Below are 72089 nucleotides of genomic sequence, written 5' to 3' on the forward strand. Positions count from 1 at the left end.
CAATAGTCAATCTTTGAAAACAGTATGGCTTGAAGCACTGAACGGAAATCCTTGAAGTGTAAGAGTGGTCTTAGTTGCTTCAAGACCTGTAGCTTGAAGAAGCATTCTTTAGTTGTAGCGTTAATGAATTTTTTGAAATTCATTCTAGAGTCAAGGGTGGCCCCAAGGTCTCTGACCTGGCTTGTTATTGGGATGAATGCATTATTGGCGAAGGGGTTGTTATCACTAGGGGAGATAACCAGGAGTTCCGTTTTGGACGTATTTAGGACCAAGTTGAGACTCGAGAGAAGAAGGTTGATGGCATGTAAGCAGTTGTTCCAGAAATTTAGAGTAGAGGAGATGGGGTCCGAGATGGGAATTAAGATTTGCACATCGTCCGCGTATATAAAATGGGTGAGGTTGAGGCTATTGAGTAGCTGGCATAAAGGGAGTAGATATATATTGAACAGGGTAGGGGAAAGTGAAGAACCCTGAGGTACTCCTTGGTTTGATGGAATGGAGTGGGATTCTTTGTCATTTATTTTGACTTTGTAGTGCCTGTTGTTCAGAAAGGAATTGAACCAGAGCAGTGGAGAACCAGATATGCCTATTTCCATTAAACGGTTGATGAGGATAGAGTGGTTTACCGTGTCGAACGCCGCAGAAATGTCGAGTAGGGCTAGAAGGTATGATTGTCCCTTGTCAAGGCCCATCAAGATGTTGTCCGTTAGAGAAAGAAGGAGGGATTCTGTGTTTAGGCGTTTCCTGAATCCGAATTGAGAAGGGTAGAGAATATTGTGGGAGTCAAGGTAGTCTGTGAGTCGGATGTTGACAAGCTTTTCCATTAGCTTGGCTATAAAAGGTAGGTTTGCAATGGGGCGGAAGTTTACAGGGTTGGCTGGATCCAGGTTGGGTTTTTTTAGTAAGGGTTTCAGTGAAGCAATTTTTAAGGAGTCCGGGACTGATCCTTGATTGAGGGAGCAATTTATGATGTCTGCCAGCGGTTTAGCAATGGTGTTAGGGATGGTGAGAAGGAGTTTGGTCGGAATTTGGTCCAATGGATGTGAGGAAGGTTTCATTTTCTTAATTATTGATTCTATTTCCAGGGAGGATGTCAGTTCAAGAGTTTCTAGTGTCGGTTTGTGGATAGTTGGAGGAGGGTTGGTGGTTGCGAGGCTTAGTGGTTGCAAAGGGTTTGGAGAAGTGTTAGTTGATGCCAGGGGGGCAAGTAGGTTTTTAATTTTGTTATCAAAGAAGATCGCCAACTCTGTGGATTTGTTCTGGGCTTCTTCTTCTGGGATGGTAAGGGGCATAGGTGTGGTAAGGGCAGCAACATATGAGAACAGAGTTTTTGGGTCATATAAGCAGCCGTGTATTTTTTTGGCGTAGAAATCTCGTTTGGTGCGGGTAATGGATGTCCTATAGTGGCTCATTGCGGTTTTATAAGAAGCCAGTGAGGAAGGGGAGGAATCTTTCCGCCAGCGTTGTTCTTTGTGTTGTAGATCTTGTTTGAGTTTTCTTAATTCAGTTGAGAACCAGGGTTTTTTGTTCGTGCGGGCTGGGTTGATAACTTTTGAAGATACGGGGCAGATTCTGTTTGCTACTGAGTGTGTAATAGTTTGCCAGGAGTTAATAGCGGTATCAGCATCGGAGAGGTCCAGTTTAATTAGGTCTTTGGCCAGGTTGTTGTTGAGAGTGTCCATGGAACAAGGTTTCCTGAACTGGATCGAGGATTTAGTAGCAATAGGGGTCAGTTTTTGTTTTATAGATAATTTTGTAGTTATCATCGAGTGATCTGACCAGGGGATGGGGGTGCAAGAAGGTGGGGAGATGGGCGAGATGGTTTCGTTAGTGAATATCAGGTCAAGCGTGTGGCCTGCCTTGTGTGTGGGATTGTTTATAATTTGTTTGAATCCCATAGCCTGGAGAGAAGAGAGAAGGGCTTCGCAATTAGATGATGGGGAGGGGGAGTCAACATGGAGGTTGAAATCTCCTAAAATGATAGCAGGTGAGTTAGCAGGTGAGTTAGTGAATTAGACAATTTTATTGAAATTGACTAATTAATTTAAAACAAATTATATTATCTGGACGATTTTTTATTTTTGGGTCCAAGGTGTTTGTGTTCTTGCATGCAATTGTTGCAGGGTTTTATGAATGTAGTGGAGCATTTGGAGATTTCAATAGTGGTAAATAAAACAGAGGGTCTTGCGTAAAGGTTCACTTTTTTGCGTATTGAATTAGATTTGTAGGACATAGTGTCCTGTTTGCCATTTGGAAAGGTTCAGAAATTGTGGGAGTTGGTACAAACGGTGCGATAGGCCAAGAAATTCACTTTGAAGTAGATGCAAGAGCTGATTGGATCCTTAAATTTTGCCTGTAGGATTATCCTGATGGGTGGCACATTCATTAGAAGGCTTTAGATTGCTATTGCAAGAGTACAGAGCCTTCATTTATTTATTTATTTATTTTATTTTATTTATTTATTTATTTATTTTTAATTTTTATATATCATTTCATTTGGATAACACTGGGCATCAGGAAAGAGTTGGGTATTTGGGATGTATGTTTGCATTCTTACAAAAGGGTGCATGTCCTTCATGAGGAGCAGATAATAAATTGGGATATTCAGCTTTATTCAGATGCAGCAGGATCATTGGGTTTTGGAGTGTATTGGCAGGCCTGGTGTGCTGATAGATAGTTGTCTGCATGGGTGGAGGGGAGGCTAACCAGGAACATTACCTTTTTGGAGCTGTTTCATCTGCTGGTGGTATTGGCCATTTGGGAGCACAGGTCGCAGAACAAAAAGGTATTGTTCTGGTGTGACAATTTTGGAGTCACTGAGGCTATCAATAGATAGGCTGCTAGATGAGTACAAGTATCAGCATTGTTGAGGGAATTCATACTATTGTGCCTCATGTGGAATGTTTCTGCTAGAGAGGCATGTCCCAGGTGTTAATAACTCTATAGTTGATGCCCTTTCTTGTTCCAAGTGGGATCTATTCCAACATATAGCCGCACAAGCAGACTAAGAAGGAGCAACAGTTCTGGACTATTTGTGGAAATTCAGGCTGACGAAGCATGGAGGTTGATCGAGGCCTCTCTGTACTGGGTACTTGGTCGGTGTATGTAAAGAAAAGAGGTGCTGGGTCCACTTTCTTTTGGGTGTGGAGTTAGGGAGCTGGGCCAGTGCTGGATTGGGCAGGCATGCAATACATTTTGTGGGCAAGACATTCAGGGTATTCCTTAGCACCCATGCAGGCACATATAGCTGGCTTTTCATTTTTCCAGAAGGTGATGGGTTGGGGCAATCCAGGGTTTCCCAGTGAGACATTGGCTTGGGGGTAGGGAGAGATGGAGAGGTCCAGCTTGGGATAGATATCACCCTATAGGCTTTTGGAGCTGCTGGCAAATGTGGGGAAGTTGCCTATGGTATGTCACTTATAGAACAAGGTGCTTTTATTTCAACTGTCTTTTCTGTTTGCCTTTTTTTGGCACTATGCGGGTGAGCGTATTGGTTGCGTGCCAGGGGTCAGTGGGTTATTGTATGATAATGTTGCTTTGATGGATGATTATGTGAAGTTGCATATTCATTGATCAAAGACAGATCAGAAGGGCAAGGGGGAAGCAGTAATGTTGCATTGTCTGTTGGATAGAAGGGTGCATCTCTTAGCCATGGCAGCCGACGGCCTGAGAATGGGAGATCGCTCACGGGACCACCACTAGACCACCAGGTAATTTTAAAATGTGTTGGGGGGCTCGGGAGGGTGGGGGAAGCTAAGGGGACATTTTTAAAGGGTCGGGTGGGGTTTTTTTTATCGGGCCATAGGCGCCATTTTTGAGTGGCAGCCAAAATGGCGCCGATGGCCTGAGAACGGGAGATTGGTCCCCGTGCCCCCACTGGACCACCAGGTAATTTTAAAAGGTTTTGGGGGGTGAGGGAGGGTGAGGGAGGGTAAGGAGTCAATTTTAAAGGGTCGGGCCTCACTAAAAAAAAATTAACGATGTGAATCGGAACCGATTCCGATTCACATCACCACCGATCAGATTTTTTTCTCCCTCTAGCCGAACCCGATCGTTAAGACGATTGGGCACATGATTCACATCCCTATAATTGGTACATGCATATATCTCAAAGGATTGAAGACAATGAAAGTATTGAGGAAAATCCAAAACCTAAAGCTGAAATATGCTGCATTAACAGAAGTAGATCTTAAATTCATATCATTTAATAATAAATTGAAAATAATAGCAGAAATGTACTGTTGCGCTGGAGGTGGACCCTTTGCCTGGTGCAGGATTGGTATGGCCCTCTGAGGGATCCCAGAGGGTGCCTGCCCCCAGGAGGCGGAGCACACAAGGAGACAGAGGCAAGCTGGAGCTTCACCAATAATGGCCCGGGGGCTCTGCGGGTCTCCCAGAGAGATGGTGGAGAGGTCTGCCCACAAGGAGTAGAGGTGAGCGGCTGACGGTGAACAGACGAGCTAGACCGGAACAGAGAGTACCGTAGACCATGGGAACGAGGCAGGAACTGAAGGTCCTCTGGGCAGTGTAGGCAGCACCTAGTGGTTTAGCTCGAGGAAGGCCTCAGACAGCGTCAAGGCAGGTGGGCCTGGTAGTCTCAGGAGAAGCAAAGAGAGTGTCCAAATGGAGTGCAAGGGTCAAAGCCGGGGTATCCATCTGAGAATGGTCAGCCAAAGCAAGGGTCAGTTCCAGGTATAAGTCCACGTGTGGTCAGAGGCAAGCAGAGGTCAGTACCAGGTATCAGTCCAAGCATGGTCAGAGGAAACAGAGGTCAGTTCCAGGTATCGGTCTAAGTGTGGTCAGCGGCAGGCAGAGGTCAGTTCCAGGTATCGGTTCAAGCATGGTCAGAGGCAAGTCCGAGAAGGTACAACCTTCTCGGTCAGTTCCAGGTATCGGTTCAAGCATGGTCAGAGGCAAGTCTGAGAAGGAAAAACCTGGGTTGCAGAATGTGGAACAAACTCAGGAACGAAGGAACACAGGAACAGGTGCTGAAACACAGGAAGGACCATGGGAACACAGGAGCAACGCAGGAGCACTGGAACGAGAACAGGAATAATAGAAGGACTAGGGGGCATTCCATGAAGTTAGCAAGTACACATTTAAGACTAATCGGAGAAAATTCTTTTTCACTCAACGCACAATAAAGCTCTGGAATTTGTTGCCAGAGGATGTGGTTAGTGCAGTTAGTGTAGCTGGGTTCAAAAAAGGTTTGGATAAGTTCTTGGAGGAGAAGTCCATTAATGGCTATTAATCAAGTTTACTTAGGGAATAGCCACTGCTATTAATTGCATCAGTAGCATGGGATCTTCTTAGTGTTTGGGTAATTGCCAGGTTCTTGTGGCCTCATTTTGGCCTCTGTTGGAAACAGGATGCTGGGCTTGATGGACCCTTGGTCTGACCCAGCATGGCAATTTCTTATGTTCTTAACACAGGAACAGACGCAGGAACACTGGAATAAGCACAGGAACTCAGGAATGAGGATGGCAACTAGCTCACACAATGTGATGACCCATTTGTCAAGGCAAGGAATGGAGGGCTGAGCCCTGCCTTTTAAGCAGGGCTCAAGTGATGTCATCGCTGGGTGCCGCAGAGCGGTTTCCCGCCGCAGCGCTTCTAAAGGTTGGCCCTGTGCGTGAGCGCGTGCCTAAGGGCCGACTGCAGGAAGGCGTGGCGTGGGCCTCTCCATGCCGCGAGGGACGCGGAACACTGGAGCAGGAGGGAATTGGGTCCGGAGTTGAGGAGGCTGAGGAGTTATGAGCCTGAGGATGCAGACTGCTAGCTACAACTATGGGAGAGACCAGGGGAGCAGTCAAGGCTGGGTCTGGAAGGTGAGCAGGGCCGGTCGCAGCCCTAGCACAGCTGGGCGTGCAACAGTACCCCCCCCCCCCAGGCCTCCCCCTCATTGGCCTAGGCTTCTCAGGGTGCGCTTGATGGAAGGTCTGCAAATGCTCCTTGTTCAGAATATTGTGAGAGGGTTCCCATGAGTTTTCTTCGGGTCCAAACTCCTCCCATGACAGGAGATACTCCCAGCACCTTCTCCTTCGACGAACATCTAAAACATCCTTTACTTGGAGGCAAGCTTCCGGTTCCACGGAGACTTGGGTCAGAAGTGGCGGTCGTCATGAGGGCCAAGATATGACAAGAGGTTTAAGGAGTGAAACGTGGAACGTGTTGTGAATGCCTAAGCTGGCGGGTAGGCAAAGCTGATATGTGACGGCCCCCACTCACCGCAAAATTGGGAAAGGTCCCACATATTTCGAAGCCAATCTCTAAGAAAGTAAACGAAGTAGGATATGTTTGGTGCTAAGCCATACCTTCTGGCCAGGAAGGAACGTGGGGGCAGCGCGGTGATAAGCATCAGCAATCTTTCTTGACCGCTCGGTGGCCTGGCCCAGTCTCTGTGTGACTTGCTCCCAGAGGTGCTGAATTGACTGTGCTGTTACTTGAGCTGCCAGAGATGGCACATTCAGAGGGACTGGAAGCAGCAGACGGGGCTGCCGGCCATAGATGACGTGGAACAGGGAGCTGCAACATGGGTGTTCTGCGCAAATTCTGCCCATGGGAGGAAATCAGCCCAGTTGTCCAGCTGGTCGTTTACGTAGGACTGAAGGAAGGCCTTTAGGGACCGGTTTGTTTATTCGGCCTGGCCATTCATCTGAGGATGATAAGCGGAGGTTAAGTTTAGGGTGATGTTAAACTTGCGACATAAGGACCTCCAATACTTCGCAGCGAATTGTGGGCCTCGTTCTGACACGATCTCCTGTGGGAGCCCATGGAGGCAAAAGACGTGGGTTAAGAAGAGGCGCCCCAGTTCAGGAGCAGAAGGCAGGTTAGGTGGAGGTATGAAATGGGCCATCTTGGAGAAACGGTCTATGACAACCCAAATCATGGTGTTTCCCTTGGAAGGGGGTAATTCCACAATGAAGTCAGTGGCAAGGTTTGTCTATGGTTCTGCAGGCACCGGAAGAGGCTGGAGAAGACCCCACGGGCGTCTTCTGCTGGGCGCAGATGTGACAAGAATCTACGTAATTCCAGGAGTCCTTCACCATGCTGGGCCACCAGTAATGCCTGAGAAGCATCTCCAGGGTCCGAGCCCAACCGGGGTGACCAGCAAGTCGAGAATCATGGGATCAGCGTAGTACTCGCTCTCGGAGGCGACGAGGCATCACCATCTTACCGGGTGGCATGGTGATAGTAGCTGCAAGGGAGATGCATGTGGGATCTATGATGTGGGTCAGACCTTCGGGGGTATTCTCTGATCTACCGAGCATGAGAGTGCATCAGCGCGGAGATTTTTCGCAGCAGGGCGGTAGTGCAACTCGAAGTTGAATGGCGCAAAGAAGAGGGCCCAGTGGGCCTGCTGTGCGTTCAGTAGCTGGGCTTCTTTAAGGTGTTCTAGATTCTTGTGGTCCATGTAGATGGTAAACTTGTGCTGAGCTCCCTCAAGGCAGGGGGCGCCACTCCTGGAGAGCCAGCTTCATGGCCAGGAGTTCATGGTCCCCAATAGTATAGTTTATTTAACCTACATTAGGCACTGTATCTTTACTTATGCCTACATTAGGCAATGTATCTTTTACTGGTTAACCCCATATATACCTATCCAAGTTATATCTACCTGTTCATTGTAAGACATTTACTTGTAAATGTGATTGTTCTGTTATAATGTAAACCGAGTTGATCAGTAATTCTGTTATTGGAAAGTCGGTATATAAAAATGCTAAATAAATAAATAAAATAAATATAGTTGCGTTCTGTGGGTGAGAACTTGTGGGTATAAAAGGAGCACGGGACTAGGGCTCCCTTCGTGGAGTACTGGCTGAGGACCACCCCCGCACCAATGGCGGATGCGTCAACCTCTACGATGAAGGGGCAGTTCGAGTCCGGATGCTAGAGACAGGGGCCAGTACGGAAGGCCTCCTTAAGGGCCTGGAATGCAGACTGGGCTTTGAGACTCCACTCCTGGAGGTTGCATCTTTTCCTAGTCATCGCAGTGAGTGGAGCATTGGGCCCTGCCTGACCCTGAGCTGAGGCCTCGATTTCAGGACCTGGCCTCTGGACTGAGCCCCAGTGTCATACCTAGGGCTGGGTCTTAGCCTAGGTCCTGGTGTTGTGACCCGGCCTCTGGTTTAGGCCATGGCGTTGGACCTGGGTACGGGATGAGCCCAGGCATCATGACTCAGCCTCTGGACTGAGCCAGGACATCAAATCAGATAAATGAAAAAAATTTGGGGGGCCTGGGCCATTGCTTGGTCTTAGCTTAGGCCCCAGTATCAGGCCAGGGTCTAGGCCAAGATCCCAGCATCAAACTCTGGCATAGCTCACGGCCCCCTTTGTTGGGCTGTGGCCTATGCCTTGGGAAGGCCCAGGCCTCGGGCCTAGGATTAGGCAGAGGCACCGGAGTTACACTCTGGCATAGTCTGGGACCCCTGCTTTTGGTCTCAGCCTATTCCTTAGGCAAGGCCCCAGCTTTGGACCTATGTGTAGGCCCGACCAATGACATTTTTTTTTGTTGATTTTTAAAATGAAATGAGATTCTGATGAAATATTGTCAACATTTAAATCGTTCTATTTTGAGAAAGACCTGAAATGAAATAGGAAATTTCATCTCACTTCCTATTTTGTTTCTCCCAAATGTCCAGTTCTACTGAAAAATACAGATTGAGCTCTTCCAAACTGCAGTATTACTCAGAGGACTATAGCTCAAGCCTGGGCCTAATTTAGAACAAGCAGTCTCTTACAGAACCATACCCTTGTGGAATGATGTACAGTTTAGGATGAAAAACCTAGCATAAAATCTGAAAGACTGCAAAAAGAAGACTGCAGTAGGTTTAGAAATTTGGATTCTGATCTTCTTTCAAGGTAAATCTTAGGGAAATATGATTCTCATAAAATCATTTTTAGCACCAACAGACTTAACTATTTTCCGGTGAATCATATGTATTCCCTAAGTTACTGGTGACAAATAAAAGTATGATAGTGAAGTTAGTATCCTATATACTGTAGTATTACATACATGAGTCAATGTTTATTGATTAGACTGAGCTGCAATATATAGTTTAGGTCTGAAACTGAAACTAGTATTTTCATTTTTAGGGGCATGAAAATATTTTAGGTCCACAGTACTTTTAGGGGGTAATTTTGTAACATTGCATATAAATTAGCTGGTAAATATTCATAAAAGTTATACCAAATTTCAAAGTGGACTTACGTGCATTAGAATTATACTGGCAAAACTATTCACACATAATTACACCTGCTATATGGTGCACATAATTTTGTCAAGAGACTTTATGCACAGAGGTCAATATTCAGCAGCATGGTGAGCAATTTATCCAGTTAGTGTTACCTGGATAAATTATAATAGATATTCAACAGAATGCTTCTTATTGGGAACTCTGCTGAATATAGCCATATAAAGTCCTGGTTAGCCAGAAAAACTTATCTGTCTAACTTTAGGGCTGCTCTCTGGCTAATTCTGAATATCAGAGTTAACTTAACTCCATCCCAGAATGCCCTGGAATAACTCCAAATAATCCAACTAACCTTTATCCAGCTAACCTTTATCCCACTAACCTTTATCCAGTAAGAGATGGTTGAGAGCTGTGAGAAAGTTAAAACACACAGTTTGTCCAGCTAAGTCCTCAACTTAACTAGAGAAACTTTGGGCCGGATTTTAAATGCCCTGCGCGCATAAATCCGGCCGGATTTACACGCGCAGGGCCCTTGCGCGCATAAATCCGGCCGGATTTACACGCGCAGGGCCCTTGCGCGCCGGCACGCCTATTTTGCATAGGCCACCGGCGCGCCCACAGCCCCGGGACGTGCGTAAGTCCCGGGGCTTCGTAAAAGGGACGGGGAGGGGCGTGTCTGGGGCGTGTCTGGGGTCAGGGGCAATTTGGGGCGGGACCGTGGGCGTGGCACCGGCCCGGGGGCGTGGTCGAGGCCTCCGGACCTGCCCCCGGGTCGGGTGATGGCGCACCAGCAGCTCGCTGGCGCGTGCAGATTTACATCTGCTTTCAGCAGGCGTAAATCTGCCAACAAAAGGTAGGGGGGTTTAGATAGGGCCGGGGGGGGGGGTTAGGTAGGGGAAGGGAGGGGAAGGTGCGGGGGGGTGTAAAGAAAGTTCCCTCCGAGGCCGCTCCAATTTCGGAGCGGCCTCGGAGGGAACAGGCAGCGCGCACCGGGCTCGGCGCGCGCAGGTTGCACAAATGTGCACCCCCTTGCGCGCGCTGACCCCGGATTTTATAAGATATGAGTGGCTACGCGCGTATCTTATAAAATCCAGCGTACTTTTGTTCGCGCCTGGTGCGCGAACAAAAGTACGCGCTCACGCAAAATTATAAAATCTACCCCTTTCTGAATATTGATCCCATACTCTTCAAAATTAATAAAATATGAATGCAACTGCCAGCCCTGACCATGCTTCGCCTTCTGGAATGCTTCTTATCTATACACATAAATTAATGCATGTCTCAGTGACTAAGTTTAATAAAGGGTCATTTCTGAAGGTAAGGCACCCACAGAAGAGCCTTTGAAAATGACCTTCTTATTAAAGCATGATTTTTAAATATATTTTGTCACTGTCTTGAGGGGCTCAGATATTTTGCACTTATAGAACCTGTGATGACTCTTTATTTAATCTTATGTGATAAATAATGATAAACTAGTGGCCATTTTTTTCAGATTATTAATTGATTCCAACTTTGCCCTAGCAACATCTTTTGCTAATATTGATCAGCTCTGAAAATAGTCTATTATTTTGCTGTAGCCTCCTTCTTTTACCATATTTTGATAATTTGGTGGTGCAGCAATTTTCACCCGTGTATAATAAATATGATTTAATTCTTGTACATTACTGTCCAATTTTCAGGAACTGACTGCTGCTTTCTGATTTTGCTCAAATATCAACTTTCCTTGCAGCTTAGCAGAACAAAATAATTAACTTGATACTGAATGGTAGTTTCATTTAAATTACAGTATAATGGAGTTGCTTATTGCATGGAATCCACTAAATACTTTAAAAGATGATGCTATACTTTTGTTAAATAGGACTGCAAAACATGTAGATATGATGCATTTTAAGACAGAAATGATAGGTGTACTTCTAGTATTATATGAAGTACTTAGGTAACAAACACATTTTTTTATGCATTTGACAAATGAGCTTAACACTGAAAATGAAACCATAATCTCCAATAGAACAAAATGTGTTTACTGCAATTCAGGGCCGGTGCTTCCATTAGGTGGGAGCCTAGAGTGGCAAACTTTTGAGGGCAGCAAAGTCCCACTAGCTTGAGGCCTAGAGAGGAGGATCCAATACTGCTAAAGAAGGGAGCACTGTGCTGGAGCTGCCACCAATAGATAAATTGGGGTTGGGGGTGCATAACCGAAGGTTCGCCAAGGGTGCCAAATATTCTTGCACTGGCCCTGCTGCAATTTCAATACAGACTATAATTTTAATGCACTGTTTTACACTAATCTGGTTCAGTTACCACACAGTTATACTTAGCTATGAAAAGAGATCTGTCTATTCTTCTAAATATATTACTTATGGCGAAATAGCAGCAACATATTACTGCATTTGCAATGGTTAGCTATTGATGTCTAATTATATGCACTATCAGATTATTTCATTATACATGAACTGAACAGTTACTGATTTATTTTACTAGATGATAAGGAAATTGACTAATTTACTTGCATTTTGCTAGAATTTCTATCAAATGCTTCATTAGCAGAGTTGAAATTGGATTTAGGCAAGAACTAATAAGGGGGTCACGTTAGTTAATTAAATACCATATAGATAAGGTTTGAGAAACAGAGTTCAATTTAACTGAGTTCTGCAGTTACAGTTGCTTATGTAGTTCCAAGATAAAATTTGTATTGGAACTGGCTAGCATGTTAATGTTTTAAAAGGAGATAGAGCAGCTTTTAAACTTGTTAATGGGGGAAAGCTGACAGTCACCAAGAAATGCATGGTTTGGAGTGAAGTATCGTTAAAAGATACTTATATAACCGGGAAGTTAATATCCTGATACAAAAGTTGTGATAGAAGCAGAAATAGCCCATGCATTTAATTTTATATGTTACTTATGTACATTGATTTGTACAATCATTTTTATCTGTAAAGCAATTAATAAATGATGATAAATAAATATATGTCAGACTAAGAATACATAGGGGTAGATTTTCAAAACCTAAAACCCTAAAACCTAACCCTTTGCACGCCAAGCCTATTTTGCATAGGCTCGGTGGTGCGAGCAAGCCCTGGGATATGCGTATGTCCTGGGACTTCGGAAAATGGGCGGTCCATGGGCGGGGCCGCAGTCCAGGGGGCGTGTCCAGGGGCGTGGTGGAGGTCCGGGGTGGTCCGGGGCGTGGTCGAGTGCCCCGATGCAGCGGCCTGTGTCGGGGCCTGGTGCGCCGGCAGTGAGTAGGCGTGCGCAAAACAAGGTAGGGGGGGATTTAGGTAGGGCCGGGGGGGTGGGTTAGATAGGGGAAGGGAGGGAAAGGTGGGGGGGGACCAAAGAAAAAGTTCCCTCCAAGGCCGCTCCGATTATGGAGCGGCCTTGGAGGGAACGGGGAAAGCCATTGGGCCTCCCCCGGGTAGCGCGCACAAATGTACCCCGCGCACGCAAAATTTAAAATCGGCCCCATAGTGTAGGTTATGTTCTGCTTCTTGGTTATTTAGACAAAATTTGAAATTTGTGTTGGAGATTTTTTTGGCTCAGTTCTGCCGGCGATGTGTGATCCTGGGATACATGATTGATAGAAAATGAAAACATATTTTTATTCTATAGATGCATTTCTATATTTAGAGTATTGGGGAAGGGAGTGGAGAGAGTGCAGAGGTCAGGGGGAGAGAGAAAGTGTGCCCACCACTGCTAATCCATGACCATCTAGGGGAGTTGGTTGCTTTCTTCCTCCACCTGTCTGACTTCCTTAAATTTTTGCTCCCCACCACTCCTAAGGAGCAGGGATGGTGGTGCACCATTTGCCCTAGAGCCAGCCCAGTGAGCAGTGTTGTCAACCTTGCTTATTTCCCGCGAGTTTGGGCTTTTTGTTCTACCGGTAGCGATTCTCTTTATTTTTTTCACTTCGCGGATTGCTTAATATTGGGCGTTTTTTTTTCTGTCAGTCACGTTTTTTTGGGCTTGGTGAGTGGGATGTGTGCCCAGCGGTCCCAGTGATTGGCTGCTGCTGCCAATGAGGCCTGTCCACCGTCAGAGGAGCATGTGGGCACACAGGCAGGGCAAGCCACAGCGCCTGGTGACCAAGGAAGATTTTTTGCAGCAGGGCAGGCTTGAACGCTGAAGGGAGTGAAGCACTCAACTGGCAAGAATAAAAGAGAAGAGGTGCTGGGAGGGAGAATGAGTCTGAGGGGGCCAGAGATGTGCTTGGAGGGGGTGGGGAGGGGAATGAGTGTGAGGAGACCAATCATGTGCTTGGAGGGGGGAATGATTGTATGGGGTGGGGAGGGGGAATGAGTTTGAGGGGGCCAGAGATGTGCTTGGAGGGGGTGGGGAGGGGAATGAGTGTGAGGAGACCAATCATGTGCTTGGAGGGGGGAATGATTGTATGGGGTGGGAAGGGGGAATGAGTGTGAGGGGGCCAGGCTTTGCTTGGAGGGAGGAATGTGTGTGGGGGGTGGGAAGTGGGAATGAGTGTGAGGGGGCCAGACCTGTGCTTGGAGGGGAGGAATGAGTGTATGGGGGTGGGGAGGGGGAGGGGGAATGAGTGTGAAGGGGCCAGACTTCTGCTTGGAAGGGGGGAATGAGTGTATGGAGCAGGGGAGGGGGAATGAGTGTGTGGGGGCCAGACCTGTGCTTGGAGGAGAGGAATGAGTGTGTGGGGGTGGGGTGGGGAATGAGTGTGAGGGAGCAAGACCTGTGCTTGGAGAGGAAGAATGAGTGTGTGGGGGTGGGGAGGGGGAATGAGTGTGAAGGAGCGTTGTTTTTTTATTTTTTTCACTTTGAAGGAGCTACAGAGTTCGGTGGCTAACAGTGGCATGGTGGTGCACCAGTCAGCCAAACAACAGGCCTGCATGGAAGGGTGGCTAGATAGAAGCCATTACTGAATAATAAATTGTGAGTTTGAAAATTTACTTTTAGTGTTGTGAAGAACGGAATTCGTGGATCCTTGGGCCGGCTGACTGGAGAACACACTCCGGTCGATGGTAAAGGAGCCGGTAGGCGGAACAAGGCAGGTGCAGCGAAGATAGAGTTCACCCTGGAAACCCGAGACCCCCCCAGGAGGAGCCCGTAGGGGTCCGGGTCGCTGGGACTTAGGAGATCCGAAGGTAGGAGTCAGAAGAGTCGGGCAGGAGTTTGGGGGTCGAGGCCGGCAGAAGACAAGCGAGGCGAGCAGAAGTCCAGTGGTCGAGGCAGGCAGAAGACAAGCGAGACGAGCAGGAGTCCAGTGGTCGAGGCAGGCAGAAGACAAGCGAGATGAGCAGAAGTCCAGTGGTCGAGGCAGGCAGAAGACAAGCGAGACGAGCAGAAGTCCAGTGGTCGAGGCAGGCAGAAGACAAGCGAAAGCTGGAAGTACTGGAACGAAGCCGCAGGGAACAAACAAAACAAGGAAACTGGAACAAGGCAGGACCGGAACGTCGCTGGAACACAGGAACAAACAGGAACCAAGGAACAACAGGAGCAAGCAAGATCCAGCAGGAAGCAACTAAGCACTCACAGGAGCGACCTCGTTGCAAGGCGAGGTAGGAGAGACTGAGCTGGCTTTAAATAGGGAGCCAGCGTCTGACGTCAGATTGTGGGCGGTTCAGCACCTCCTGGTGCTGGACCTATAAAAGCCGTCCCCGCGCGTGCGTTCCTGGGCAGGGGGAGGAGCTGAAACGAGGCTCGGCGGCGTCTCCACGAGGGAGACGCCATTGCCATGCTGCCGGGCAGGCCCGGACCCCGGAGGAGCGCGGCGGAGACGGAGGGACGCGGCAGCGCTGGGGAAGTCGGCCCGAAGGTAGGGCGCCGGTCGCCAGCCTGGCGACCGGAATCGCAACAGTACCCCCTCCTTTACGCCCCCTCTTCAAAGGACCGGGTTTATGGGGATGGTCCAAATGAAATTGGCGCAGAAGAGATTTGTCTAAGATGTTGCGAGCAGGTTCCCAAGTATTATCCTCGTCTCCGCATCCCTCCCATGCAAGTAAATACTTCCACCGTCGGTTGAGGAACCGAACATCCAAAACGTCCCGTACCTGGAAAGTGGGATCATCGTCCGTGGGAGCTGGAGAAGACTGAGGTGGTCGAGGATGGAATCTTGAGAGTATGAGTGGTTTCAGTAGAGAGACGTGAAAGACGTCATGAATGCGCAAGGTGCTGGGCAGCCGAAAGCGGTAAGATACCAAACCCACTCTCTCCGCTATCCGAAAAGGACCGCAAAATTTAGGTGCAAGCTTTTTGGAAGGTTGACGAAGATGGAGATTCTTAGTACTGAGCCATACCTTGTCTCCTGGAAGATACTGGGGAGCAGGTCTTCGATGTTGATCTACATAGCGTTTAGAAGAGAGTGCGACCCTTTGAAGACGACGTTGAGTGGAAGTCCAGAGCCTCCCCAGTTGGTTAGCGCTAGACTGGGCGGCAGGAGAAGAGACAGGTACTGGAACTGGCAAAGGTGGTTTCAGCTGTTTACCGTAGACGATCTGAAAGGGGGACCTTCCAGTAGCAGTATGTACGTGATTGTTGTAAGCGAACTCAGCCCAGGGCAACAGATCCACCCAATTGTCTTGTCTATGATTGATGAAAGCTCGCAAGAATAGTTTCAAAGACCGGTTCATTCGTTCAGTTTGGCCGTTGCTCTGTGGATGAAAGGCAGTAGAGAAACTTAACTGAATCTTGATCTTTTTGCATAGAGCTTTCCAGTACCGGGCGGTGAATTGGGGACCACGGTCTGAAACGATGTCTTGAGGTAAACCATGGATGCGAAAAATATGATGACAGAACAGAGAGGCCAACTCGGTAGCAGAAGGAAGTTTAGCAAGTGGCACGAAGTGAGCCATCTTAGAAAAACGGTCCACTGTGACCCATACTACCGTCTTGCCGCGAGAAGATGGAAGTTCTACTATAAAGTCCGTGGCAATATGTGTCCAAGGTTCCGTAGGAACGGGTAATGGCTGTAATAACCCCCTCGGGGAGCCAATCAGAGGCTTTTGCAGGGCGCACGTGGGGCATGAGCCAACGTAAAGGTCAATGTCACGCCGAAGACCAGGCCACCAGTAAAAGCGGTTAATCAGGTCTAGGGTTCTTTGTGCTCCCGCATGCCCTCCAGTTAGGGAGTCATGACCCCACGCCAAAACCTTTTTACGAAGTCCTTGGGGTACAGTGACCTTGGTAGTCGAATCAAGAGGAGTAACGCTTAATTGGACACATGCAGGATCCAGAATATGTTGCAGTGCCTCCTCTTCCTCAAACTGAGTGGTGCGAGAAAGGGCGTCCGCCCGGGCATTCTTTTCCGCGGGCCGATACTTAAGTGTAAAATCAAAGCGGCTGAAGAACAGCGACCATCTCGCCTGACGGGGATTTAGTCGTTGAGCTTGAGCTAAGTACTGTAAGTTTTTATGGTCGGTATAAACAGTCACTGGGTAGTTTGCTCCCTCCAACCACTGTCTCCATTTTTCGAAGGCAAGTTTGATGGCAAGGAGTTCCTTGTCTCCAATGCCATAGTTGCATTCAGCCGGCGAGAATTTTTTGGAGAAGTAGGAGCAAGGCATTAATTTGCCTGAGGCATCGTGTTGACTAAGCACAGCTCCAACTGCTAGACTGGAAGCGTCTACCTCAACGATGAAAGGGTACTGCGGGTTCGGATGGCGTAAGCAAGAGGCTTGCAAAAATGCTTGTTTTAGTTCTTCAAAAGCTAGGCAAGCATCAGAAGGCCAGTCATGGGTGTTGGCCCCCTTGCGGGTAAGTGCGGTGAGGGGAGCCACCTTTCGAGAGTAGTATGGTATAAAGTGTCTGTAAAAGTTAGCAAAGCCGAGAAATCGTTGGAGAGCCTTTAAGCCAGAAGGACGAGGCCATTTGGTAATAGCGGAAACCTTCTCAGGGTCCATCTGGAATCCAGTGGAAGACACAATGTACCCCAAAAAGGGGAGTGAGTCACACTCGAACTGACACTTCTCCAGTTTGGCGTATAGATGGTTATCTCTTAAGACTTGTAATACACGTTTGACGTGATGACGATGTGTGTGCAGATCTGGAGAGTAGATCAAGACATCGTCGAGGTATACGATGACGAAGGAGTGGAGCATCTCACGAAGTACCTCGTTCATGAGGTTCTGGAAGACAGCTGGGGCGTTACATAACCCGAAGGGCATTACCAGATATTCATAGTGCCCGTCTCGGGTGTTGAAAGCCGTCTTCCATTCGTCTCCTGGACGGATACGAACCAGGTTGTAAGCCCCACGTAGATCGAGTTTCGTGAAAACTTTAGCTCCTTGTAATCTGTCAAGTAATTCAGGTATCAAAGGAAGCGGATACCGGTCCTTCTTAGTGATGGTATTCAACCCTCTGTAATCGATGCAGGGTCTGAGGGTACCGTCTTTCTTTGCTACGAAAAAGAAGCCCGCCCTAGCAGGTGAGTGCGAGGGGCGAATGAAGCCCTTGGCAAGATTTTCAGAAATATAGTCTGACATAGCCCGAGTTTCAGGTAACGACAGAGGGTAGACTCTGCCTCGTGGTGGAGTGGTGCCAGGAAGGAGTTCAATAGCGCAGTCGAAAGGTCGATGAGCTGGAAGAAGTTCTGCTTTCTTTTTAGAGAAGACATCTGAAAATTCCTGATAAGCTGAAGGGAGCTCTAAGGCTGCTTGACAACACGGAACTGTGGATCTCAGAGGCAAGTCCAGGCAGTGTTGAAAGCAGAAAGGACTCCATTGGGCAATTTGTAGAGAATCTCAATGAATTAGTGGTGCGTGCAGTTGCAGCCACGGAAGCCCCAATACTATGGGATGCACCGATTTCTCCAGCACCAGAAAGGAGATGCTTTCAGAATGAAGGATTCCGGTCCGAAGAGTGAGAGTCTTAGTGATTTCAGAGATGTCACCTGGCAACGGTGTGCCTCGAATAGAGGTGACCCGCAACGGAGGTTCTCTGGGTATTGTTGGAAGTCCGAGCTGATGTACTAGTTCTTTCAAAATAAAGTTCCCTCCAGCCCCAGAGTCAATAAAGGCTAAAGTTTGGAATGAACCTTCAGGATATACCAAGGTCACAGGTACTGTACATTGAGGAGCAGCATTAAGACAACCTAGGGAGATCTCCTCTCTCTGCCCTAGGCTCAGGCGTTTTCCGGCCTCAGTGGACACTGAGCCAGAAGGTGACCCTTGGTACCACAGTACAGACATAGTCCAAGAGAATGCCGACGCTTCCTTTCTTCCTTGGTTAAAGGTGTCCGACCAATCTGCATGGGCTCTTCAGTGGATTTATGAGCCGAAGTGGACGGTGTCCGGGGAGAAGCGGCCAGAGGTCTTGAGAAGGAGGGAGCCAGAGAAATTGGTCGACGAACCACTTGACCCTCCTTAGCTCGTTGCTGTAAGCGCCGGTCTATTTTCCCGGCTAAGTCTATCACCTCGTTCAAGGTGGGAGGAACGTCTCGAGCCATCAGCTCGTCCTTTATACGGCCGGCGAGACCCTCCAAGAAAATACCTCGCAAGCAATCGTCTTGCCACCCTAATTCCATAGCCAGGGTGCGGAACTCGATTGCGTAGTCTGCCAGCGAACGAGGCCCTTGTTTCAACTGAAGAATTTCCGTAGTGGCGGTAGAATGACGAGCAGGCTCATCAAAGGTTTGTTTGAAATGAGCCACAAAGCTATTTAGGTCGTGCAGCATAGAGTCCTGATGTTCCCACAAGGGGGATGCCCATAGCATCGCCTTCCCATCTAGTAGTGACAAAATATATGCCACCTTGACGGCATCAGAGGGGAATTGCCCCGGCAGCAGGGAAAAGCGAATGAAACATTGGTTCAAGAAGGCCCTGCACGTCTTGGCGTCTCCAGAATAACGTGTGGGAGCCGGAAGTTGAGTTGGTACTGAAGACTGTGGTGCCGGAGCCGGAGGCGGAGGCGGGGCTGCCTCAGGAGGCCGGGCATCTAGGCGACTTGCCAGGCGGTCAACTGTAGCAGCCAACAGTTCAAGACATTGCTGTTGCTGCTGAATTCTTTGGGCCATTCCCGGAATGGCTTGCAGACCAGAAGCGTCCGCCGGATCCATGGCCTTGCAAACTGTTGTGAAGAACGGAATTCGTGGATCCTTGGGCCGGCTGACTGGAGAACACACTCCGGTCGATGGGAAAGGAGCCGGTAGGCAGAACAAGGCAGGTGCAGCGAAGATAGAGTTCACCCTGGAAACCCGAGACCCCCCCAGGAGGAGCCCGTAGGGGTCCGGGTCGCTGGGACTTAGGAGATCCGAAGGTAGGAGTCAGAAGAGTCGGGCAGGAGTTTGGGGGTCGAGGCCGGCAGAAGACAAGCGAGGCGAGCAGAAGTCCAGTGGTCGAGGCAGGCAGAAGACAAGCGAGACGAGCAGGAGTCCAGTGGTCGAGGCAGGCAGAAGACAAGCGAGATGAGCAGAAGTCCAGTGGTCGAGGCAGGCAGAAGACAAGCGAGACGAGCAGAAGTCCAGTGGTCGAGGCAGGCAGAAGACAAGCGAAAGCTGGAAGTACTGGAACGAAGCCGCAGGGAACAAACAAAACAAGGAAACTGGAACAAGGCAGGACCGGAACGTCGCTGGAACACAGGAACAAACAGGAACCAAGGAACAACAGGAGCAAGCAAGATCCAGCAGGAAGCAACTAAGCACTCACAGGAGCGACCTCGTTGCAAGGCGAGGTAGGAGAGACTGAGCTGGCTTTAAATAGGGAGCCAGCGTCTGACGTCAGATTGTGGGCGGTTCAGCACCTCCTGGTGCTGGACCTACAAAAGCCGTCCCCTCGCGCGCGCGTTCCTGGGCAGGGGGAGGAGCTGAAACGAGGCTCGGCGGCGTCTCCACGAGGGAGACGCCATTGCCATGCTGCCGGGCAGGCCCGGACCCCGGAGGAGCGCGGCGGAGACGGAGGGACGCGGCAGCGCTGGGGAAGTCGGCCCGAAGGTAGGGCGCCGGTCGCCAGCCTGGCGACCGGAATCGCAACATTTAGGGCATACTGTTTGGAACAATCTATGTAATGTCATGTAATCCACAAAAATCTGATGGACATTTTAGGGCGTTAAATACTATTGAAAGCCACTGTATTTACTCCATTACACTCACAAAAGTATTTTTAAGTGTTTTCTGGTATAAATACCTTTTAATAAAAGTAGTTTTAATCTCATGTGTTTTGGGCTTGTTTTTTTCAGCAAATAGTGCTTGTTCTTTCATAATTACCTAGCAACCCTGTGAGCGAGAGTCCTTTGAGCCCTGCCACCAGGAATCATCCTGAGTTGCCCTGCTTGAAGGCAAAACATTGCGGACATTTTGACCAAGGGGGGAGGGGGTCGCCATCTCATTCCTTTCCTCAGGCAGCAGGTTGCCTTGAGCCGCCCCTGTAACTTGGGATCTATTCATTTACGGGTAGATTTTCAGAGGCCTATGCGCGTAAATCCCAGGGTTTACTCGCGTGTGGCTGGACTTGTGCGTGTCGGGCGAATTTTAACGGAGGCCTGGCCACGCAGGTAAACCCCGGTACGCGTACAACTGTCGGGCCTGTGCAAAGGAGTGGGTTGGGGAGCGAGCTACTACAGCGCCATTGAACGCTGTCCTGAATACTTGTTCTCCGGCAGCTGGCCGGCGAGCACAACTTACTTCAGGTCAAGCCCTGAAGTAAATATGACAACAAAAAAACCAAGGGTAAATAGGTAGGGTTTGGGGGGGTGGGGAAGAGAGGGGGAAGAGGGAGGGAGTTTAGGTAGGGGGGGGCAGGGAAGTTCCTTCCCAGTCCACTCCTTAATTGGACGCGTGGGGGGTACATTTGTGCGCACTACCCGGCGCACACAAATGTACACCTGATTTTATAACATGCGTGCGCTGCCGGGGTCGGCGCGTGCAAGGGGGTGCACACTTGTGCACCTTGCGCGCGCCGAGCCCTAGGGGAGGCCCAATGGCTTTCCCTCCAAGGCCACTCCGAAATCGGAGCGGCCTTAGAGGGAACTTTTTTTTTGGTCCCCCCCACCTTTCCCTCCCTTCCCCTATCTAACCCACGCCCCAGCCCTACCTAAATCCCCCCCTACCTTATGTCGGGGCACTCGGCCACGCCCCTGGACCACTGCCACGCCCCCATACCGCAGCCCCGCCCACGCCCTCGTCCCCAGACCGCCCCTTTTTCAAATCCCCAGAACATACGCGCGTCCCGGGGCTTGCGCGCGCCGCAAAGCCTATGCAAAATAGGCTCGGCGCGCCCAGGGGTAGGTTTTCGGGGGTTACGCATGTATCTCTTTGAAAATCTACCCCTTTAGTTTTAGGACAGAGATGGAGTACCAGAGGGAGGGAGAGATGAGACAACTAAAGAGACAACTGAAGAGTTAACTTGAATCTGCACAGAAAGAAACATAATGAGATATTTGGAAACAATTCCATAAAAAGAGAGAATCACATTTTGGCAGATATGTTTGAAGTTGCTAATTCATAGTGTAAGTCAGTGGCTTAGGAGTATTTATTAATTTAAAATATTTTTGCTCTGCCTAGCTAAAGTTGAATTCAATTAAAATTGGAACATGATAAACAGGTTCCTGCTATTCATTTTCTCCTAGTTAAAGTGAAAATGGGGGTAACCAAATGCCTTTTTGAAAGCCAATCAGCTCTGGCTTATCATGAGTAATTTTCAGCCCTCTCGTCTCTTCTTTGAATTCCATGGGGGGGGGGGGAGGGGGAGGGAGAGATTAAGATGCCTTGTGATTCTATTGACCGTAAGCTAATGCTGTGCTATTGGCTGAATATCAGTGACACCCTGCAGAAATTGTTATATTTGGCAGCTTGCAAGACTGCCCCGCAAGCCGCTGCACTCCTCCTCTCCGTTAACCGATGCTGCCGGACGCTTCCTATCATGGCAGAACGCTGTCATCCCCGCACGCTGCTTACCGCTGCTGACGCTGCCAGGCTGCCATCTCTCCCTTAGGCATGCACATAATACAGGCCCGGTGCAGGAAACGCTGAGTGGTGCCTCCCAATGAGCACTAGCCCTGCAGCATTATCACACCTCAGCAATGGGTCTCCTGTCTTGTAATGCGTGTTGCTTATGTGTTCCTGTTCCTGTTCTCATGCACTCCCGAATCCAACCTTGCCTCATCCAGCCTTATTTTTCCAGCTTTGACTCATCCAGCCTTGCCCTCCAGCCTTACCTCATCCAGTCTTGTCTTCCAGCATTGCCTCTTCCATCCTTGCCTTGTCCAGCTTTGCCCTACTGCCTTCCTTCATCCAGTCTTGTCTTCTCCAGCCTTGCCTTGTCCTATTCAACTTGTCCAGTGTCTTCAGTGTGTCTTTGTCCACCCTTAGCTTGACTTTCTGGATCTTGACCCCCTTGCTTAGACCGGACTATGATTGCCTGTTGCATGGCCCTGACCCCTTGCATGAACCTGACCACTCTTGCTAGTCGCCTGTCCCGACCTTAGTCTGCCTCTGACCCCATTATTCTGTGGCCTACAGTAACCTTGATGTGCCTTTGGACTCTAGTTATCTCCTTTGCTTAGGGACCCATCTAAGTCCTGCCAGCTACCAGAACCCAAATGCTCAATCTGCGGGGGAGGCAGCTGGTATAGGTGAAGCTCCAGACTGTCCTGCTACAGGGCACATTTGTCAGCTGCTGGCATAGGCCTTGGGGGTTCACCCTTAAGGTTGTGTCAACTACACTGTAGCACAAATGTGCCCTTTAGTGCTACCCTTTACACATCTACTACCTTTCACACAATTTCTAAAGGGGGGGGGGAGAAATATTATAATTAATCCATCTCTGGGAGCCTATGAAAGAGTCGACTGTTGAAATTCAAACTGATAAATAACAGACATTTGTCCCTAGAATTAGCTAAACAAATTTGTATCTATTCATCCCTGTAGCCAGTAACAGGCAAGGGATCAAGTACGAATAAGAGTTATTAACCAATCACAGCTATCTCTTTGATGTTTTGATAAAAAAGCAATGTGCTTTCTATATTTTATATGTCAGAGATAGGGAAAGAGCCAGGAACCATGATGTGCAGCTTCTTTAGGCAAAGAGAAAAAATAGGGGAAAGGAGTTTCTTTAAGCAGGAACTTTTCCTAGGGAATTAATATTACAAAGAAATCACTTATCCAATTATGGGTGTAATAACTGAAACAAGTATAATCTGGTTGTTTTGAAGAAAAGGCAAGTAAGGTAATATTTTAAATAACTTTGAGATTATATTATTTCCAGTTATCTGCTCAGTATTAGGATAGTTCCTTACATGAAATTAGTATTAGGCAAACTGACCGTAGGATGTATCATTCCACTATAAATATAGCAGAACGATGATCCGCGGCCAGAAAAGGGGCAGGGGGCGATAGTAAGCAGCCAGCCACATCACCGCGATGTGTTTTTGCCCACCGAGGTTGCAGCTGCGCCACACACTATCGCCCCCATAGCGCCACTGCAAAAGGTGGTGTTATTTCCAGCGCTACTGCCAGTGATAATGTGTAAAACATTATCGCCCGCAGCGGTACTGGCATAACATTTATTTTCCCCCACCTAAATCCCGCCCCTTTCCCTCATTTAAATGTTAAAGTTGTGAAGCAGTCGTTATCGCGTGTGTTAGGGTATTATCGCTCCAAAGTTATTGTGGATTCTCCAAATGCCATGACACTGTCCCATCGCCCAAGGACTGCAGAGAAATTATCTAAAGCATCTAACAAGTGAGATTGAATTTAGAAATCACACATTTTTTTATTTGCTTGAACTGAAAGAAAGTGGTTTGTGGTTTCCCATTTTTAAGTTGCAAAAACTCAGGGGTCAGTTTTAAAACCTGCATGCGCGCATCCATGTGCACGCGGTTTCTGGCACACGCACATGGACACACCAATTTTATTATATGCGTATGGTGCCACACGCATGTTATAAAATACAATTCCTGTACACACATGTGCAGCCAATTTTAATATTGGCAGGCACATTTGCAGGCAGGTGTCCTCTAACGCGCGCAACGGGGGAATTTTCTAAAGAAACGCATTGAGATACAACATGGCCTTCCCCAGTTCCCTCCCAGTCCATTCCAATTAAGGAGCAGACTGGGAGGGAACTTCACTATCCCCCTAACTCCCCTTGCTACGTTTTCCCCTCTCCTCTCCTCTCCTCCCTGACCCCTAACTCCTACCTAGCTAGCCCTTTTTTTTTTTCATACTTACTGCTCATTCAGAGCAGAAGAAACTTCGGCACACCAGCCAGCTGCCGGCATGTGCTTCTCCAGGACAGGGCCTAATGGCCACTGTCCCTGTCAACCCTCATCCCGCCCATTCCTGCCCAGACCCCACCCCTCGGTTCGCCCTTTCTGCTGGTTTCCACTTCTGCGCATATCCCCCGGAATTTACGTGCACAGTCTTTTTAAAATTTTGGCTTTATTTTTCTCTCTTTTCCAGTGCAAATAAATTATTCTTTTAGTATAAATATATGGGATTTTGTCTCGTATAGAGCATAAGAGTCTAAATGTGTTATGAAAATTTGCATGTATTGATCTTGCTTGCATTATTTGTAATATTTTTATTTTTTATCTGCTCCAACCTTTCCTCCCTGTCTCCAGGCGAATGTTTAGTTGAGTTGGCATGTTACACATGACCGTTCCAATCACACATCTGATAGGTGGAGTTATTTATGTATCCCCCTCCTTCTGGTAAGTGTATAAGTAGTAAAGGGAGTATGTATGTGTGTTTTCATTTTTTGGTTAATTTTTGGGAGATTTTTTTCCCTTGAATTTCCAGCCTAGGCCAGAGCCCAGGTCCAGGTCAAATACCAGACCCTGGCCTGGAGTCCATGTTTTAATTTCTGGGCCTTGGCCTAGGGCCATTCCTAAGTCCAGAGTCCAGGCCTCAGAGCAGCTTCTATGATGTCCTCTTCTTTCTTCTTTTCTTGTTCAACTGATGCTGTCTGCTGGGGTCACACTGGAGTTAATTAAATCGGTGCATTTACCCCAATAAATGACAGCATTTTGCTATATGGCCTTCTATGGCAATGCCATACATCAAAATGGTGTCATCCCTGGTTTGAATGTGCCAGAGTTTATTAACTCTGACATGACCCCAGCAGATGGCATCAATTAAAGAAGAAGAGTACATTGTCAGAGCTTCTCCCAGGCCTGGGTTTCGGGCCTGGGCCTTGCCCTAGGCCGAGGCCCAGGTGTCAGGACCAGCTTCCAGGTTGGGCTGTGGCATCGGGCCTGTGCCTAATCTGAGACCCTGGCGTCGGGACCTGGCCTCCAAGTGGAAAAAAACAAATGCCTGATTTGCCACTCTGAAATCTTCCTTATCTAAGATATATCAAGCATCATAATTTATGAAGCTTGAAAACCCCAGCTCATCCAACTGCTTGTATATGTTCCCTGAAAGAAAAGGCCAAATCCACTAATACTCCAAGGTTCATAACTGAGGACAAGACTGGAATCATCAAATTGTAAATGTAATGGAACTCTCTTTCTAAGACCCCTGAAAATATGGAGAATCTCTGAGTTTGTAACATTCAGCAATAAATGGTTTGAGCACATCCACTCATTCATTTTTTTTTTTTTTTTTAAACACCCTGGACCTGCATAAAGGTTTCAAACATTTCTTTCCAGTATCATTGACAGTTCCTCATTCCAGCCTTTATATTGCTCTGATTCAGGGAAGGAAATTTAAAAAACTACAAGAGACATTCACCTGGTACAGACCTTCTGTTAGAAATAAAAGCATGGAAACCAAGTACATTTGGACAAAAAAGGATAAGAGGGTTAGAAATAAGACCTGCTAGGAGGTAATATCACCAAGAAACATATTCACACAAATGTGTGTAACCTGGAAGGGAGGCACCATTAGTTCTTCATACAAATTTGTGTTACTCTTCTATTCAGTTTGAAATTAGAGACTTTCATGAGGAAGTTGGAAGAAATTGTGACCCCTGAAAGAAATACTATACTTTTTAATATAGCTTCGTATCTAATCTATTTTTATATTTGTATGTGCTTTGTGTTTTCTTTTATTAATTCATTTTCAAACTTCTGAGAGCTATGAAAAATTGGCATTTCAAATCTGCTTATTGCTTCATTTTTTTCCCTACAAATAGCTTAAATTTACCTGTTATTTGATAAACTGACAGTTTTTCTGTAAAATACAGCACAGAAAACTATTTAGCCAAAAGCAGCAGTTTGACCTAGTTTGCTGTTAAAAGTATTTTGGCTGTTGGTTTCAACATTTTATTTCGTAGTCTAAAACATTTACTGTCAAAGCTTTACATTCTACCTCTTGGCCTCGAGATTCAGATCATATTATGTTCTGTAGTTTTGCATCTATATTTTTCATCACACTCCATCTACTTCCTAAGGCTTTGGCTACTTACTAGGTCAAGGCAATAACCTTTAATGTAATGTTAACAGCTCTGAACTCACACTCTGGATAGTAGTGTCCTCATTTTCACTTTATCTTTATCTTTTCCCTCTTGTCTTTCTCCTTGAAGCAAATGTCCAGAGAGTATTATTAACCTTTTAGATCCCAACGTTCCACAAGTGGAACATTTTTTTAAATGATTTTAATTACTCCAAACCTAAAGAAAATCAAATTTTCAACCATTTAGCTTGAGAGTATAGAACTTGAACAGTCTAAATCCAAAAATGTGATGTTCCTAGATGAATACTCTTAAAGATATGAATATGCAAAGTAGGTCAAAAACTGAAGTTTTGACATAGTTTGACCTTTTCACCTTTTGGTATGATACTGAGTGTCAATAAAGGACTAGTGTGATATATTCAAGTTCCCAAGGGTTTTCTGATCATGTTGGCATAAATCTTTCTTTTGTAGGTAAGATACAAATTGATCAGCACCAATTTATGTTTGCATGTTCCACATGTGGAACGTTGGGATCTTTGTGGTTCAAAATATACACATTTTTGAAAAATGAATAAAATGCAAAAAACGATTCACAAATATTTTAAAAAATGGTAAATTACATATAATCCCATGCTCTCTCTCATGCATAAACATACACACAGACTTCTCATTCTCATGCTGTCTCTCAAGCACATACACAGGCTTCACTCCCATGCTCTCTCTCTCTCTCAAACATACATACACACAGGCTTATCACTCCCATACACCATATGAGGAATCTTACTGTCTCCTGGGCCTCCATCTCAGGATGCAAGGACTGAGCAAGGTCCTCTTCTCGGGCCGCGGGAGACTAGCTCCGCACGAGCGAGACTAGCTCCGAGACGCCGTCCTCTTCTCGGGCCCCGCGAGACTAGCTCTGCACGAGCGAGACTAGCTCCGAGACGCCGTCCTCTTCTCGGGCCGCGCAAGACTAGCTCCGCACGAGCGAGACTAGCTCCGAGACGCCGTCCTCTTTTCGGGCCGCGTGAGCGAGACTAGCTCCGCGACGGTCCTGTTCATTTCCTAATTTGGAATACAATGAAAACTCAGAAGTACTTGACTGTTGAAGAAGCAGTTGAATAAGTTTTGGGCGATTCTGAAGCTACAGAAGCTGATATTGTGATTTTACCACATGGCTGTTGTGGCAGCTTGGAAAATTCACTGCCATCTGCTTGGAAAAGAAGCAATGAGCCACTTGGACTTCCTACGTGAAGTATCTACCGTAGCAATGAAATGTGGCCTTTCAAGCTACCGCATCCGGAAAGGAGGTCCTACAGCATCCATAAGTGCTGATGTAAAGGCATCACAGCCTCACTTCTTGTCCACAACTTCCCAAGGCCGATGTGCTGTCTGCTCCAAAAATACTAAAAAGTGGTGTAAATTTTGTGGTAAACGTTTACATGAAAAATGTTTTCCAGATTATCATGCTTGATTTTTTTGACTAATTTTCATTCTTATGTATGATATCAGCTGTAGTATTGCAGTATGTTACAAGAATTACCTAAAATAAAGAAATGTTACAAGAATTACCTAAAATAAAGAATTTTTGAAAAAGTACTTTTTGACTCCTGAAGATCCCAACGTTCCACTAGTGGACATGCGTTTTTCTCAAAAATCCATAGTCCGATTTCCTTGAAAATTGTTTTATACCATATTTGGGTCTAGTTAACTAAGATATGTAAAAAGGGGCATCAGGAAATAAGTCCTTCAATGAGCGGGATCTAAAAGGTTAAATACTAATCCAGAGATTATTGTTAAATAATAATAATTAGTAATATTTTAATTTAGGCCCTGCTTCACTAATGTCCCTCCCACTCCCCATAGACACAGAATGAAAGAAAATCCCTACTAAATCAGACCCTTAATAGCCAAGAAAGTCACATTGAATTAAATGCCTTGTTTTTAACTGTGCCCCAGATGCATAGTGAGATAAAGTGACTTGCCTGCATAAACACAAGCATTGAATAATTATCCTGGGATTTCTCCTAATTTATGGCTCAGTGGCCTAGCTAATAGGCTATGTCTTCTCCTGGGAATTAGAAGGGATTTAGTCTACCTTCTTTTTTAAACAAAGACCTCTTTGATTGCTCAAATATCATTCCATACCCTGTAGCTTGCTTATTCTCCTAAAGAAAAAAAAAAAACCAGGAAAATCAAAGAAAGTCTTACATCTCTAGTGGTCTGTTTTTTACTTCAGAAATTCAAACAGATAATATAACTTACCAGGCCTGTAGCTCAGCATTAGAAAATTACTCTCATTGTTTTGAGTATCTAGGCAGCCTTTTAGTATCCTAGGCAATTAACACATAGTTTTCTCTGTCACTAATTACTTTCCAAGCACAGGTCTGTCCTTTATTTAGACCAATATAAATAATAATGCCTTTATTACTTCCATTTATTTTCTATGTAATACGTTTAAATGGTTTGTATCTAACAGGAATCTTGGGGGGATGATATGTAACTTTAGGTTGCTAGATTCTTAGTATGGAATTAATTAAAATCAATGAAATGTGAACATCTTGCACCCCAGAGTATTTTGGGATATGGATGGGCATTTGTTTGAAATTAATGGGTAAAATATGACAAATCCATATTTTTTCATTTGTGGCCTCCCAAAACAAATGGAGGGGGTCCTACAAATGAAACAAATAATATTTGTTTCATTCATTTATATTTCACATTTATTTCTATGACCCTTTGAAGTCTGTCTGTGTACTGCTGAGAAAAAAAACCTGTAACTATAGCAACCAGCTCTTACCTGTGTGACTTCACTGACTTGTCACAGCCTTGTTGGAGCCAAGGCAAGATAGGTTGGCAAAGAAACTACACAGAAAACAAATCATAATGACGCAGCTTTCCAAATTAGCCTATACTTATTATCTGCATCAAATGATGTAGATGCCTTCCCACTGTAAATTCTGAGCATGTAGAAGAAGTTCTATAGTTCTTCTCTAGCAGGTGATAGACAAGGATGTGTGCTTAGAAGCTCTGTCATAGGCCAATGCCGAAACCTGAGCATTAAAACCATGTGCTACAATTCAGCGCAAAGCTTCCTAATGCACAGGTTAATATGTGCTTTAATTCCTGATGCAGTAAGCTAATAGTATGATAATGCATCGGGAGTTAAAATGTATACTCACTCAGTTAAAATGTTCATTCATCATTTATTTATTTATTTATTTTTAGTTTTTATAAACCGACGTTCCTGTATAAAATACATATCACACCGGTGTACAGTGAAATAAAACTGTTGCCACGTGGGCGGCTTACATTATAACAAATAACATTTTAAATAACATTATAAATGACATTTAAATAACATTATAAATACATTTAACATTTTAACAGATCATGGACCGAATGTACATTTAAATGTACATTTAAATGTACATTTTAACAGAATCATGGACCGAATGTACATTTAAAGTTGACAGGGGAGGGCACTGAGTAAACTGCCAGCAAGAGAGTTTTGATATCTTCCGCCATTTAGCTGGATCAGTACAAACTTTTCTGGCTATCTGGCTGCATTTATCTGCCCCTGTTTGGCTGAATAAGTCAGTATTATTTGGCTATCTAGCAAAGTTTGCTGCTACTTAGCCAGGTAAGTATTTAAGTATGTAACAGGTGAACCACATCAGAAAGCTAGATAAGTCCATACTTATCATGCTAAGTAGCAGCAGAGTGGATAAGACTTAAAAAACAAATTATGTGTCTAGATAGCCATGCTGGAAACTTTACACCACCTCTGACCCAGGTGTAAAGTTTCTAGCATTAAAAAAATGTGTGTTTAGTCAGCGCACTTTTCTGCATTAGGAGGACATACTTAATGCTCTCATGGATAAGTTCTTGGAGGAGAAGTCCATTACCTGCTATTAAGTTCACTTAGAGAATAGCCACTGCCATTAGCAATGGTTACATGGAATAGACTTAGTTTTTGGATACTTGCCAGGTTCTTATGGCCGGGATTGGCCTCTGTTGGAAACAGGATGCTGGGCTTGATGGACCCTTGGTCTGACCCAGTATGGCATGTTCTTATGTTCTTATTAACATGGAACTTTCATGTGAGAGCGCTAAACTGACCACACATTTTTGAACACTCGTTTTGTGAGCATAAAACTCCTTGCTGTATTGACGGTAAGGTTTAAGCTCTGAAAATGAGCATTCAAGAGCAGGTAAATGTGATTTTGGATGAACACACCTTTCTGCATCAGCTTGTCAGAGTTTAAATAAATATTTTGAAAGCTTTGGCTTTGGTGGTGGTTTTTGGCTGCTTTTGATCTTCTATATGCTGCAGTTGTCTCATTCTCACTGGACCTCAATTCCTAAGCAATTTTCCCATAGACACAGAATGGGAAAAAAGACTTAGTAAAACAGGCCCACTATGCCAGAAGGCGAGGCAGTGCATTGCTGCACATTTTGATTTTCCTATGCTCTTGGGGAGAGTCAAGGTAGAAGACAGTGTAGATGTAGTTGCAACAGTGCTAATGATTAGAGATGTGAATCGGAACCGGAATCGGTTCGGTTCCGGTTCCGATTCAAATCTTATAATTTTTATCGTCTGGTTCAATTGGTTTTTTGTTTATCGGCTGCGCCCGATCTGATAAACAAAAAACCCACCCCGACCCTTTAAAACTGACCCCTCAGCCTCCCCCACCCTCCCGATCCCCCAAAAACGTTTTAAAATTACCTGGTGGTCCAGTGGGGGCGCCGGGAGTGATCTCCCGCTCTCGGGCCGTCGGCTGCCACTAATAAAAATGGTGCCGATGACCCTTTGCCCTTACCATGTGACAGGGTATCCGTGCCATTGGCCGGCCCCTGTCACATGGTAGGAGCACTGGATGGCCGGTGCCCCCACTGGACCACCAGGTAATTTTAAAATGTTTTTGGGGGGTTGGGAGGGTGGGGGAGCCTAAGGGGTCAGTTTTAAAGGGTCAGGGTGGGGTTTTTTTATCGGGCCATCGGCGCCATTTTTTATTAGTGGCAGCCGATGGCCCGAGAGCGGGCGATCGGTCCCGGGGCTTCCACTGGACCACCAGGTGATTTTAAAACACTTTGGGGGGTTTTGGGAGGGTGGGGGAAGGTAAGGGATTAGTTTTAAAGGGTCGGGGTGGGTTTAGGGGTTGTTTTGGTGTGCCGGTTTTCCCGCCCCCCCAAATAACTCCCGTTAGTGGACACAAACCCGATTAACAATTTTTCACAATAAATCGGGGGAATTTCTATTGTATCGCACTCTTTAATGATTTTTGACGATTTAAAAAATATTGGGTGATATTTTAAATCGTCAAAAAACGATTCACATCCCTACTAATGACACCAGCGAGGTGAGCACTGCACACTAAGAGACTGAAGAGAATAGCCTTACCAGACAAGACTTTTTGATGTTGTTAGTATTAAACAGTTTTTTTTATATGTGGAGTACATTAGCACTAGTGCACATAGCACTACACACATAAAATGTATAGGTGTGTGTGTGTGTCAGGCAGACAGTTCTTCATAAAATGAGTGGTACTGTGAGTGGAGGTATAGTAACAGTATTACTAAATAAATTCATTTGTAATATCCAGGCTGGTGCTCCGGGAGCTTAAAAACTACTACTACTAAAACCAGCATTTGAGAACACATTGCAAAATGCAATAAAGCCTTCTTACTGCAACCTATCGTATGGCTTAACACTATTGAAAAAGGTGTAGCTAAAATTGGCATTAAAGCCATGCGATAGGGCTTCGCAAAATGGTAAACCCAGCCAACTCCTCCTCATTTTCTGATTTGCATCACACCATACATTATGGTGCTATCGCATGTGTTAAAGGTGCTTAACGCATGTGAAAATGCTATTTGATAAATGACCCTGTTAGTTTGTTTGAGATATGTTTTTTGAAACTAAGTTCAGAATCAATTATTATTCCTAAATCTCGGGCATTGTCAGTTGGTTTTATGATTGTGCTATCTTATAATGATAAAGCTGTAATTCTATCATTTCTGGATCTTCTCTAGTAAAATAATTTCAGTTTTATCGATGTTTAATACAAGTTTCATGTATGACAGGAGTAGCTTTATAATTGTTAGATACATTGCAGTCAGTTTGTATATTTTTTCAATTTTATCATTCACTGGAATCAATATTTGAATATCATCTGCGTAAATGTAGTGATTGAGACCTAAACCAGCGAGTAAGTGACATACTGGCAACATGTATATGTTGAACAAAGTAGCTGACAGTGTGGAACCTTGAGGGACTCCAGTATTGAGGCTTATACTGTCAGACATGGTATTTTTGATTTTCACTTGGTAGGAGCGATTATTGAGATAAGAAGAAAACCATTGCAATGTGGTTTCTGCTAGTCCTCTTTCTGATAATCTATCAAGGAGGATAATCTATCAAGGAGAATTATAACTTAGCGTTTGGGTAATTGCCAGGTTCTTGTGGCCTGGTTTTTGGCCTCTGTTGGAAACAGGATGCTGGGCTTGATGGACCCTTGGTCTGTCCCAGCATGGCAAGTTCTTATGTTCTTAAATGCTGCAGTTAAATCTAATAGGTGGGTCCACGGTGCATGCAAAGGACCCACGGCTTACCTGGGGCCGTGGGCCGAAGTCGGGCAGCAACTCGCCAGCGGAGCGGTGCTGGCTAAATGGCCTCGGAGCGCAGGAGCCAGCGTCATCGGGGCGTGGCGCTCTGGCGCGTCCCGATGATGTTGGCGACATCACCACGCAATCGGGGGGGGGGCGTTCCTACGGGCAGGCATCATCGGGGACAGCCGCGGCCGGCCCTGATGACATCGGCCCGCGTACTTAAGGCACGAACCATGCCGCAGCCGGCCTCTTTCTCCTCTCCCCAGGGACCAGCAACACAGGCACGGCTGCGGTGCGACCCGGATCACCGACCATGTGACAAAATCACTCGCGGAGGTGGCGATTTTGTCGGGAACAAAAAAAATAAAAATAATTAAAAAAAAAAACCCAGCGGACTGCAGCCTACAACCCAGAAATAGCCAAGGAGGATGGCAGCCACGTGGAACTCAAAAACAGAGTTCACACGGCGGCAAATTAAAAAAAAAAAAAATTAAAACATTAAAAAGAACTGCGGCACCGAGCAAGAGAAGAAAAGGAAGGCACCAGGGTGCAGGGTAGCCTACCTTGCCAGGCAGCCTCCCCCACCCAGGAGCGAAGGGAAGCAGGCATCAAGAACAAAAGAACAAGATCAGCAGAACTGTGAGTACCCAATTGGAAGGGGACCGAGAACCTGCTACGTAGGGCAGAGAGGCGCCTCTACTCAGGGCACGCAGAGCCGAATGGGAATGAGGACAGCGGAGGGGAGAGGTCATATAAGGGACCCCCCACAAAGTGGGACCGAGCATACGAATGGGCAGAACGTGGATCATGGCGCGCTGAGGACACGGGTCCCACAACAAAACAGGGGGCGCATATGACGGCAGTAAAGCGCAAGAACAACACCGCTGGCATGAACCCAGGCATGGGGGACGAGACACAGACTATGGGTTTCGCTTATTTACCAAGGCTCCCTCCACCTTGGGCCTGCAGACCTTGGATGCTGACAGCCAGTACCGATGGCAGTAGAAGCAGCCCAGGGCCTAACACATTCCCGCAATGGTCACAAATGGCCTACGCTGGAGGGATGCCATACCCAGTATATCCGTAGAGATATTGGCCGGGACAGCAGGGCATGCGGAACAACCAAGAGGCCCAAGGGGGAGACAATGATAATTCACTGGCAGCAGGGCACAGCGGGCATCTTGGACGCATGGCAAAAAGAAGAAATAGTAGTAACACTGTGGCCAGTAGTCAGTCTGAAGGAGAGACCCAATGCAGCGAGACAACTGGTGCAACGACCGATAGCGACAGAGAGGGCATGATACAACTGGAGGTGCGTGCGGGGGACACAGTCGCAGCAGAAGCTGGGCTCGAGCAACAACAGCTTGGTGAGTTATCTGAGCCTAATGTTTCAATTCCACAACCCCTCGCCGACATGGCAGTAGCGCATGCGTCAAAAAAGAAAGGAAGCGGAAAGCAGAGGAGAAGGTACAGTTCAAGTTCCAATGACAGTAGCTCATCTTCAGACTCCGATAGCGCAGATGAGGACAGCTTAACCCGGGCACAGTCAGCACATGGAGAGGTGGCAGTAACCTCGACACTGGCGAACAGTGTAGCCCCTCTATGGTTAAGCGAGCCGAGGAAGCTGCGAAAAAGGATTAAAAAGAGAAAATACATTGACATCTTCCGACTTATGGAAGGAAGGGGAAGCTCAAGAGACAAAAAAAAAAGAAAAAAAGGCAGAGATGCACTGCCAGAGGACAGCAAGACCACACCGCGCAACATATGGACCTGGACCAGAGCATATCTCAGACTGATGAGTGTCATAACAAAAGATGATCAATCCCAATGCGGACTGATGCTTGGGTACGCAGACACAATCATCTTGCATGTTCAAAGATTGCAGGTTCAAGCATGTTTTCTTGATTTGCATGGCACCTCATCCAGCAAACAAATGTACAAAGAAGATGGCCACGGGGAGTTCTTCCCCAAGAAAATGAAACGAGGCAATGGCAAAAGCAGCCTCGCTGATTCGACTAGACAGAATGTTAGAATGGCTTGGGAAATACCCAAAGAAAGAGGATGCTGGGAGGATTGCTAGTGGTTTTAGTGAAGGATTCCCAATTCCTTACCAAGGAAAGATCAGGGAGTTTAAAGCCAATAATGCAGCGTCAACAACGAGACATCCGGAAATAGTACAAACCAAGTTAAACATAGAGCTGTCGTTGGGCAGAATGGCAGGCCCTTTTGCGGCACCCCCATTCCAAAATATGGCATTATCTCCCCTGGCAGTAGTACCAAAGAAGGAGCCAAGCAACTACAGACTAATCCAAAACCTATCATTCCCACCGGGGCTCTCGGTCAATGACCACCTGCCACAGGAAGAATGTTCCGTACAATATGCATCATTTGACAGTGCGATCACTCTTCTTCGGAGGTGCGGAGAGTCTTCAGTCATTGTAAAAACTGACATCAAATCGGAATTTCGGCTGCTGCCAGTCCACCCATCTAGTTTTCCTTTGCTGGGCTTCATGTTTCGTGGAATGTTTTACTTCGACACGAGCATGCCCATGGATTGTCCTGTTTCCTGCGCCTATTTCAAGGCCTTCAGTTCATTTTTACACTGGGTGACAGCAAAAAGGGCCCAGTCAGACAATATAATACACTACTTAGATGACTTCCTGTTCATCGGCCCGGCTGGAGTAGAGACGGCGGCTCATCTGTTACGGAACTTTCAGGAGGTGGTGGAGGATTTTGGAGTTCCGCTTGCACAAGAGAAAATGGAGGGGCCAACTACCACCGTGTGCTTCCTTGGCATTGAATTGGATTTTAAGAGGATGATATCCAGACTGCCAATGGACAAACTCCAAACATTGCGTGACCTACTAGACAAGGCATCCAAGACGAAGAAGATGACACTCCAGCAGGTGCAGGCAATGTTGGGAGCATTTAACTTTGCCTGCCGAGTAATCCCTATGAGCAGGGCCTTCCTGCACAGACTAGCCACGGCGACAGCAGGAGTGCGACATCCGTACCATTTCATCAGGATATCACAACCTATACATGAGGACATGGCGATATGGGCCTTGTTCCTGAGCAGTTATAACAGCATATCAGTCTGGCAGGAGCCCCCGGTCTCAAGCCGTGACTTGGACATTTATTCAGATGCTTCTGGGGGATGGGGATTCGGCGTGTACTGTCAGGGTGCGTGGGCCGCCTCACAATGGCCAGCCGCATGGGTGAATGAAGGAATAACAGCAAATATAACATTCCTGGAGCTTTTTCCCATATGGGTGGCATTGATAATCTGGGGGGAGCGCTTGCGGAACAAACACATCATATTTTGGTGTGGCAACCAAGCCATGGTTTCAGTCATTTACAGACAGTCAGCCAAATGTCCACGGGTGGCAGACCTGTTTCGGCAGGTAGTACTAAGTAGTTTGTGCATTAATACCACTGTAAAGGCGCAACATGTTCCAGGGGCTTGTAATGGTGTGGCAGATTCTCTATCTCATGCTAAATGGTCTTTGTTCCGCAAACAGGTACCCGACGCCAACGAACTGGCAACTCCAGTACCGGAGCATGTATGGGCAATTGGTCACCAACCACATTAGAACTGTTGCGGCGATCTTTGGCTCCCACCACATGGGATGCTTATTGCAGGGGATACGGAGAGTGTGCTTCTTCCTGAGACAACATGGTTGGAAAAAAGGACCGGTGGCAGAGGAACAGATTGTGGCATACTTATCATGGGCCAAGGCTGCGGGACTGTCCAGGGGCATGGTAGTGAATCAGTTAGCTGGGCTGGCATTTTTCATAGGAGCCCAAGGTTGGGGGGACACTACCAAAAGATTTCTGACTTGAAAAATGTTGAAGGGTTGGGGAAGGAGATTAGGGGCCCAGAGGGACGGGCGGCATCCCAAAACCCACGATTTATTAATATTAATATGGCATAGGTTGGGCGATGTATGCCATTCAACATTCGAGACACAGTTATTTAGATTAGCTTTTACACTAGCCTTCTTCGGCACACTATGTGTTGGTGAGCTGGTGGCGACATCTAAGAAGGATGTCGGTAACACGGGAATGCTGATGCGGAATGTCACAAATCAGGGGGACACAATGAGGATGTTTATACCAAGGTCAAAAACAGATCAATTGGGGAGGGAAGCTACCATGACACTAAGACGATTGCACAGTCAGGTCACTTGCCCGTTGACCAATGTAGAGAAATATCAAGCCGTGCGACCTAATAAAGGGGATAATTTATTTATATATGCAGACGGGGCCCCCTTAACGCAATACCAGTTTTCAGCGATACTCAAGCGAACCTTAAATGAGATAGGAGAGAATGCAGATAACTTTGGGACATGCTCTTTCAGAATAGGAGCAGCCACTAGCGCGGCGCAGCCAGGGTTCACAATGGAGGACATACAACAGATAGGGAGATGGCGCTCTGCTGCAGTAAATTCATATGTCAGGCTGGATCGAGCCGGCACATTCCAACAGGTCGACTAATTTGCTTATCTTATTGCAGAATCGTGTCCTAGGTCGGTACAGGTGTGGATCGTGGGGCACTCATTCATGCACTGGGTGGAACAGAGGGCACAGCAGTGCAAATACGGCCCGCATCTGGGCTTGGCATGTCAGGGGGTGCGCATCACTTGGATGGGAAAGCATGGAATGTGCTGGGAGCAGTTACTGCCCATACTATGGGTCAAGAGGGATTTGTTGGCCAGACCGGACATCATAATAATACACCTGGGTGGTAATGATTTAGGGGCAATGTCATGCAGACAGCTGTTATGGCAGGTAAAGAGGGACCCACGGGAAATACAATCAGGGTTCCCGGGAGTGCATATTTGCTGGTCCAACATAATATCATGCATTAAATTTGCAAAACAAAAGTTATGGGGGAGAGCCCGGAAGAAGTTAAACAGACAGGTCGGAGGATGGTTGGTGTGCCTAGGGGGCTGTCAGATACGGCACGCATGGGCCGAAGAACAGTGCGAAGGTTTTTACTGGCAGGACAGGGTACACCTATCTGATATAGGGTACAACCTTTTCAATAACAAAATACAGGAGGCACTTGAAAGGAACTACACATGGGTGTTAAGGGGCCGCAGCTAAGGTTTGATTTGGGGGGGCACCAGGCAAGTGCAAACACTACCTGGTGCTGGTGGTGGGTACCCAGGCCAATAGAGAATTATTAGACATAGATCAGCCGCGGGGCTGACAAAAGTCGGGTTGTAAAAAGGGTGGGGACCACGCCCGGAGTCAGGGCCCCCTTGCTTGTAAACGCGGCAGGGAGCCAGAAATGAGGTCGACTTGCTAGAATCGTGGCAGGCGGCAAAAAGGGGAGCATGGTCCCAGTAGCGGTGAGACCTAAGATTGGCCCGGGTGGGTGAACTGTTATAATGTTGAGTTCATATTAACTGTTATGTCAATAAAAGCTGTGGCCGAATCTTACCAAGATTAATGTGTAACGTGCAATTATTTCGGGGATGGAAAAGGGGCAGGATGTCGAAAGGAGCCCGAGAGGCGTCACGGCTCCCAGAGTCAATAGGATTAATAGATAACTTTGGCCGCTGTCAAATCCTCTCAGAACAGTATCAACTAATGCTAGTAGTAATGTTTCAGTGTTTTCTAAAGCCATATAATAAAGACATTCTAAGATCCTACTGAAAAATAACTCGAGACCAATTTAAAGAGGCCTGGAGCTGAGAAGAAAAAAGGTACTTCCTAGCAGCTTCAAATGAGATCTTTCATTCACACCAGCCAATTTATATTCTAAACAGGTTTCTTATGCCATTTCCTCTCAGTGTGGCACATCACCCCATTTCTTCAACACCAGTTCATAATTAAACCTTTGTATCAAATCTTAGACCAATTATGCGATTTACATTTACGAAAGTGAATTTTAAAAGCCAGGCATGTGCCAAAATCAGAAAAATTGCATGAATTTTTTTTTTTTTTTTTTTAGAATTGCCAAATTGGTTCTGACCAAGAGTCCATCAAGCCTAGTATCCTGTTTCTAACAGTGGCCAATCCAATTCACAAGTACTTGGCAAGTACCCAAACATTAAATAAATCTCAAGCTACTATTGCTCAATAATTAATAGCAGTTTATGGATTTTTCCTCTAGGAACTTATCCAAACTTATTTTGAATCCAGCTACACTAACTGCTGTAATTACATCCTCTGGCAATGAATTCTAGAGTTTAACTATGCGCTGAGTGAAAAAGAATTTTCTTTGATTTGTTTTAAATGAGTACTGGCTAAGTTCATGGAGTGCCCCCTAGTACTTCTATTATCTGAGAGAGTAAATAACCGATTTACATTAACTTGTTCAAGTCCTTTCATGATTTTGTAGACCTCTATCATATTCCCCCTCCCCCCAATCATCTCTTCTCTAAACTGAACAGCCCTAAATTCCTTATCCTTACCTCATAGGGCAACCGTTTCATACCACTTATCATCTTGGTCGCCCTTCTCTGCACTTTCTCCAGTGCAACTATACCTTTTTTGAGATGTGGTGACCAGAATTGCATACAGTATTCAAGAAAGGGGTGTGCATTCGTTTGCAATGTATTGGCAATCTGCAACGTATATGTCATATTCTTTGTATTCGCGGGAGTCACAAAACATATGGTGAACCCCCACAAATACAACATATCACTAAAAATAAACCCCCACCTACCTGACCCCCCCAAGACTTGCCAAAAGTCCCTGGTGGTCCAGTGAGGGTCCTGGAGCACAAGACGGCTCCAGCCATCCATTGCTCCTACCATGTGACAGGGGCCGACCAATGGCACCGGTAGCCTCTGTGACATAGTAAGGGCAAAGGCTATCGGCACCATTTTGAATACCGGCAGCCGACAGCCCGAGTGCAGGAGATCACTCCAGGACCTCCGCTGGACCACCAGGGATGTTTGGTAAGTCTTGGGGGGGTCAGGAGGGTGGGGGGTTGTAGTTAATTAAATTTAAAGGGTTGGGATGGGGTTTTTTTTGGGAAACGAATACATATGTAACTAATGAACAGATCGGGGTCCCCCGAGAATGGATGCAACAGATTTGGGTCCCGACGAATACGAATACCGAATGGGACGAATCCGTCCCTGCTGCACATCCCTAATTCAAGATGCGGTCTCACTATGGAGCGATACAGAGGCATTATGAAATCCATCATTTTATTTGCTATTCTGTTCTTAATAATTCCTAACATTCTGTTTGTTTTTTTGATCGCCGCAGCACATTGAGCAACAATTTCAATGCATTATCCACTATGACACTTAGATCTCTTTCCTGGATGGTAACTCCTAAGATAGAATTTAAAATTGTGTAACTACAGAAAGGGTTATTTTTCCCCTATGTGCATCATTTTGCACTTGTCCATGTTAAATTTCATCTGCCATTTGGAAGCCCAATCTTACTGTCTTGCAATTTATCACAATCTGTTTGAGATTTAACTACTCTGCATAATTTTGTGTCATCCGCAAATTTAATTACCTCATTCATCGTACCCCTTTCCAGATCATTTATAAATATTAAGGATGTGAATCGTGTGCACGATCATCTTAACGATCGGGTTCGGCTAGAGGGGGAAAAAAATCTGATTGGTGGTGATGTGAATCGGAATAGGTTCCGATTCACATCGTTATTTTTTTTTTAGTAAGGCCCGACCCTTTAAAATTGACCCCTTACCTTCCCCCACCCTCCCGAACCCCACCAAAACTTTTTACGATTACCTGGTGGTCCAGTGGGGGAGCGGGGACCGATCTCCTGCTCTCGGGCCATCAGCGCCATTTTGGCTGCCACTCAAATATGGCGCCGATGGCCCGATAAAAAAAAAAACCCACCCAACCCTTTAAAAACGACCCCTTAGCTTCCCCCACCTTCCCGAGCCCCCCAAAACATTTTAAAATTACCTGGTAGTCTAGTGGTGGTCCCGGGAGCGATCTCCCGTTCTCGGGCCGTCGGCTGCCACTCATAAAGATGGCGCCGATGGCCCTTTGCCCTTACCATATGACAGGGTATCCGTGCCATTGGCCGGCCCCTGTCACATGGTAGGAGCACTGGCTGGCCGGTGCCATCTTTAAAGATGGCCACCGCCGTTGTAAAGATGGCCGCCGCCATCTTTAAAGATGGCGCCGGCCATCCAGTGCTCCTGCCATGTGACAGGAGCCGGCCAATGGCACGGATACCCTGTCACATGGTAAGGGCAAAGGGCCATCGGCGCCATCTTTATGAGTGGCAGCCGACAGCCCGAGAATGGGAGATCGCTCCCGGGACCACCACTAGACCACCAGGTAATTTTAAAATGTTTTGGGGGGATCGGGAGGGTGGGGGAAGCTAAGGGGTCATTTTTAAAGGGTCGGGTGGGTTTTTTTTTTATCAGGCCATCGGCGCCATTTTTGAGTGGCAGCCAAAATGGCGCCGATGGACCGAGAGCGGGAGATCGGTCCCCGTGCCCCCACTGGATCACCAGGTACTCGTAAAAGGTTTTGGGGGGGTTCGGGAGGGTGGGGGAAGGTAAGGGATTCATTTTATAGGGTCGGGGTGATTTTAGGGGTTGTTTTGGTGTGCCGGTTTTCCCCGCCCTCCCCCTTCCCCGATTTACGATTTTTCACGATAAATATGGGGAATTTCTATTGTATCGCGACTCTTAACGATTTTTGATGATTTAAAAAATATCTGATGATTTTTTTAAATCTTCAAAAAATGATTCACATCTCTAATAAATATATTAAAAAGCACTGGTCCAAGTACAGATCCCTGAGGCACTCCACTGTTTACCTTTTTCCACTGTGAAAACTGACCATTTAATCCTACTCTCTGTTTCCTATCTTTTAACCACCTTGTAATCCACAAAAGGACATCACCTCCTATCCCATGACTTTTTAGTTTTCTTAGAAGCCTCTCATGTAGGACTTTGTTGAACACCTTTTGAAAATCCAAGTACACCATATCAACCAGTTCACTTTTGTCCACATGTTTATTCACCCCTTCAAAAAAATGTAGGAGATTTATGAGGTAAGACTTCCCCTGGTAAATCCATGCTGGCTATGTCCCATTAAACCATGCCTATCTAAATGTTTTGTGATTTTATTCTTTATAACAGTTTCCAAGATTTTTCCTGGCACTGAAGTTAGGCTCACCAGTCTATAGTTTCTCTGATTAATCCTGGAGCCCTTTTTAAATAGCAGGGTTAAATTGGCCATCTTCCCATCTTCAGATACAATGGATGATTTTAATGATAAGTTACAAATTAATTGAAATAGGTCCGAAATTTTTAGTTCTTTCAGAACCCTGGGGTGTATGCCATCCGGTCCAGGTGCACGCATCCACTCAATTTTAAAAGCCACGCACATGAGTGCATAAGTCCTAATGCATGAATATCTCACATTGGACAAAAAAGGGCCAGAATGAGGGCATAGTATGTGTGTGCACAAAGTATGGGTGTGGCAATGGGGCCAAGAGATATGCATGCATGTACTTGCGTGCCTGGGTACATACAAAGGTCCAGGTCTGCATAACTTTGCTTCTGCTGAGGAGGAGGTATAAATCTTAATAAAACTATTTCAAGGCATCTGTGAGGTGTTTAAGGTGTCTGGGGTAACTGGGGGAAGTGTAAGCTAAAGAACCAGGAAGGGGTTTGGAGGATCTAGCTCTAGACTGGGCAAACTAGTAAATGAACTGGTGAAACTGGTTGTGGTATGGACATGTGCCTGTTATAAAATTCCCTCACGCGGCTCAAACCATATTCCGCTGCTGGACATGCACAAGCTTAAAATTAGGCACACGTCTCTGCGCCTAGGCTATTTTATAACATATATGCGTACATGTTATAAAATTGTTGTACCACTAGGTGCGCACTAAAGCACACGTGTATATATTTGCCTGCATTCCCATTTGACAATTACCATCATGGGTTGCAACTTTCTAAGAAATAAAGGAAAGCAATTGAAAAAAGGAATCTGTCAAGCTATCTATTGAGTTATCAGTTATAGAATCGGTGTTCTCGTTCCATTACTTCTTAAAAGTAGTAAGCTCGATAGATCCTCAGGATAAGTTAGTAACTCAGCTATATGCAGATTTCATAAAATTATCCATCAATAAAAATTCAAAGTTAAAAGAAAATGATCAGATCAAATGATTTCAAATGATTGCATGAATGATTTCAGATGAATGACTCAGAATGAATTAACAAAAATAAGCAGGTGATATATAGGAATAAAGAAAATACATTTAGGTTTCTAATCTATATGCAAATACAATTACCTAAAACAAAGTTTGGGGGGCAGATTTTCAAAGGGTTACGTGCGTAAGATACTCGTGTAACCCCTGAAAAGCTGCCCCTGCGCGCACCGAGCCTATCTTGCATAGGCTTGGCAGTGCGCACAAGCCCCGGGACGCACGTGTGTCCCAGGGCTTGCAAAAAGGGGCGGGGCGTAGGTGGTCTGGGGTGGTCCGGGGGCAGGGCTTGGCCTGAGGCAGGCGTAACTTCTTCAACAAAGGTAAGGGGGGGTTCTAGGTAGGGAAAGACACTACACTCAATTGGTTCAAATCATACCTCACTAACAGATCCTTCATTGTCAAGACAAACTCATCTGAATCCTCACAAGTGCCCCTCAACCATGGCGTCCCTCAAGGTTCTTCTCTATCCTCGACCCTCTTCAATATCTACCTCCTCCCTCTATGCAAATACCTCTCTGATGCCAACCTCACCTACTTCGTTTACGCAGACGACATACAAATTCTACTCCCCATAACCAAATCCATTGAACTCACCTTGGAAAGATGGAACAAACTCAGTTCAAAACTATCACAACTGCTATCCCAACTATCACTCTGCCTCAACCAAGCCAAAACAGAAATCATTCACATCCAGGAAGACCGTCCCTCCTCCCCCCTCGAGAGCACCCCTTCAAACAACTCAGGAAGCTCAAACAACACGGGGATGCCAATCATACCAAGAACCTCACTCACACCATCCACAAAAAACCTAGGAGTAACTATCGACAGCCAACTCAACTTTAAACGACACATCTCCAATACAATCAAAGATGGATTTTTCAAACTACAAACACTTAAAAAACTCAAACCCCTCCTCCAACCCCATGATTTCCGAACAGTACTTCAATCAATTATTTTCTCAAAACTCGACTACTGCAACTCCCTCCTCCTTGGACTACCAGATACCCACATCAAGCCCCTACAAGTCCTACAAAACGCCGCCGCCAGAATTATCACCAACCACAAAAAATCCTCCCACATCACACCCACCCTCAAAGACCTCCACTGGCTGCCCATCACACAGAGAATCCAGTATAAAACCCTCACCCTTATACACAAAAAAATAAACAACAACAAAATGGTCTGGCTAAATAACACCATCCAACCATACATCACACAAAGATCTCTTAGATCCACCAACTCAGGTCTCCTCTCCATACCAAACCTCAAAAATGCCCACCTCAATGCAACACGCAAACGAGCCATTACAATAGCTGGCCCTACACTGTGGAACTCCCTCCCCACACATCTCAGAAACGAACCCTCACCACAAGTCTTTAAAAAACAGCTCAAAACATGGCTGTTCTTAAAAGCGTTCCCTCCTGAACCCCACCATACTAAAATACATGTTCTTGAAAGCCTACCCACTTGACTACCACACTGCACTAACGCTTAACACCCCCATTCCCCCTTCACCACCCCCCCCCCCACCTTTCCCTCCCTCCCTCCCTTTCCTCCCATATCCTTGTCCCCTCTCTACCCGTACCCAAGACATATTGTACATTTTGTAAATAGGCTATATGCCACAACTCTATACTCACATTTATATATACAACTGTTGCAATGTTTCTTATGGTATATTATTTTATTGTTTAAATTAATTTAATTGTTATCTTGTTACAATGTAAAAATAGGGCAGTTCTCGCCCTATTCAACCTGTTATCTGGAAACCGATGTGATATCTCGATCGAATGTCGGTATACAAAATAAATAAATAAATAAATAAATAAATAGGGCTGGGGGGGCGGGTTAGGTAAGGGAAGGTGCAGGGGGTGGAAGGAAAAAGTTTCCTCCGAAGCGGCCTCAGAGGGAATGGAGGCAGGCTGCGCGGCTCGGCGCACACAAATTGCACAATTGTGCACCCCCTTGCGCGCGCCGACCCTGGATTTTATAACATGCGCGCGGCTGCGCGTGCATGTTATAAAATCGGGCATAGATTTGTTCGCGCCGGGTTGCGCAAACAAATCTGCGCCCGCACGCAGGTTTTAATATCTGCCCTTAAATGTAATATCTGCCCTTTATATGTTGCCTAGTTCATCATATTATATTATGTTATCTGTTATATGTACGGGCACTGCCCAATGGTTTTTTGTTCACTGTGAACCGATACGATGTGCGAACGGATATCGGTATAAAAGAAATGTTAAATAAATAAATAAATGTAGATATAGACATAAAAAACTATTTAGAAACCTGGTGAAAAAGGATAATTTATGGGGCACTGTGAACCAGAGTGCAAAAAGGTTTTCAAATTTACAGAAAACCTGTTGGTGGGATGACCCTGTATATTACAGATGGCATAAAGTAGGATTAAAATTCTGTAAGAAACAGATTGCATGCTGTAATCTATATAGTAGAAATTCCATGCATAATGGGGAAAGAGTATGTGGTGGGGGTATATTACCATCGGCCTAACCTATATGAGGACACAGACTATAAAATGCTAACAGATATTAGGCTAATAAAATTGGAAACACAATAATAATGGGAATTTTCAATTACCCCAGTATCATTTGAATGAATATCTCATCAGGGCATGCTAGGGAGGTTATGTTTTGTATGCTATAAATTATAAACGATTATTTCTTGGAGCGACTGATCCTGGAACTGATAAGAGAAGATGCTTTACATCTAGCTCTCAGTGGAGCACAAGACCTGGTTCAATTCCTCCTATTTAGGGCATGCTCATCTTTGTGAATCTTTATTAATCAGGGTGACTCTGTAATGACCCTTATCAGAACATTATTCAGTCATTAACTTGATGCATTTACAGGTAATTTTCAAAAGAAAAATGTAAATGTAACATACTATTGTAGCAAGTTTCAAAAGAACATTTACCTGCATTAAGGGGCGGATTTTCAGAGCCCTGCTCGCCTAAATCCGCCCAAAATCGGGCGGATTTAGGCGAGCAGGGCCCTGCGCGCCGGGAAGCCTATTTTACATAGGCCTCCCGGCGCGCGCAGAGCCCCGGGACTCGCGTAAGGCCCGGGGTTCTCGGAGGGGGGCGTGTCGGGGGCGTGTCGGGGGCGGGCCCGGTCGTCGCGGCGTTCCGGGGGCGTGTCGGCAGCGTTTTGGGGGCGGGTACGGGGCGTGGCTACGGCCCGGGGGCGTGGCCGCGCCCTCCGTACCCGCCCCCAGGTCGCGGCCCGGCGCGCAGCAGGCCCGCTGGCGCGCGGGGATTTACGTCTCCCTCCGGGAGGCGTAAATCCCCCGACAAAGGTAAGGGGGGGGGTGTAGACAGGGCCGGGTGGGTGGGTTAGGTAGGGGAAGGGAGGGTAAGGTGAGGGGAGGGCAAAGGAAAGTTCCCTCCGAGGCCGCTCCGATTTCGGAGCGGCCTTGGAGGGAACGGGGGGAGGCAGCGCGGCTCGGCGCGCGCAGGCTATACAAAATCGATAGCCTTGCGCGCGCCGATCCAGGATTTTAGTGGATACGCGCGGCTCCGCGCGTATCTACTAAAATCCAGCGTACTTTTGTTTGCGCCTGGAGCGCAAGCAAAAGTAGGCTGTTCGCGCGCCTCTTAAAATCTACCCCTAAGTGCACTTAAAGCAGGTAAAACCTATTGGCAATTCAATAGCATATATAGTAGCAAATTTCAAAAGCCTTTGAAAAGCCTTTGAGAGCCTTAATCTTTGAGCTCTCAACATAATAAGTGGCAGTGCAATGTTTCTGGTACTTAACTTTTTCCTGGTGATTCTATCATCATGCTTCTCAAATCCAGTCCTTCTGTGCTCAGTGCACTGTACCTGAGTCATGCCAGGGAGCGGTACATGAGGATGACAAGGTAAGTATCCACAAAATTACATTTATTGTACAGAATATTCAATATGCCAAGGTTATGACTCACACTAATTCTAAATTGTATGGTACATTTGGTATCCAAGGAAACAAATACAAAAGAATAATTCCCTATATGGTAAACATAATGGAAAGAATGTTGAAAGAACATAGTTTAATGGCAGTATCATGAGGAGTCTTGGGTGAGAAAATCTTTGTTTCAGAGATTTTTGTTGTCAGCAAAATGTGTCATGTGATCTGATTAATGAAAATCTGCCCATGATCATGTACTTTATCCCTGTCTACGTCTCCTTCAGCTGGTCTACAACATTGAAATAAAGTTCATGTTCATTGAAACTGAATGGAAAAAAGAAGAAAAGAATATGCACGTTTCTCAAATTAATTTTCAAAATTCATTGGTTATTCTTTTTATACTCAACAGCACTAAGGAATGTTCTTTTGTTTTTTGTTTTTTTTTTACTTTAGCAAGCTGTATGTATGAATTGAAATAGCTGAACATGGAATAGACTTAGTTTTTGGGTACTTGCCAGGTTCTTATTGCCGGGATTGGCCACTGTTGGAAACAGGATGCTGGGCTTGATGGACCCTTGGTCTGACCCAGTATGGCATTTTCTTATGTTCTTATGTTAAAATATATTATTTACATATAGGGTCAGCCAACGGAAGAACAAAAAAGATTTCAATTACATTTATTTGAACAATTTTCAAAGAGCACATCTTGTTTGTTGATTTAATTTCCTGTAACTCACAAAAAGGACACACATTCTATAAAGTTCTTTAAGCAAAAATGTCTTTAAAAAGTATTTTGGAACTTTTCCCATATTCATAAATGTAATATCAATTTCATTTGAAAGTCCCACAGCACTTTCTGCAAACAATTTTGCTTGCACAACTTTTCTGTAGAATATTTTTCCCATCTGGAAATTGCAAAATATAAAATCTATTGCCAAATGATTTACCGTTTCATAATTTGGTTAGCAAACTAACCTGCATGAGATTTTTTTCTTCTTGTTGTACTTTATTTTGTCCAATTTTTGCTAGAAACTTAAATCTGTTCCCCATCAATTTTTATTTAAAACCACCATATCATTTTATCAATGCCCAAGTCAATCTTGCAAGAAAAATACAATTGAAATATCAAGTCATACATTAAAACATCTGATCCTAAGTATGTTACTTCTACTGTATGCAAACTTATATACTGTGTTAAACAATTTTCACTGTGAAGCTGCAAACTTTTTGCAAAAAGGATTTTCATGCAAAAAATCTCACAAAATGTCCACATTTTATGTGAAACTATTTGTAAAAAACAGCTTTGCAAAAAAAATTTTCATAGCTTTCTGCTTCACTAATTTTTCGCGCATAACAAATTACATACAAAAGTTTGTTCAGATGGCACATTATTGAGCAGCTGAAATGCAAAAGTATGTGAAGCAGCTCATTAATGTATCTTTTTTATTTTTTTAAATGCACACAAAAGGCTTCACAAGCATGTTTTGCAAAATAAAAAAACAACTTTAATCTCAAAGCTTCAGGCAATCTACATCACAATAATAAAAACACCTAGAGGATCCTGTAGTCCTATATGTAAAAAGGTTTATTTTACTTTCAATAATGTATTTTTTTTTTAAAATATAAATGTAGTATATTTCCTGGATGTTCTTGTTTCTTTGTGTTGTTGAGCAATAGCCCTTTTAGCACCTGTATACTAAAATCTTTCATGCAAGGTTTTGAAAATTCAGACTTGGGACCTGATTTACTTGGATTTTTATCTCATTCTGGGTCTATGGGGAAAAATGTTTAGTAAAACAGGCCCTTAGGGGCAGATTTTAAAAGCCCTACGTGTGCCGAGCCTATTTTGCATAGGCCCGGCGACACGCGCAAGCCCCGGGACACGCATATGTCCCAGGGCTTGATAAAAGGGGCGGGGCATAGGCGGTCTGGGGTGGTCTGGGGCGTGGCCAGAGGCCTTCGTAGTGCCACTAGGCCGGAGGCAGGCGCAACTAGTAAAACAAAGGTTAGGGGGGAGTTTAGGTAGGGTTGGGGGGTGGGTTAGGTAGGGGAAGGGAGGGGAAGGTAGGGGGGCGGAGGATACGGGGAAAGCCATCGGGGGGTTCCCTAGGGCTCGGCGTGTGCAAGGTGCACTAGTGTGCACCCCCTTGCGTGCGCTGACCCCGGATTTTATAACATGCGTGCGGCTGTGCATGCATGTTATAAAATCGGGCGTAGATTTGTGTGTGCCAGTTTGCGTGCACAAATCTACGCCCGCACGTAGGTATTAAAATCTGCCCCATAGTGTATTAGCAAATATTTTTATATCAGTGTGTTTAGAATTCCTTGTAGTATAGGTTATGTTATATGTGTCATGTTCTTTGAAGTAATCAGGAGTGCAAGGTGTTGCATATAGGGAAAAATAACCTTTGCTGTAGTTACACGATGTTAGGTTCCATATTAGGAGCTACCACCCAGGAAAAAGATCTAGGCATCATAGTGGATAATACTTTAAAATCGTCAGCTCAGTGTGCTGCAGCAGTCAAAAAAGCAAACAGAATGTTAGGAATTATTAGAAAGGGAATGGTTAATAGAACGGAAAATGTCATAATGCCTCTGTATCGCTCCATGGTGAGACCGCACCTTGAATACTGTGTACAATTCTGGTCGCCGCATCTCAAAAAGATATAGTTGCGATGGAGAAGGTACAGAGAAGGGCAACCAAAATGATATAGGGGATGGAATAGCTCCCCTATGAGGAAAGGCTGACAAGTGGTCCCACGGCATTTATTATACACATGAAGAACAAAAAAAAGGTGGCAAAGCAATTAGTGAAACGCCTAATAAATTGGTCTGTTTTACTAATAAGGTGGCCATAGAAACACCTTATATGTGTGAAAGTAGAAATATTGAGAATCGGTGCATGTAGGAGAAGATCGAGATGCGGATAATAGATACCGGAGATTAATAGGACTGTCCGCCATGTGAAAGAATCACAGCGGACATTACAGCAAAGTTAGTTTTCAACCACATCCGGTAGAACACATTAGAATAAGGCAGGAAACTCCGTGAGCAGTTTTCTATCAGGTCCCCTATAGAAAAAAGGCACCCAAGGGTGCCCTGAGTCTCGAATTGGATTGGACACTGTGATTGGCCAGGAATGGTTTAAAAACACGTGGGATAGAGAGAAATGCCGGATTCAAAGATGAAGGTGTCGCTCACATCAGACGGCTAGTACAACGAACAGTAAGTACGAAATTGATCCCTATAGCGATGGTAAATGGAACATGGATTTTAATTATATTGTTGATTATGTCTTTTAAAGAAAAAACAAATATGCTTTTTGAAGAATACTCTGAGATCCCTGAAGCAGGCAGTACTCTGCCGAAACACGGCCAATGTCGAGCAGGCAGGTCAGACCTAGCAGGAGCGGTAATAATTAAATGACAACACAAGCAACTAATGAATACCTGTTTACTGAAGTGGGAAAGTCCCAGGTGGGTCGGACAAACAGCCGGGAAGTAAAAACAAAGCACATAAGAAGCAAAAATTAGAAAACAAAAAATAACAAATTGATTTAAGCAAATAAAGAATAAAACACGGGAGCTATTAAGTGGGACAACCACAGAGTGGGTGCCCTAGAGATAGCGACCACAGAAAACCGTGCATCAGGGGATTCCTTTGATCAACGGTTGTTAAAGAATTGCATCAGTAGCATTGGATCTTCTTAGTGTTTGGGTAATTGCCAGGTTCTTGTGGCCTAGTTTGGCCTCTGTTGGAAACAGGATGCTGGGCTTGATGGACCCTTGGTCTGACCCAGCATGGAAATTTTTTATGTTCTTAACTATAGTTGAAGTAGTAATATAAAAGTGTGACATAAACTGTATATTAACTTATATGATTCCTACTTCTCAATGGAGCACTGCTGTAAGACAAAGTCTGTCTTCTGATCTTTCTACAGTCCTTAGGATCTATGGTACCAAGGCTATGTGTCTGTGGTGGGTATACATCTGAAAAAAAAGTTTCCATTCATGTATAAAGTGTGTGGAGTAAAAATGTAAGGTTGTAAAATATGAAAAAAATAAGTCTGTGTAAAAAGAGAGTGTATAAATGGAAGAAATGTAAAGAAAAACAGATTTTTATTTTTCAATAAGAGAGATAGTGTGACTGTTGTATAAGTAAATGTACATGTGAATGTACCCCTGTGATTTCTGGTAGGAAATACTGTACTGGATCTCTAAAAGTGACTTTTACATGTAAAACTTTAGTCAATCTTTAAAAATAGAGGAATGTTGTTAAAAACTATTTTGAGATGTTTTTGAAATAATTTGAGATGATACTTTGTTCCTGTAAACTTTCTTATTTATCCTATGGTTTGTCTTAAGGCAAAATTGTCTGGTTATAAACTAATGAAATGGAGCAGACTAACAGCTCAGTGATATAAATAAACAACCCAAGTGATCAATGAACATGTATGCTATTTTCTGCAATACTCTCCTCAATATGAAATGGCATTTCCTCCCACAAATGTATTGTATGATTAGTCCAAAAGAAACTCCAATATCAGAGGAAAACAGAGAAAAGGATGGACAGAAACTGACATAGAGGAAAAAAACTGGCAATTCAGAATTTGGCTAAGACCAGTAAAGCATATATAGGGAAGCCTATGTTAATACTCTTCATACTGTGTATTGGAGAAAGTATCCTGAAATTTACTCAGAATAAGAGTGCAGGAATAGATGAGAGGGACAGATGTAATTTTTTCTATTAACAACTGCTCTAAATAGTCACTGTGTACAGCCCTCACTAGAATTTGAACACGGAGAATAGGGTAACTAATACAATACATATTTATTAGGCATTAATTTGAGCTATCAAAGATCATTCTTCCCATTTTCCCTTAAGCTGGGTAATCATTTACTTGGCAAAGTAATATGGTTCAGATACATAAAAAAGCACAACTGTAAGATGAAAACAGAAATTTCTTCATTAAAAAATATTTGTAAACATATTACGTAAATGATAACTGCATTTGAGTTTTCTTTCTCTTTCTTATTAGCCTTAATCTTTTTTCACAGCGGCTTCCAGCTTTGCTTTCACAGTAATGCTGGGTCTGGGAGGACATGACCACGATCTGGGCTGAAGAAATACAACAATTTAAGATATGTTTGGGTAGAAGGGAAAGGGTTGGGGCGAGCACCCTGGAGAAGATGATATTTCAAGAAATAAAACAGGAACCGAGAGCAGGTCGAGGGCGATTATCCAGCAGTGACTCCAGGCCCTAATATTTTATTAAAATCATTCAGATTCGGCCATGCAGAGCCTTTGGAGCTCCGATAGAAGGGAGGTAGGGAACAGGTTTGGACTTGTAGGTTTGTGATGTTTGATTTTTTTTTTTACAGGAGAGCAACTTAACTGGCTATATTCAGAAAAATATCTAGTTATATTTAAAGTTATCCAGCTAAGGGTAGCCAAAACTTTTGTTCAGGGATATTCAGTGGGGTGTTTATTATTGTTATGTAATTTTGCATTGTGTAGTTTATCTTTTAAGTGCCATAGGCACATGAAAATGATTAACACTAATACTGGCCACATTTGGCTGAACTGCAGCAAAGTGATTTCTCCAAGATCATAAAAACAAGTGTCAGAGGGAATTATCAAGACACGGTAATTTTGTAGCTCCTAAGGACTATGTGGAATTGGTTGGGGAGCAGGGTTAGTTTGCTTTGAGTGACTCCGATTTGGGGGTAGAAGAAATAGAAATAATTATGCTGTGACAGATGTACGGCTAAACCTTAAAAAAAAAAAATCCAAGAAGTGCCCTGGAAGTGACTTTTAAATTGAATCCTCAAAATGTATTTTTTCTAAATGTTACCCAGTAGAAAAATAAAAATGCTTAAATGGAGTCGCTGTGGGAGATTTGACTTTCATTTCAATGAAAAAAAAAAAAAAAGACAACATAACTGGGTCATTTCTGCTTATGAATAACTCTGGCTTCTCACATTTACACTGTGCAGATCTGTAATAATTCAGCTATAATGGCATTTTAATAAAGTTTTCACAATCTGAAAAAAGGCATCTCCTCTCTGTATTAGAACATCATTATGCTAGCTCGTTTCCCTAGAACCTAATATACCTGCTTCTCAGATTAAGAAGATTTTCAGAATAGCATCAGATAGGCAGATTGTGTAGCAGGAAGAAAGTATTACTATCATTATTCTACCAACCCTGTCAATACAAGTCCAGCAGACGGAACAGAATGAATTCAGAATAAAATACTTTTCTCTCTGTCAGCAATTCAGTGCCAAGTTCTCATTATACTTGTCCCTTTGGTGCTCGGACAATAATTTTACTATACTGCTTTATACATTAGGTTATATTCTGCCTTAATTTCAGGCGGCCGTTCCCCCACAAAGGTTCATTTCAACGTCTGCCCCAGTCCTAGTCAGTTGGCAGCCAAATCTGCTGGACCATGTTCCAAAGTGAATAGCCCTTCTCTGTCCCCACATTGTGATATATAGGGCCGGATTTTAAGAGGTACATGCAGGCGTAGATTTGTGCGCACAACCCGGCGCGCACAAATCTATGCCCGATTTTATAACATGCGTGCGCAGTCACGCGTATGTTATAAAATCCAGGGTCAGCGCGCGCAAGGGGGTGCACACTTGTGCACCTTGCACGCACCGAGCCCTAGGGGAGCCCCAATGGCTTTCCCTGTTCCCTCTGAGGCCGCTCCTTCTGCCCCCCCCCCACCTTCCCTTCCCTTCCCCTACCTAACCCGCCCCCCAGCCCTATCTAACCCCCCCCCACCTTTGTTAAATAAGTTGCGCCTGCCTCCGGACAGGCGTAGGTTGCGTGCGCCGGCCGAGTGCCGGCATGCGATCCCCCGGCACGGCCGCTGTTCCAGAGGCCTCGGTCCCGCCCCCGTCCCGTCCCACCCTGCCCACTCCCTGCCCCTTTTTTCAAGCCCCAGGACACGCGTATGCAAAATAGGCTTGGCGCGCGCAGGAGCGGGTTTTCGTGGTTACGCATGTAATATACGCTCGTAATCCTTTTAAAATCCGCCCTATAGTTTTTGAGCTTCTTCAGTTTTTTCAGAGAAATATCACAGTCACAGATTTCATACTATTATGGCAAGGTTCTTGTGCCAGAAACTGCATGCCTCCATCCCACCTGGCTGTCTAGGACCCCTGCCCATATCAAATGTTACTTACCAAGTAGCCAGCCATCAGCAAATCTTCTCTGCAGGAAATGGGTTCCAAGTGATGAATGTGCAAGAATATAGGAATCATGGCAGCTCCCAGAAAACCTTGCCACTATATTAAGGATTTGAAGGTGTGCATCACATTACTTGTAAATTCATTGAATGGAATTGCTTGCAGTTATAGAACAAACTCTCCTCTTCTGACTTCGGGGTCAATGCAATATAGGTGCAGTCTACCACACTCAACACATTCGGTATCCCAGCAATTGTCATGAACCCACAGTGGATCTCCTTAAGTTGCACTGGCTCCTCAGGAAACTTGATGTACTTCTTCATCCACTTCATCATTGCCGTCAAGAACTGTGTGAAGTTCTGCGAGACCGAGGACTAATTCATCCCTGCAATGATACCAACCTGATTTTAAGAACTTCCTATGGTGAAAAAATGTAAAGGTGCATACAATGGGTAATATTGAACTACTTTCTCAACCAATATTGTAAATCACACAAATACATTAGAGAAAAGTGCACAGTTTTATTATCACAAAGTTTTTAAACAATGGCTCACTATTTTCCTGTATTTGGTGCGGTGTTTTTAGAGTATGGATGTGTGTGTGAGAATGTATGTGTATTTTAGGACACATTTCCAAAATTATTTAAAAATATTGTGATAATAAAACTGTGCACTTTTCTCTTATGTATTTGTGTGAAAAAAACGTAAAGCACATAGAAGTTTTGTCAACCCAGGCATAGAATGGTTGCGATAGGCCACGGGGTCAAGATCACTGTGCAGGTCCTCATAAAGGGTTAGAATTGCCCACGAGCTGAGCCAGTATCTTCGCACCACATCGAGCTCGGGCAACCCAAGGAGGGTTATCCGTTGGTGAGCAATACACTGCCAGCAGGGTCTATGAATGGCTCTGGCCTGTATCAAAAATAAAAGAACATAAGAACATAAGACATACTATACTGGGTCCAAACAAGGGTCCATCAAACACAGCATTGGCCTTTCCAAATAGCAAGTATTTTGCAATTCGAGATAGCATGTATGTAGGAATAGCTACTGTCCACTAATTGATGGAAGGACAAAGGAACAGGACACATAGCCAGCATAAATTGATTGGACGTACGTATACAGGCCCATGGGGATGCACTTCTCTAATGGCCATTGCCTCTCTTCATGGATGTCCCGGGTTTGGAAGTTCGGGTCCATGCCCCATTGACGGGTGCTCATAAGGGATACCCATAATTGACACCCAGTTCTTTAATGAGCTATTTGCTTACCTGTTTTTATACTGCCACCGGGTTCTCTTTCATTCACCTGAACAATCGCCCTCCTTTGCCTGGCATTCCTTATTTTTTCTTGCATCTGCAAGAGAAAGATCAGCAGGGCAAAAAGTACAGAAAATCTATTTGCTATGGTAGGAATCACAAAAAAGCTTTCTCAATACGTCAGCTGTCAATAGTGCCACCACACTAATGCCAGGGACAGGGGAGGCACTAAACTTGACACGTAAAAAGCTCATTATGTGCTATTATTAGCGTGCACACTACAATTTATTGCGTAGGACCCTAAGTAAATAGATTTATGCCTAACAAATATATTGTTAGTTCAATTAAAAGGTTTATACAGTAACTTTGATTGCTTTATTATGCAATGTTTATTATTTTCTCCTTAACATTTCCGTGCCCAATAACCTTGCAGGGGCATTTCTGGATATGGGACTGACCTAGCACAAATTGTCCTCAGGCCAACTCCATCGGTCCTTGTGTGCTTGGTGCCTGGGAAAAAAGGAGTTAATGGATGGGATTACCATCCCTTCACTGCAGAAAACCCTCCCAAAATAACAAATGGGACTTTAAACAGGACTGGCAGTTTCTAGAAAAATGTTCAAGTTTTATTAGACTATACATTTCAACAAGATATTAAACAGCATATTTATGTACTTGCGGATGTTAGAATCAGACTACAAAACTATATATAGTTCTACAAGATGTCATACGATACATTTAGATACTTGTGAATGTTAGCCCCACAAAATAACACCATATAGGAAAGAAAGAACCTCTTGTGCTCCTCTTACATAGAAATGACGGCAGAAGAAGACCAAACGATCCATCCAGTCTGCCCAGCAAGTCAAACAGTTAACCCTTGGTCACAGATGTTCTCAGGACTCTGTATCTGCAATTGAGTTTAATAAGACCCTCCCCCTGATTGGCTTTCTAAGTTTAACTAAGTTAAACCTTTACCTTGCTGGACACAAGAATTTTTAGTGCTCCCTGGCTCCACACTGGGCACTGTCCACAATGGATCTCCTGCTTCTCAACGTTTACCTCCCCCAAGCTCTGAGACAGCCACACCCAATCCAGGTAGAATAGAACACTCCTAGAAGTTTGTCCTTTTTTGTAATTTTTTTTACTCAGCTCTTTATGCCCCAATATTAATATTTAAACAGAGATTATTAGTTCCAGCTAACGCCAAGTAAAAGATAGATTTTATCAGATTAAAAGCTGGAGTGTTTTTTTTTTGTTTGTTTGTTTTTAAATCTTAACTCTATAGCAGAGCAATCAAACAGCACATTAATATACTAGAATAATATCTGACTATAATGAATGAAATCACAGACAGGAATTATACACAGACGTCTTCTACAATATTTATAAGTAATAAGCAGATATACTTAGCCACAATGAGAAAACTCAGCTCCACACTATGCACTGACCACAATGGATCTCCTGCTTCTCAAAGTTTACCTCCCCCAAGCTCTGAGACAGCCACACCCAATCCAGGTAGATTAGGACACTTCTAGAAGTTTGTTTGTCCTTTTTTGTAAATTTTTTTACTTAGCTCTTTATGCCCCAATACAGTTACCCTCTCCCCTTTTTCCTTCCCACTATACCCCAGGTTTTACCCACATGAAGTAATTCAACTAGGCTAATGGATACTGCTGGTCATAAGGGAGGGGAATGTCCATTGAGGCCTGACTGTTGCTATTGCTGCCATCTCCTGTGTTCCACTTCCACTCTATTTCTTTATCTGCCACTGGGTCCATGCCATCCTGGAGGACCTGACTTCAGGTGCTGAGATTTATTCTGGATCAACTAATTAAAGATCAACCCACAGGATTAGTCTGTAAACTAATCCTGCGGGAATTCTGTGCTACTGTGGAGCACAAAATTCCACAAATTTCCTCTCCTGCACAGTTGCACAGAATTTGCGCAGGATTAGGCAGAGCCTGGCATGCTGTGAGTGGGATGTCCTCCACTTGTGGCAAATCAGGGCCTGTTCCATTTTTGCCATGAGTGGAGGCCATCCTACTTGTGGCAAAGAAGGAACAAGCCCTAGCGTGCCATGAGCAGATGGCCTCCGCTCGAGGTGAAGATGAAGTAGGCCCAGGTGTGCCATGAGTGGAACCCATCCCACTGGAGGCAAAGATGGAGCAGGCCTCAGTGAGAGTGAGTGTGTGTGTGTGAGCATGTGTATGTGTAAGACTGAGAGCCTGGGGAGTGAAAGGGCATGTGTGAAGGTGTGTGGGTGTAGGTACCAGAGAGAGGGAGCCTATGTGAAGAGACAGTGATGGAGTGTGTATATGTGTGAGAGACTTGGAGCTGGTGTGTATGATAAAAAGGATTGTGTGTATGTGAGGGTGCTTGTTTGTGAGAGAGGGAACCTGTATAAGGGCGTGTGTGCATGTGTAAGAAAGAGAGCCTGTGTGAAGGGATGTGTGTATGTGAGAGAGACAGAGCGCCTATGTGTAGAGGGATGAGCGAAAGACTAAGCCTGTGTGAAGGGATGTGTATATGTGAGAGAGAGAGGGTATCTATGTGTAGGGGGGGGGGGGTGAGAGAGAGAGGGAGCCTGTATAAAGGGATATGTGTGTATAGGAGAGAGAGGGCGCCTATGTGTAGGGGAGGATGAGCGAGAGAGGGAGCCTATGTGCAGGGGTGTATGAGAGAGAGACATAGGTAGCCTGTGTTGGGGTGTATGCATGAGAGAGAAAAGAAGTCTGTGTGGGTGTGTATGTGCAAGACAGAGAGGGGCAGTCTGTATGAGGGTGTGTGTGCATGAAAGTGTGAGAGTAGAGAGCCTGTATGAGGGAATGTGTATGTGCACTAGAGAGAGGGAGCCTGTGTGTGTGTATGAGCAAGAGAGATGGACAGTGAGAGCCTGTGTGAGAGGCAGTAGTGAGAGAGGGATCAAAATCTTGGAGTGGAGACAGAGTGGAAGGGATTGAGCCTAGAGGGGGAGGGGAGAGATAGTGGGAGGTGGAGGTGTTGGGGCCTGAGAGGGCAAAGTGAAAGAAGACTGGCCAGGGGAGTAGGGAGAGAGGGTGGAAGAACCACTCTTACAGTGACCTTCTAGAGAAATTCTGCTCAAAAAAATTTAAAACTCTGCATCTTTAACTAATAACTTTTCTTGCAGTACGTTTTAAATTAATTACTTAAAGACTGTCATGTATATTGTGTTATTTTGACCCAGAATAAAGTTTGCAGAATTTTAAGTTTTTGTGCGCAGAATTCCCCCAGGAATAGTAAACTCCTGGAATAGCCAACATCACCTCTTGATAGCCAGTGAGATCCACACCTTTCTTGGTGATTTGATGTCACCTCCCAATCAACTGCTGGGGTCCATTTTCTCCTGGGGATCCAACTATATCTCTGCACATCTAATGTCCTGAGGCTTTCTTCCTCAGCAGGAAGGGGTTTCTTTGCTTGGAATGTTTGCTCAAATAGGCTTATGGCTTGCTCACTATTCAGTGATTATAGCACTTACGGGTCGATACAGTAAGGCCACGTTAGAAAGAGTGCGGCAGTGCCGGGCGCACCCTCGTTTGCCCCACGCACTGTTCTGATCACATACCACTCGATACTCTATTTAAATTGCTTGCAAATGCAAGCCGCGTATGCAAAGCGTTAGGTGAAGCGTTAGGCCTGCGCAACTCATTTTACTGTATAGGCGCTTAATAAAGCGCCTATACAGTATCCTGGGTGCGCTGGTACCTGTCATTTCAAATGACATTTGAAATGACAGGCACCAGGAAGTGGATCCCAACTTTAACCCAGGAAAACTTAAAAACCGAAAATCCCCTCCTCCCGAAGCGGCTCGACATGTGCCAACTTACCTTTTGTTGCTTTTCAGCCCCTTCCCTTCTCTGCCGCCCTCCGGAGGGGGCAGCCAGCGGCGAAAGCGGCTCGCAGCGGTCCCCCCCGCGCAGGTCCCGGTTCTCCTGGCTCGGCAACAGCTAGGGCTCCATCCGGCTTCCAGCGTTCCTCCCCCCCCCCCCCCCCCCCCCCCCCCGCGCAGGTCCCGGTTCTCCTGGCTCGGCAACAGCTAGGGCTCCATCCGGCTTGCAGCGTTCCTCCTCCTCTCCCCGCGCAGGTCCCAGTTCTCCTGGCTCGGCGTGGTGCCCTCTCCGGCACGAGCGAAGCGGAGCGTTCTTTCTTTGGCCGGAGCGCCCGTCGATATGGGCGCTCCGGCCAATGAAAGCACATAGACAGGCGCGCGTGACATCACGGCGTGCGTCACGTGCGCCCGTCTATGTGCTTTCATTGGCAGGAGCTCCCAAATCGACGGGCGCTCCAGCCAACGAAAGAACGCTCCGCTTCGCTCGTGCCGGCGAGGGCATTTCACGTCAAGCCAGGAGAACCGGGACCTGCGTGGGGTGGGGGGGAGGAGGAACGCTGCAAGCCGGATGGAGCCCTAGCTGTTGCCGAGCCAGGAAAACCGGGACCTGCGCGGGAGGGACCGCTGCGAGCCGCTTTCGCCACCGGCTGCCCCCTCCGGAGGGCGGCAGAGAAGGGAAGGGGCTGAAAAGCAACAAAAGGTAAGAAAACAACAGAAAGTAATGTTTGAGTCGCAAGGGGAGAGGGGATTTTAGGTTTTTAGAGGTTTCCTTTTGGGGGAAAGTTTGCCGTCTACCATTACCCCTGCCTCTAACGCAGGGGTAAGGGTAGGCGGTGAGTTAGCAGGTTAAATGCGGGGCAAAATGGCAGGGTAAAATAGCGATAGTCGGGGCGCGCGTTACTGTATGGGAGGGAATAGCTAATTCGATCGTTTACATCTGATATACATGCCGCGTGCGGAAGGGGTTACCCGGGGATTTAAAGAGGCGGTAAGGATGGGTTAAAGGGGATAGTTTATCGCAGGAAGGGCTAACGCGGCTGGAAAGTGAGTAGAAAGCGGGTTAGGAGCGGGGTAACCGCGGCCCCACTTTACTGTATCGAGCTGCATGTGATTACAGTTCAGGTAATCCCTTGGCCAGTTATTCATTATTTCCTAGCCTGAAGAGTCTACCTCCTCTCAGCTATGACAAGGTCAAGATCTAGGCAGGATTATGCGAAGAAACTAAATGTAAACTCTTCCATCCTGCCTGGCCTTTTTCTTTCTGGCCTGAAACTAGTAGGTACCCAAGGATTGTGAATCCCCCCTTGTCATTCAGAATAAGGATCTGTATGTTTGATAGGACTGTCTTTCAATACATTTCCCTCTTTTAGTCAAAGTTCTACAATTTAGGATTTTGCCAATATTTGCCTATGAAGTTATATGTCACACATTCACCAGTAATAGTCAGGGGTTTGTCATATACAAATCCCCTAACATGAAACTTTGACTCATCTCTGCAACAGAGCATTAATTATTTTCACAATAGGGGTCAGATAACCTTTTTAGTCTTACTGTGGCTTTCCCCTGGCTGGTGGCTCAGGTTACATTGCTTCCTCTTCCTGTAGTTCACTTCAGTGGCAGCATGTTCTTCCTCCTGCCCCGCCCAGCCCCAGAAGGGAATGTTTCACCTCTGCTTCTTCATTTACTCTAGCAGGAGTCAATTTGGTTTTAGCCACCTTTGAGCATAATTTAACTAATGTGGGCTGAGGTCGGATCCAATGTTGAGGCCTAGGCCTGGGCCTGGACGTAGGACCAGGCTTGATGCTGGGGCCTGGCTGAAGACTGTTTCCTGGTCATGGAGGCTTGAGCCAGACTCTGGGGCCTAGTTGATACTGGGTCCTGATCGATAATTCTACCATTTTTCCAAATTAAAAATTTTAAAATGATATGATAACATTGAGGTTGATATTTAGCAGGCTAGTGAGAGGAAAGGTTACCTGGGTAACTTTACCTGGTCAACTCTACCCAGATATTTAGAAGCATATAGCCAGATAAGTCTGAATATTTGCAGCTAAGTTACTAAATTTAAGATTACCTGAGTATCTTTAGGACAGTGATTTTCTAACCAGTCTTACTGTTGCTTTCGCTGGCCACGGAGTCCCGCGGTTGGCTTCCCTCACCCATCAGGGCCTTGGAATGGTTTCCTCCTCTTCCGTAACAGTAGGAAACTGTCACCACATTTGTGCTTCTTCCCCACAGCAAGGAACGATGTCAGTGTCTGATACCTGGCAGCAGTCTAGGTGCACATGTGCGTCTCTCTTGGACTCTTACAGGGACCGTGGCAGGAGAATTTCCTGTGGTTCCCACCTGACGTCATCAAGCAGGGACTATTTAAATCTAGTCCTTGCTCTTCTGCCTTGCCTCTGCAACAGGTCCTCTGAGAAGCTGCTTTTTCTGCTCACGTTCCTGATTCCATGTTCCACCTAGTGCTCCTGACCTTGTGTTCTCCCTGACCGTGTGTTTCTGCCTCCTGGTCCCGTTCTCTTGATTGCCCTTCGTTGTCCTGGTCCTGTCTCTCTCTCTCACTGATTTCTGGCCTTGACCCTTGGATTGTTCACTGGATTTTGTTGTCTGCTGCCTGTCTCGACCCTCAGACTATTCTGAGGATTCTGCTGTCTGCTGCCTGTCTTGACCCTCGGACTGTTCTCTGAATTCTGCTGTCTGCCGCCGGTCCTGACCCTCGGACTGTTCTCTGGATTCTGCTGCCCACTGCCTGCCTTGATCCAGTGGCGTAGCCAGAATTGATTTTTTGGGTGGGCACAAGGTTAACATGGGTGGGCTGTAGGCATGCAGGTCTACTAGTTGTTTTTTTTACTGATAAATAATGCCAAATTATGCAGCATAGCATTCACATCTACGCCTAAGTATGAGGTTTACTTAATGATACAAACATAATTCACGGTGATTTGTGGTACTTTAGCCTTCTTATTATTACGATTTTATACACGGCTCCTACCTGTCCATAAATTTTGAGAGAGCGGTTGTGTTGCTTATATTTAAATTGCTAACATCTCAAAATATAGATATATATTTTTACCTTTGTTGTCTGATCTTTGTATTTTTCTAATCAGTTGGTCCTGGTCTCTTTTTCCCATTTTTTCCCTTATAGCTCATTTCCTAATTCCTTTTCAGTGTCTTTCTTCTATTACTGACTTCTTCCCTTACACACACACACACATACATGCTTTCTCTCACAGACTCCCTCTCACACACTCAAGCTGTCACTCTCATATGCTCTCCCCCCCCCCCCCCCACAAGCTCACATTCAAGTTCTCACTTTCTCACCCCTCCCCAGGCTTATATTCTTATGCACACACAGACGCACATCCAGGCACCCATTCTCACCCACACACATAAACCCAGACTCCCATTCTCACCCACAAACCCATGCTCCCAGTCTCACCCACACATATTCAAGCTCCCATTCTCATCCATACATATACACATTTAAGGTCCTATTCTCACCCACACATACACACATTCAAGCACCCATTCTTATCCACATATTCAAGCTTCCATTCTCACCCACCCACACAAACCCAGGCTCTCATTCTCACCCATATATACACACATTCAAGCTCCCATTCTCACCCACCCACAAACCCAGGCTCCCATTCTCAACCACACATACACACATTCGAGCTCCCATTCACCCACATATTCAAGCTTCCATTCTCACCCACATACACACCCAGGCTCCAGTTTTCACCCACACACACTCCCATTCTCATCCACACATACACATTCAAGCACGTGCACAGCTTCCGCTTTCTCCCCCAGAGCAGGAAGATCAGCTGCCTCTCCTGCTGCCACCGGACTCCTGCTATCTTCGGGCGTCGGGCCGTACAGCCCGCCGAACTTCCTGTTGGGGGGAGGGGGGAGCGGAAGCGCAGCGCACAACGTCCGCTTCCTCCCTCCCCCCCAAGCAGGAAGATCGGCCCGACGCCCGAAGATAGCAGGAGAACGGGTGGCAGCAGGAAAGGCAGCTGATCTTCCTGCATTGGGGGGAGGAAGCAGAAGCTGCGCGCGGCGCTTCCGCTCCCCCCCCCCCCCCCGAACAGGAAGACCGGTTGGCCATACGGCCGCAGCAGCGCTTCCCCGTGTGCCGTGATGGCGCGAGCGGCGTGGGTTCTCTTGTTCGCTGTCGCGGGGATGGGATCCCGCGACAGCCTTGCAGTTCCGGTGCCAGTTGGGTGGGCTTGCGTCTAAGTTGGGTGGGCACCTGCCCACCCAGGCCCACCCGTGGCTACGCCACTGCCTTGATCCCTGGACTGTCCACCAGACTCCGTTGTTAACCCCTGCCTTGGGTCCGAATCACCACAAACCCATGATCTGTTGGATCTTCTCCTCAGGTAAGGTTGATCTCGTCTTGACTCGGGGTCCACTGACGCAACACTTACCCAGTTCAGTTTATCTGGATAGTGCTGAATATCAGCACTCACTGGATAAATTGTTGTCATGCCCCCAGAATACCCACTCCCCACCTTGCCTCTTTTTTATCTTGCTAAATGTTAGTCAGATCATAACTTTTTTGGGTAAAATTTTGCTGATGAGAGGGGCGGGAAATTCAATTCTTTGGGTTTGTCTGGTAACTCCAGAAGTTACCCGAGTAAACTCTTTGAATATCAGCCTCAATATCTTTATAATGATTAATCTGATCCTGGGCAGCAAAAGCTATTGTGAAGGAAAAAAAAACACTCAGATCCCAAAAGAGCTTTACACAGGCAAGTATTATGTCAAGAGGTCAAAATACAGCAGTACACTACTTCCCCCTACTCAATCCAAAACATATATTATGCGAGTTCTACATGCAATCCACAAGTGGATGATGAACATTTGTTTAATGCTCATTAAGGGCCAAATTTTTAAACCTACGCGAGGGCGTAGATTTGTGCGCGCAACTCGGCGCACACAAATCTATGCCCGATTTTAGAACATGCACGTGTAGCTATGCGCATGTTATAAAATCAGGGGTTGGCGCACGCAAGGGGGTGCACACTTGTGCACCTTGCATGCGCCGAGCCGTGCAGCCTTCCTCCATTCCCTCTGAGGTTGCTCCAAAATCGGAACGGCCTCGGAGGGAACTTTCCTTCCACTTCTCCCACCCTTCCCCTACCTAAACCCCCCCCCCCCCTTACCATTATCTGCTAAGTTGCACCTGCCTCCGGGCACGCGTAGGTTACGTGCGCCGGCCGATGGCCAGCCTGCGATCCCAGGCACAGCAGCAAATGGCAGCTGTGCCTGGAGGCTCCAGCCCCGCCCCCGGACCGCCCACTCCCCGCCCCCTTTTTCAAGCCCCGGGACATACGCGCGTCCCAGGGCTTGTGCACGTCGCCGAGCCTATACAAAATAGGCTCGGCGTGCGCAGGAGGGATTTAAAAGGGTTACGTGCGTAACCCTTTTAAAATCCACCCCAAAATGTAATGGCAATTACTGTATGTGATATATAACTAGCAATCAATTATGAATAAATGGCACATTCTCATTTACCATTTAATGTTAAGGAGGCAAGTTTCAAACCGCTTACTTTGATGCAAAGTCCATGGGTTCCTTTTCCTTGTGGACATTGCTCTACATTTCAAAAGGAAAAATATGTACATTCTCTCTCTTTGAAAACTGCCTTGCATTCAAAGTACCCACAGACTTTTGCACCTGCTTTTTGTGGGGGTAGAAATTGTATGCAGAATAATGTCTCTGCAGGTTATTTTCTGATACTGCCTGGAATGCCTCCCACTAAAAGCAATCACATACACATAAGAGAACACACAAACTTTCTCACGCCTTAATCAATACAAATATATTACTTTATTCATGAGACCATATAATAAAACAGTCCTATCTAGACAATAAATACTATCTAACTCATACACCCCATCATAACCAAACCATTCATTCCCACACACTAAAATAACGCACAATGTATTGCACAATACCCATATATATCTAAGTACAATTTAGGTACTACTAAAGCTACAATGTCCTTATTCCCCCTATAACAAATAAACACATGTAGAAGCAGAACTCTCCAATATGCTTAAATCTCTTCAAAACATTACTTAGATATATATGTGTATTGTGCAATACATTGTGTGTTATTTTAGTGTGTGGGAATGAATGGTTTGGTTGTGATGGGGTGTATGAGTTAGATAGTATTTATTGTCTAGATAGGACTGTTTTATTATATGGTCTCATGAATAAAGTAATATATTTGTATTGATTAAGGTGTGAGAAAGTTTGTGTGTTCTCTTATGTGGATGTGATTGTATAGGCAGAGAGAACCTATTGTATGGTTTACCCTCAGTGAGTATTCCCACTAAAAGCATGCACATTGTGGAATCCAAGACATACTTGTAGCCAGATTGAATGAGGGCAAACCAGACTGCCCAAGTAAATAATTATTTAACTATGTGAATGGCTCAGAAAATTGTAGTAAAGTATAGTGTCATTCTCTTGATTTATTCTTGAAGAGGAATTGTTTTTATACCATTTCTGTTCTAAATTTCAGATTTGGGACATTCAATTTATGCTGTATTGTGTTGAACTAATGCAATTTTTTATTAATAAATATGTATTTATTTATTTTTATTTTATTTAACGGTTTTATATACCGACATTCATTGGTGATATCACATCGGTGTACATTAAACGCAAAATACGCTTGTGAGGCGCTTGGCAGAGAACATGGTAAATGAAGAACATATAAAACATGTAAAACATATAGGGGTACATTTTAAGAAACAGCGCGCGTGCGTACTTTTGTTCGCGCACCAGGCGCGAACAAAAGTACACTGGATTTTATAAGATACGCACAAGGGGGTGCACATTTGTGCAATTTGCACACGCCGAACCCTGCGCGCGCTGCCCGTTCCCTCCGCCTCCTCCCACCTTCCCCTCCCTAACCCACCCCCCCGGCCCTAACTCCCCCCCCCCCCCCCATCTCTGTCGCAGAAGTTACGCCTGCTTGCGTGCGCCGTGTTCCAGGCTGGGGGCTGGTCCGGAGGCTGCGGCCACGCGCCCGGAAAGGCCCCCGGGCCGAAACCACGCCCACGGCACCGCCCCCGGATGATGCGCCGACCGCGTCACGTCCCCCCAACACGCCCCCCGATGACACGCCGTCCGCGTCATGCCTCCCGACACGCCCACCCCAAGAAAGCCCCGGGACTTACGCGCGTCCCGGGATTTTGCGCACGCCGGAAGCCTATGCAATATAGGCTCGGTGCGTGCAGGGGGGTTTTAAAATGGTTACGCATGTACCTTATGCGCTTAACCCTTTTAAAATCCGGCCCATTATGCCTAGAGCAAGGGGAAACATGCAGGACTATATATAATATGTACAAGATAACTATATAATTAATTACAAAATTAAGTAGAGCAAATGTTATCTATTAGTTACAAAATAGCTAAGACATAGTTATGGGGTACAGTATTAATGAATTATGTAGTTATAACGAATTAAAGGAATTAAGTATATAGTATATAAAGTTAATTTGCTTTCCATATGCATGACACGTTTTCTAAAAAGTTGTTTATCAGATATGTATTGAAATAAATACAGAAGACTGGGATTTCTTTTTGCACAGGAAGATAAAAAAAATCAATAAACAAAAAATCAAAGGAAAATATAAAGAGAATACTTCAAGTCCTATGTAGCTTAGAAGCAGACCTTTGAATTGCTGACGCTGTATAGAAAGATTTTTTTCATAAATAATGTTCAAAACATTGCACATTGTGGCCATTAATATTTAGAGGACACCCTTTGTCTTCTGTTTGTGCTTTGTGTTTTCCTATGTGTTTCAGTCTGTCACAATTCTTTGGCCTTTATATTCAAATGTGATTTGAACATATAAGTGGTTCAACATGTGTACATTATTTAAATATGTGTGCCAAATATATATATTTTAATAAGTGCATAAAAGAACTTTCAATTTTTTGAAGTACCCGGGGGACTCACACATCTATCTATCTATCATATCTATTATATAATATGCTTAGCTTTCGGTGGTATCTATCTGTTGGGAACCAGCTGTTATGACTCTGGCCTTGAGGGGGCATTATTTGCAGTAAAATACATATACCTTTAAACGAAGACATGCTTACACACTCTTTGCAAAGCCACTGGACCAGAGGGAGGAAGAGGGACAATCCAGAAGACAGAATATGCCAGAGTATGATTTGTAAGAAGGGAAAATGGGGAACAGGGATTGGAGTTTGCTGGGGAGAAGGCTGGGTAGAGTTGACCTGGGTGGAGGTAGAATGGGAATCCTCTAAGGTTGCCAACTGGCTCCAGATTTTCAGGACAGATTGATCCAGTTCTGGTTTTATTCCATTACATGCAGGTACTTATAATCTTGCTTTTCTTAGGGAATGCAATATAAGTCCCAGCATGCAACCCTAGAGTCCACTGGATGGGCTGGGAGGTATTTGCTGAGTTTGGAGAGGAGAGAATGAAGTGGGTTACTGAGCTGTATCGCACAGTGTTCCTCTGCAAGCCCACGGAGGGTGGAAACTTCCGCAGGTGCATCATCAAACTACACCATGCCAGGCAGTTCTGCAGATTCTCGAGCATGGGAACCACCGTGGGCACGTCATTGAGATGTGCCACTTGAGGTTCCTTTGTAGGCCTGTGAGGGGTAGGAACCCTTGCAGGTGCATCATTGAGCTCAGCTGCACTGCGACAAGGCTCCTCTGCAAGCCCATGGAGAGTGGGAAATTGCTGCACCATCTCACCCTTGGGTCTCTTCTTCCAGTCCACCTGTTCTGAACTTTTTGGTTTTTTTGTCTTATAGCAAGGTGAGGTGTCCACTACACATGCATTTTGGGGGCACTTTTTGCTGCTTCCAAAATGTTGCCACCTGAGGTGGTCACTTCACCCTACCTCATGATAGAACCACCCCTGTTGTGGATGCACTTGCTTTATTGGATACCGGCTCTGGCAGAAGCTTCATCCATGAGATTTTGGTCCATCACTATCAGATACCAACAGTGCCATTGAATACTCTGCTCTCAATCTAGTCTAGATGTTTACAAGAGCTACCGTATTTCTCACCATGCATACAGGGATTCTGTATGAGCAAATGTTACCCAAAGCAGTCAATGCAGTCATCTTGGGCCTACTGTGGTTTATGCTACATCCGCCCCACATCAAGTGAGTCACATTACAGAACACTAATTGAAGCTGTAACTGTCATGAGCGATTCCTTACCAAAGTTTTACCTGCGATGCCCTTGGCTCAGACCATTACCTTCCAGGTCTACTGCCACAATACAGAGATTGCAGATGTGTTCAGCAAACATCAGGCAGAGGTCCTGCTGCCTCATTACTCCTATGACTGCCATTGACTTGGTCCTCATTAAGGTTCTGCCAGAGGCATGTTATATCTGCTATCTGCTCTTGTAAAAAAACTATGACCAAATATATTGAAAAGAATTTGGACAGAGGCTTCATTCGCCCTCCTCTTCAGCTGCCAGGGCTGGATTCTTTTTTGTAGGGAAGAAGGATGGGTTGTTATATCCCTGTATTGACTATCATGGTTATAACTCAATTACCAAGAAGAATCACTATCCTCTTCTCTTGATCACTAAGTTCTTTGATCGCCTTCGGGGTGAGCAGATATTTACCAAGCTGGACTTTCAGGGGGCATACAACTAGTCCAGGACCCGAGAAGGCAATGAATTAAAGGCAATTTATTTCTGATTACTCCTTTTTGATGGCTGCACTCACAGCCCTAACCAAGAAGGGCATGGATACTAAAAACTGGACCATAGACTCTATCCAGGCTTTCAAGCATCTCAAAGAGAAGTTCACCCTTGATTCATGTTTATACCACCCAGACCTATCCTAGCCATTCATTCTGAGCTAGAGGTAGGAGTAGGAGTTATCCTCCTGCAGCATAATCATAATGCAGCATAATCATAATGATACTCTCGTGACCTGCTCCTATTTCTCAAAAAAATTCTTTCCAGCAGAGAAAAACTATAACATTGATGATCATGAGCTGCAAGTGTTAAGCTAGCCTTAGAAGAATGACTACACCTGTTGGAAGGAGCAAAGCACCCCGTAACCATCTATACAAATCACAAAAACCTAGAACACCTATCACAAGAGCAGAGGCTGAACCCCCAGCAAGCCCACTGGTTGGTGCTTTTTAATCAGTTTGACTTTGAGTTGTAGTGCCATCCTGCTGAGAAGAACCAATGAGCCAATGCCCTCTCATGTCCCTTTGATACTGAGGGCTTTCTGGAGTCTCCATGGTATATCATTGACCCTGTGAAGATTATAATTGCTGCCACATTCACAGTTCCTTCTGCTAAGATTGTGATTCCCCAAAATTTATGTCAAAACGTTCTTAAGTGGGCTCATGATTCTCGCTTGGCAAATCACCCAGATATCACCAGAACCTTGAAGTTAATCTTCTGACACTACTGATAGCCACAGATGAAGACCAACATGAAGCATTACATAGTCCTGTCCCATGTGTGCCATGAATAAAAGTATGTGAGCTCCCAAGGAACCCTGGATCCACTTGGCCACTGACTTCAAAACTGACCTTCCCCTCTTTGACGGCAGTACCACCATATTGGTGGTAATGGATAGATTTTCTAAAATGGACATTTGACACCCCTTCCAGGCCTCCTGTCAGCACCTGAACTGGCTAAACTCTTTGTCTAACATATCTTCCATCTGCACGGGCTCCCTCTTCACATCTTCTCAGGCTGGGGAGTACAGTTCACTGCCCGTTTCTGGAAAGGCTTATGCAGGAAGTTTGGAATTACGTTGGATTGCACTTCAGCTTAACACCTCCCAGAGCAAAGGGCAAACTGAGTGAGAAAATCAGTCTCAAGGCCTTTTTGCAAGTTTATGTGAACCAATGGCAGGATAACTGGGCCTCCCTCCTCCCATGGACTGAATTCTGCCTTAATAATAACCATGTAAAGAGTTCCACTGGCTCATCGCTCTTTTATATAGTGTTTGGGCGTAATCACTGTACCCAAGAACTGTTCTGATTTCAGTCACTTGCTCAATAAGTAACCTGATGGGGCACGAACTCCAGGAACTTTGGCAGAAGATACACTACCACTTAGAGCAAGCGGCAAAGTGGTTTAAAAAACAAGCAGACAAGAAACACCTCCCAGTGCCTCAGCATTGCCAGGGAAGCCTGGTTTGGCTCAATACTAAAAATCTGTGGATGAAAATGCCTTCCTTGAAATTTGTTCCGTGATTCATCGGTCCATTCCCCATTGAACGACAACTTGGTCCAGTGGCCTACAAACTCAAATTACCTCCAGCTCTGCACATCCATGATGTCTTCCATATACCTCTGTTAAAGCCTACAATTCCTTTTTTGCTGGGCTGACCACCTCTCTAGATCACCAAAGTCTTTAGAGAACATGATACCCAATTAGAAGTCCAGAAGCTCATGGATTCCCATAGGGTTCAAAATTAGTTGCAGTATCTAATCTCATGGAAAATCTATGAATCCGAGGAGAATTCTTGGGAGTCAGTCTCCAACCTCCAAGCACTCCAGCTAGACCACGAGATCTACTGGAGATTCCCTGGAAACCTAAGCCCAGAAGACTAGGAAGAGAGCTTTGGAGGGGAAATTGTTACATTTAGTGGCTCACAGGAGGGCCCCACAAGCTATGTCACTCACCCCTGACATGACAGAACCCATCCCATGGTCAGCACACAGCCTGCTGCTCAAACAGCCACCACCTTCCCTTTGGTGCATGCATGCTTGTTTGCATGCATTATATAGGCCCCCATAGCTGGAAACACTGAGTGGCGCCCTCCAATTATATCAAGCTGGCTGGCCTAGTTAAGCAAGGGCCTCACAGCATTACCTCACCTCAGCAATGAGTCTCCTGCTTGAGAAGTGTGTTTTGCTTTCAAGTTCCTGGTTCCTGTGTCCTGATCCCTTGTCCAGCCTTGACTTTCCAGCCTTGCCTCCTCTAGCTTTGTTCCATCCAGCCTTCCCTTGTCCAGCCTTGCCCCATCCAACTATTCTTGTCCAAACTTGCCTTGTTTTGCCCATCTCATCCAGTACCTTCTGTGTGTCTTTGTCCACTCTTGGCCTGATTTCCAGATTCTGACCATTTGCTTGTACTTGACCATGATTGCCTGCTGCCTGGATATGACCTCTTGCTTGGACCTGACCAAAATTACCTGATGTCTGGACCTGACTTCTTTCTTGGACCTGACCATGCTAGTCTGCTGCCTGTCTCTGACTCCCTTAGTATGCTGCCTGCCCAGACCCTGGTGTGCCTTTGTACTCTTGCTCTATTCACTGGCCTAGACACCTGCCTAAGTCCTGCTGGCCACCAGAAACCAAAGGTTCAAACTGTGGGCAAGGCAGCTGATATAGGTGAAGCTCCAGAATGTATCACTACAGGGCATGTTCACCAGCTGCTGGAGTAGGCTTCGTAGGTTCACCTACGAGGCTGCATCAACTATGCCATAGCACAAAGGGCTTACACCCAAGCCACCTATCACAGACTAAATGGCTTGTTTTGAACATTTCCTTTGCTTATCTGACTAAAAGTTAAACAGATAAATCATTAATCTGTTAAGATTT

Source organism: Rhinatrema bivittatum, chromosome 1 (assembly GCF_901001135.1).
Source record: "Rhinatrema bivittatum chromosome 1, aRhiBiv1.1, whole genome shotgun sequence".
Lineage (NCBI taxonomy): Eukaryota > Metazoa > Chordata > Amphibia > Gymnophiona > Rhinatrematidae > Rhinatrema > Rhinatrema bivittatum.